Below are 72,089 nucleotides of genomic sequence, written 5' to 3' on the forward strand. Positions count from 1 at the left end.
TTTCCAGAGCCATAACTTTTTGATTTTTCTGCCGATGCAGCTGTATGAGGGCTTTTTCTTTGCGGGACGACTTGTAGCTTTTATTGGTACCATTTTGGAGCAGATGAGACTTTTTTTTCACTTTTTATCACATTTTTTTTAAGGCAAGATTCAAAGGAAACAGAAATTTTTGCCTTTCTCTTTATTTAATTTTTTACGACGTTAACCATGCAGATTAAATAATGTAATAACTTTCTGATTGGGGTCGTTACTGATGCGGCGATGCCAAATATGTGTAACTTTTTTAGTTTTTTTTAATAAAAGCTTTTTTTTGATTAACTTTATTAAACTTTTATTTACATTTTTACTAGACTTCACTATGCGATCATCTGAGCGCTTTTATAATACACTTTAATACTTCTGTATTGCAGTGTATTACAGCCTGTCCATGTAAACCGGACAGGCATCTGCTAGGCCATGCCTCTAGTTTCCATCTTCTCTCCAAAACCATTTAGATAGCTAATAGCGCCCAATAGCAAGCTCCGCATCTGAGTAGTAAAACTAGCAAGATTGATACTGATATCGATCTCGCCCGTTAGAGTAGGGCTGCTCCCTGTTCTCAGCTACCTCTTTTTTAATGGCTCCCTGCTCTATTTATTTATTTCTGATGCAGCGCCGTAAAAAGGCTATTGCATCGGAATAAAGCCCATTAGTGGTCGCCGTAAAAACACTAATGGGTGTTCACGAACGGGTTAAGTGTTAAAAAAAGACAGTTTCCTCCAATCTGAAGGTGTAGCACTAATGGCCGGTGGAGATGCCAGGTGGCTACCGAACATGCAACAAGATTAGTGACAGTGGGTGGAGATGTCAGGAAGCCTCCCCACAAGCAGCATTGATATAGTAAGGTTGAGTTGTCAGGGAGCCTCCCCGTGAGGGAGATTGCTGATTGGTATTGGAGTTGCATTTCAGCGCTGGGACGAGGTGTAAGCGAAGGTTGATGCCTATCCTGAGCGCTACCTTGCCACACTGTGAGGGGGACACAATTTTCCAATGAGCACTACAAGATGGAGACACTCATTGGTACATGAGGCACGGGGGAATATGGTGGGCGATTTACTTGCTATTCTTTTGTTCTCTTCTTTCTAGGTGCTGGTGCTGCAATCAGGGTCCTATCACCATCCAGTGTCAGTACGTAGTCTCCATGTCACCAGACCACAACACAAGACAATTGGACTGGCCAGGGACAGTGATGTTAGGGGCTCTTTCTAGGTGCGGAATCCCCGGGCAGAGGGATTCCACACCTACAGGAAGCTACAGTAGCACTTACTACAGGGGGGCTATCTTCAAGGGGGCTGTGTGGCACTACCTACAAGGGGGCTGTGTGGCACTACCTACAGCAAAAAAATCTTATCCTCCTCACATGCACTTCGTTCTGTAAAGAGGGGGAGAGAGAGAGCGAGTGAGCGGCACTAAACACGGCCGTCACTCAGATCATATCCAAGTGGCGGCCGTGTTTTACACTGCACCATAGAGTTCTATGGGAGCCGTGTGGTCATCAGAATGGCCCAAAATAGGGCATGTTCCATTTTTTGATGTCCCAGTAAAACGGGCCATCAAAAAATCGACCTTGTAATTAGCACCATTTGGGGTGAATTGTTTTTACTGCAGCCGTGTGAAGGCCGTTAGAAACATGGCCATCACACGGCCGAGAATAGGGCCTAAGTAGATTTACCTGCAGTCATTTGTAAAACCACAGATGAGACATTGTGATACCACAACAAGCTTAGTTCTGCTAAACCTGACAAACTCAGTGGAGGAATGTGAATGTATGTAGTGCAGCCAGAAATGTTGTGTGCAACCGCGGATTTTGGATCTTCTATTTCCCTCAGCTGGTTTTTGTAGCTTTACATTTTCTCTCTCCATTCCTGCTGAGTGGGCGGGCTCTTTCAGATGTGCTCTTGGCTCTAATCTAATCAGATATCTACCCACTTCCGATCTCCTCCCTATTCCACAGTCCCCCACACACACTGAGGGAGAGAACAAGAGGAAAACTGCAGCTGCATCCCCCTCCTCCCACTCCTCTCTGTTCTTTATTTGTAGTTTTACACTAGACGGATTTTTAAAGGACTGACAAAGTTAATGAAGAGCTTTAAGAAGCATAACACAAAGACTGACATATGATATCAAATTTAAGATTTATTTTATAACTGTTTTAGAAGTTTTCGACTGGTTCAATGCAATTGAACAAAGGAGACGCAAGTTCTGTCACCCCAACCATATATTTAAATCCAAGCACACAGCCCTCTAGAGAAATACAACCTTTGGTATTCAGTTCCAGTACGTTGCCAGCTGTGAAGACAAGTTAACAAATTAATAAACAAAGATAAAAATATAAGTCATTGAATTTTCCTCTTTTTTATGTTCAGACTATTTTAGAATCAGGTAATGTAGACTGGGTCACGATTACTATTAGCAAACATTCACAAACATTCTTACTCATCTGTTTGCAGAACCTGAATGGTATATCTTGAAGCTTTTGTGCCCTCAGCCTCCACCTACCATGTGATATTTATAATACCAGTGTTTTCCTATTGGGCAGAAGGACATTTAGACTCCCTCAGGTACTAGTACCCGAGTGTCACTGCTACCTCTGCACCCAATACAGCTATACCCCTACTAAATGGCATATAGATCTGCTGTATAGAGTTACATTACTCTTCCTGCTATCCAGTTGACCTTCCTTTGTAGGAGTCAGTCTTCACTGCAATTCTGTCATTTTATTCATGAATCAGAGAGTAACAAATGAACAAATTCATCTATGTTCATCCTATTTATTCAGCTGTTTCCAACTGAACACTAAACAGGAGAGACAGAAATAGCAAATTGAACGCATTAGGTTGTTTCTGATGCTCCCGTTAATTTCCGGCCAAGAATGGGTATATGGGACCCCTCATTCTCGACTGCGGTGGAGGTCCCAGAGGTCAGATCACCACCTTACTTTTAAAACCTGTCTGATGGGGATCACTCTGAAATAATAGTTGTGTTAAGTCTTTAAATTAATGTATCCAGCAAACAAAAGAATATTATAGCTAAAATAACAACATTCTTCATATATACAGAAAAGCCAACAAATTTATAAAAAAATAATTAAAAAAAATAAGGAAGACAAAAAAATGTACTGTAAAGTTACTGTTATTTATTATTATTATTATTATTATTATTATTATTATTGTTATCAATATTATTATTATTATTTTTTTATATGGCCGGCCCCCTGGCTCATCACTAGACATCACATCCACACTTTACAGCTGAATTATAAGTACGCAGCGCCATTACCTGGGTCTATTACTTTCCCAAAATATTCATAGCATTGATCTTTTTCCTCTTCACACTGGATCCTCTGTTTGTTTTTACACTCCCTCAGGCCGTATCCACCACAGGACGGACAATACTTCCCTTTAAGTTCAACATTCGCAGGAGGCGCTGAAACCAGGAATTGTACTGATAACATCTTCACCAAAATCATCACATTGTAGAAAATAATATCCATCAACGTTTTTATGATGTGTTACACTAGACGGCCGCCTCCTCATTGAAAAATAGAGGACGGGATCGGTGAGGTAGTCAGCTGCCAGACCTCCATAGATCTGACTTGTCCGATTAAGGACAGATTCAGTCTCGGCAGACTTTGTTACAAAAATTTCTGCAACTGACAATTAGTTTGTACAATCATTTTTGCCAAATTCCATTCAGATAAATGGAACTAAATTGTAGTCTCAACAAAAAGTGCTCCGTGTAATTCTATTATTTTTGCTGGTTTCACACACAGCATTTTGCGGCAGTTATATTTGTAGGTGTATTTAGTTGTTTTTTTGAAAAAAATAAATATTGTTTTTTGTGTCGTCAGATCTTACAATAAAGTCGATAGCAAAATAAGAAACACACACATACACTGCGTTTTTTTCATTTAGCATTTTATGTGGTCAATACATTTTTTATGACGTTTTTTTCAATAGGTTCTCTATAAGGGTATGTTCAAATGCTTAGCCAAAAACGTCAGAAAATACGGAGCTGTTTTCAAGGCAAAACAGCTCCTGATGTTCAGCCGTTTTTTTTAGCAACTTGCGTTTTTCGCAGCGTTTTTTACGGCCGTTTTTGGAGCTGTTTTTCTATAGAGTCAATGAAAAACGGCTCCAAAAACGACTCAAGAAGTGACATGCACTACTTTTTTGCTGTCTTTTTTTATGCGGTTGACTTGAAAAACGGCAGCGCAAAAAACGCCCCGTCGGAACAGAAAGTCGTATTTCCCATTGAAATCAATGGGTGGATTTTTGTAGGCATTCTGCTTCCGGTATTTCAGCCATTTTTCAGGCCGAAAAACGTCCGAAAATAGCCCGTGTGAACATACCCTAAGACTATAAAAATGCAAGAAAAAAGCATTTAAAAAATTACATTAAATAAAAAATGCCACTAAAAATGCCATAAAACTTGCTGTAATATTTTTAAATAATTCTATGTGTAAAGAAAGGCTAAATGGAAAAGAAGAAAACTCTAAAATGTCTTGTACAAGGTTACATAAAAGTATCTTTTTTTTTTTTCAGAAACAGTGCCACTTTTGTCCATGAGATACCTAAATGTATCACATGCCTGGTGACAACCAATAATGGTATTGAAGTTCAGCCCCATTTAAGTTTGAACCTAAGCTGCAGTGCCAGACACAGCCCATAGACAAGGGTTAGCGCTTCGAGAAAACCAAAATTTGTTTAAATTCTTTTTGATGGTAATCCAAATCGTTCCTGCCTATATAGTTTGAGATGAGGGTAAAAAAAATATTACGAAATTGTCGATAATACAATGCCATAATACTGTCAGTCCCTAATATGATGTCAGATCGTTCACTTACTGTTATAGTTAAATGTGTTGCAGTTGTCCCCTTCACAGCAGTTTATGTGCACTCTCAGGGTTAGCTCATACTGATTTGATACATACAGTGTTTTCCCACAAGGGTACATCTCGTTGCAGTCCTTTTGAACAATGTGAAATGTAACTTGGTCTATAGACAAAAAAAATACTGTAGTTAAAGTGAAACACCAGCTGAAAATCCAGTACAATGGTCTTTTTTGGGAACCACTACTGCAGCCAGTCTGTACTCTGAGATCCCGGGCAGTGGTTGTCATGACCCACCCAGGAAACTTTACAGACAAGAACTCTATACTCCCGTGTGTGGGCAGAGTTATTTCTTGTACAGGTTCCTGGGTGGGTCATCACCACCAAGAAATCCGAAGTGTTTTTAGGCACCTTGAAATATTCACACACAGATAGATGACATAGTATTACATGAGTGTAAAATTACTGTCTACATAGAGTAATGAAATTGTGAACATTCCTAAATGGGAATCACATGCCGGGTGACAACCACTAGTGGCAACCATCACTTTGGGCGCAGAGGTTGTCACCCAGCTTTCCATAGACCCTGAATAACATATAAATGTCTCCTAATTTAAAGAGTTACATTTTTCCCAAGCGCTCTCCTTTAATGCACTACATTTGCTCTACATTTGTGTCAGTGTCACAATAATTCTGGCATTCTATTCATTACTTAGTCTGCTTAGTATAATCACTGCTATGGGTTTCCTCCAGGTAGGAGAGAGAGTCATTCCATATAGAAGAACATAAAACATTTTTTTAAATAAAAATTGATAATCATCAGTAAATAATCTTGCATCAGGGGCCACTCCTAGAACAGAAAATATATAAATAGATGAGACAATTTACCACTTACCAAAGTGTAAAAACTCAGATAGCACCATGCATTCTTTAGCTTTTTTACAAACAACAGAAGGTCCGTCACAAGAATCACTGTTTTTCCCAATACACTGTATACATTCTAACGCAAATGCTGGGAGGAGAGAAGGTCACATAGAAGAAAAATGTTCTGAACATGGAAATTAAATCAAAAGTCGTCATTATACATTTTTAACCTTTTTTTAACAGCTGGGAACACAGCAGAGAAAGGACTGAATATGATAAGCAGCAGCACTCAATGCCAATCAGCAGCTGAAAAAGCAAATACAATTTCAGGGTACATTAAAAAAGAGATAAAATCCTAGAATTCTAATATAATACATTCTCTTAATGAAAATGGGGGAAATTTTGGGCCGTACACCATGAATAAGATATAGCAGAGCTAGGGAGGGTTCTAATGTGGAAAACAATATTCATAAATGGGATATGTCTCTCATAAGGCAATAGACATTGGGCTTCTTCAAGTTAACCACTGAGCAATCGTAACAATCTTATACATGACCTTTTTTTGTATTAAAAAATCCAAGTAATTAACTCACCAGCTAATGGTAGGATACAGATGGTACCAAGAAGAGTGATGAAGAGTCTCATGATGAAGAAAGGGATTAGTTATAAGGTATTGACGTATATCTCCTCCAATAATACTGTATAATTGATTCCTTTACTTATATACACTGAGAGACTTTGTGACAACCTATAATTATGGCATGGGCCAGTTATTACAACATATTTGACTAACACAATCCTGTAGGCATTGAGATATACAGTATAATGCCAAATGCATTGCTGTTTACCAAGCCTGATGTAATATTTACCCAACCAACACCATATGGTAATATTAACTGTCTGCAGGATCATTTCTAATAGTAATATGAGGCACATTAAGGACTTGGAGCATCCTCAACTTAAAGCTGTAGCCTTCCCGGTGTATGTGGCACCATGCTCATTCATATATAAACGTCCCCATAAAGGGCTATTACATGGCACACCTGCATCTATGACCCTTGCGCTTGGTTTGTTCCTGACCATTTTGAGTGCTGCATCAGATAAAAAAATAGGGATTTCTCTGGTACTGGTACCTCAGAAGCTCTGCAAATGTGACATTGCGCCCAGGAACCAATCCAGCAAAATCTACATCCAACCAGCAATTTATGACCACATATGGGGTATTGCCGTAATCGGGAGAAATTGCTTCTCAAATGTTGGGGTGCTTTTTCTCCTTTACTCCTAGTAAAAATTAAAAATGTGTACCCTTTATCGGAACAATATGTGATTTTCAATTGCACAGCCTAATTCCACAGAATGCAGCAAAAAAAACTGTGAGTTCTAAATACTCACTATACACCTCGATAAATTCCTTGAGGGGTGTAGTTTGCCAAATGGGGTCACTTTTGGGGGGTTTCCACTGTTTTGGCACCACAAAACGTCTTAAAGTCTGACATGGTGCCTAAAATATATTCTAATAAAAAGGAGGCTCCAAAATCCACTAGGTGCTCTTTTGCATCTGAGGTCGGTGTTTCAGTCCATTAGCACACTAGGGCCACTTGTGGGGGATTTCTAAAAGCTGCAGAATCTGGGCAATAAATATTGTGTTGCATTTCTCAGGTAAATCCTTCTGTTTTACAGAACAAATTGAATAAACAGGATTTTCTGACAAAAAAAATACTTTGAGGGGTCTAGTTTTTAAAATGGGGTGTTTTATGGGGGTTTCTAATATATAAGGCACACAAAGCCACTTCAGAACTGAACTGGTACCTAAAAAAAGAAAGGCTTTTGAAATTGTATTCAAAATATGAGAAATTGCTGCTAAAGTTCTAGGCCTTGTAACGTCCTAGAAAAATAAAAAAATGTTCAAAAAACAATGCAAACATAAAATAGACATATGGGAAAGTTAACTAGTAACTATTTTGTGTGGTATTACTATCTGTCTTACAAGCAGATACATTTAAATTCAGAAAAATGCAAATTGTTCAACATTTCTCAAAATTTTGCTATTTTTCACAAACAAACACTGAATTTTACCACTAACACTAACTAAGTCCAATGTGTCACGTGAAAACAATCTCAGAATCGCTTGGATAGGTATAAGCATTCCAGAGTTATTATCACATAAAGTGACACGTCAGATTTGAAAAATGAGCTCTGAGCCTTAAGGCCCAAACTAGGCTGCGTCAATCGGAATGCCGTATATATTTTCTACACATTATATCCACATGATATGCCATAAATGTCTGATAGATATGGGTCCCATCTCTGAGACCCACCCGTAACTATCTCTAGAAAGGGGCCCCCCTGACTGCCTTCCTAACTATTCCTACTCCTCCCGCTGCTCTCAGGCCAATGACTAATGAGGTGGTCGGTTTGTATAAAAAAGTCGAGCTTGCTAAGCTACACTGTTTCCGGAATTCCTGTGGAAGTCCATGGGAGCACTAGAAACACTGTAGTACAGTGAACTATACTATTTATGGGACTGCAGAACCAGCGTAGATCAGAGTGCTCGCCAGACTGACAAGCTTGCCAGACAAGGGTCAGGGGTTCAGTTTTCTAGAGATAGGTGCAGGGTACCGGAGGTGGGACCCACATTTATTGAACATTTATACAGTACAATATTCTGTGGATATGCCATGAATGTCCAAGATTGGAAAACCCTGGTTCCTTCCTGTAATACAGATAGAATACGGGAGTCAAAAAAATAGCAGCACTGATGCTTTTAGAGTTGACATGTCAATTGTCAGAGAAAATGACTGCTAACACAGCTCAATGCATTCCTTCTACATACCTACCACGAACCCACCACCAATATGTAACTACTCTGGAAACCACAACCTGGGAATCTGACGCTAAAATAGCCAGCGTCAAGCCAAAATGATCCACTTCTCGGTGAGAATGATAATAACCATATCAAACAGCTCCTCATATCTCCGCTTTATGACCTCTGTTGGTGTAATAAGGGTGATGTAGGATATTAGGGTTAAACTCAGTCACACCCAAATTTTCAGATTTTGAAAAGAGCTTGGCGGCTGAATTGTCTGGTTTGTGTTGGTCTTTAAAAATACACAGTCGAGTCACATAATTCTGACCACCTCCTACGTTTGACATCGGCAGTGTGTGGCCCATGAATGAAGTGATGTGTTGTGGGCTGGCTTGGTGGGTATATAAGGCGTGCAATAGGCTGTCTAAACACAAATCACTCATTGTTGCCATGGGTAAAAGGGGCGATTTATCAGAGTTGCATAAAGGAATGATTATAGGCTTTTGGACCCAGGGTGGCGGTATTTCTCACACAGTGCAGTTTGTGAACTGTGTGCGTGCTGCTGTGGTGAAAGTGTATGATGAGTGGACAAATGGCACCATTGGGAATAACCGATGTGGAAACGGTGGAGCACCACGAGCCACTTATGTGAGAGGTGAACGTCGGCTACGAAGGCACATCTCACCGTGAAAATCAACCAGGGGGCTACCAGACGTGTGTCTAAAACAACAGTTCAGCAAAGCCTACTGCAAATAAACCTTTAGGTAGAATCCCTATTAATGCCTTCAAATCTGATTTAGATACCAATCTCACTCAGATTGATCAAACAATTCCCCCTCCCTCTATCACCTCTATTTAATGACTCCATAAAGATGATAAACCCTGATATCATATCTCCCACTCTACTGCAGCTATCCCCACATAGTACGCAATATTCCTTAGTATCCCCTAACTTACCCACTACACCTTCTATTCATCCAAAATTGTCAACCCACAAATCACAAACAGGTACTAGTATTTATGACCATTACAACACCATTAACAATACCAATATCGAGGGTCCTACATTATCTATGGACAATACCTATTCTGGTGTCTCTTTTTTAGGTATTCCATCTCAGTTAACAATGTCCCCAGTTACTCCAACAGTCAGAACCACAGACATCTTGATCCCATTCATCAAAAGCCCAAAAATCCAAACAATTACAAGTTTTTTTCCTACAATCCAGAAAGCCACGACAAAAAGGAAATTAGATGCAAAAGAGGAGGCAGAAAACATTATCAATGAACTAGAAACAGAACAGAAACAGAAAAAACACAGAACCAAACATTAAAATGATTCAATTTATCCACCTATATTCTAAACCAAAATGAAATCAGCCTACTATCCAAAGGGTTAACATTTTGTCCTGTAGCTCCCCCAGATCATTTTGAATTATTCATGGATTTAAATAGGTTTGTTAGAAAACTAACACTACAGAGACATTTTTCCATATCACCCACAGTAACATTACCTACTTCTAACACTAACCCTTTAGCCGCACCTGTCACGGTTAGTGTAGCTCCCAAGTCTAACTATTACCCTATACACCATCGGGGGGTCCTTTCTTGAGACCTTCTCTACTCTTGTTAGCAATGACTTCAGAATCATTGAAAAACCAATGCATTTTCATGATAATTTAAATCCTGCTGAAAGAAGAGCCATCAAATCATTAGTAAATAACCATCAGATTGTGATTCGATCCGCTGATAAAGGTGGTGGAATAGTCATACAAGACAAAAATGAATATCTAAATGAGACTATGAGGCTATTATCAAATGTTGAATTTTATGAAAAACTTACTAGTAACCCACTACCGCTCTAGATTGGTGAATATAGATCGCTAATCGAAGATGCCTTTAGTGGTGGCTTGATTACCAAAAAAGAAAGGAGCTTCTTACTAGTCCCATTCCCGAGCATGCCATTCATATATCATCTCCCCAAAATACACAAATCTCCCAAAAATCCTCCCGGTCCTCCTATAATCTCAGGGATTGGATCCCTCACAAGCCATTTATCCCAATTCATTGATTTGCACTTACAGTGAAGGAAATAAGTATTTGATCCCTTGCTGATTTTGTAAGTTTGCCCACTGTCAAAGTCATGAACAGTCTAGAATTTTTAGGCTAGGTTAATTTTACCAGTGAGAGATAGATTATATAAAAAAAAAAAAAGAAAATCACATATTCAAAATTATATATATTTATTTGCATTGTGCACAGAGAAATAAGTATTTGATCCCCTACCAACCATTAAGAGTTCAGCCTCCTCCAGACCAGTTACACGCTCCAAATCAACTTGGTGCCTGCATTAAAGACAGCTGTCTTACATGGTCACCTGTATAAAAGACTCCTGTCCACAGACTCAATTAATCAGTCTGACTCTAACCTCTACAACATGGGCAAGACCAAAGAGCTTTCTAAGGATGTCAGGGACAAGATCATAGACCTGCACAAGGCTAGAATGGGCTACAAAACCATAAGTAAGACGCTGGGTGAGAAGGAGACAACTGTTGGTGCAATAGTAAGAAAATGGAAGACATACAAAATGACTGTCAATCGACATCGATCTGGGGCTCCATGCAAAATCTCACCTCGTGGGGTATCCTTGATCCTGAGGAAGGTGAGAGCTCAGCTGAAAACTACACGAGGGAACTTGTTAATGATCTCAAGGCAGCTGGGACCACAGTCACCAAGAAAACCATTGGTAACACATTACGCCGTAATGGATTAAAATCCTGCAGTGCCCGCAAGGTCCCCCTGCTCAAGAAGGCACATGTAGAGGTCCGTCTGAAGTTTGCAAATGAACATCTGGATGATTCTGAGAGTGATTGGGAGAAGGTGCTGTGGTCAGATGAGACTAAAATTGAGCTCTTTGGCATTAACTCAACTCGCCATGTTTGGAGGAAGAGAAATGCTGCCTATGACCCAAAGAACACCGTCCCCACTGTCAAGCATGGAGGTGGAAACATTATGTTTTGGGGGTGTTTCTCTGCTAAGGGCACAGGACTACTTCACCGCATCAATGGGAGAATGGATGGAGCCATGTACCTTCAAATCCTGAGTTACAACCTCCTTCCCTCCACGAGGACATTAAAAATGGCTCGTGGCTGGGTCTTCCAGCACGACAATGACCCGAAACATACAGCCAAGGCAACAAAGGAGTGGCTCAAAAAGAAGCACCTTAAGGTCATGGAGTGGCCTAGCCAGTCTCCAGACCTTAATCCCATCGAAAACTTATTGAGGGAGCTGAAGATCCGAGTTGCCAAGCGACAACCTCGAAATCTTAATGATTTACAGATGATCTGCAAAGAGGAGTGGGCCAAAATTCCATCTAACAGGGGTGCAAACCTCATCATGAACTACAAAAAACTTCTGACTGCTGTGCTTGCCAACAAGGGGTTTGCCACCAAGTATTAAGTCTTGTTTGCCAAAGAGATCAAATACTTATTTCTCTGTGCACAATGCAAATAAATATATATAATTTTGACTATGTGATTTTCTTTTTTTTTTTTTACATAATCTATCTCTCACTGGTAAAATTAACCTAGCCAAAAAATTATAGACTGTTCATGTCTTTGACAGTGGACAAACTTACAAAATCAGCAAGGGATCAAATACTTATTTCCTTCACTGTACATCCATTCGTAGTGAATTTACCATCTTACCTTAAGGAATCCACACAACTAATAAGAGACTTGTGGGATCTTCAAACTAAACATGTCATAACTACTGTCAAATTTTTAACAGCTGATGTAACAGCCCTCTATACCAATATTCCTCAAGATAAAGGTATAGAGGCTATCAAAGGATTCCTTACCTCTAACCCACTTAAACCTCAAGCACGGGTGGCATTTTTAATTAACTGTATCAATTTCATTTTAAGGCACAATACATTTTCTTTTAATAACAATTTTTACAACCAATTACGTGGATGCGCGATGGACTCCAGGTTTGCACCAGCCTATGCGAACTTCTACATGGGGAAGTTTGAGGATGAGTACATTTTAGGAGACCACCCTCATAGTATCAATATCCTTTTTCAATATAAGGACTTACCAGGTTGAGTAAAGAGTTAGGCGCCACAAGCAAATATCCAAGGCGCCCCAAAATGTAAGTAATACAGCAAAACTTCATATAATCATAATAAACTGGGAGAAAAAGAAGTCATATCGCCACAAAAGTTGAATATAAAAATAGCAAAATTTTATTAGGACATACAATACAAAATTATAATTACAGATAAAATTCAAAGATGGATCCGAATAAAACAAGGAAAAAGCAGTGCGGTAATTTCAAAAGTATTAAAGAATTGGGATATAGAGCCCACTATAAATACATAAATTCTAGTACAAAAACACTTCCTAGTGTGAATCACACGTGACAGCGTCTAGATGATATATTATCTGCACATATAATGGACTAGAAGTAACAAGCAGCAGAATTTAGGAATTAAATTATAGCACCAAGTCAATCCAAATAGCTCTGATGTCTGTTACATTACTCGAGAGTAGTGTTTAGATGTCTATATTTGTTTTTGCCCTTGGCAAAAATAGGTACAAACGATCTGAATCAAAGTGCCAAAGTAAACCTAAAGCTGTCGGAGACGTAGTCCAGTATGTTTGGTCCGTGTAGAATCACATTGTATCAAGTGTGAAAAGTATAGTCGTGGGCTTACCCATTAGAATAAATCTAGTGAAGTCCCGCACTGCAACACCTTTCAGGCTGCAGTGCGGGACTTCACTAGATTTATTCTAATGGGTAAGCCCACGACTATACTTTTCACACTTGATACAATGTGATTCTACACGGACCAAACATACTGGACTACGTCTCCGACAGCTTTAGGTTTACTTTGGCACTTTGATTCAGATCGTTTGTACCTATTTTTGCCAAGGGCAAAAACAAATATAGACATCTAAACACTACTCTCGAGTAATGTAACAGACATCAGAGCTATTTGGATTGACTTGGTGCTATAATTTAATTCCTAAATTCTGCTGCTTGTTACTTCTAGTCCATTATATGTGCAGATAATATATCATCTAGACGCTGTCACGTGTGATTCACACTAGGAAGTGTTTTTGTACTAGAATTTATGTATTTATAGTGGGCTCTATATCCCAATTCTTTAATACTTTTGAAATTACCGCACTGCTTTTTCCTTGTTTTATTCGGATCCATCTTTGAATTTTATCTGTAATTATAATTTTGTATTGTATGTCCTAATAAAATTTTGCTATTTTTATATTCAACTTTTGTGGCGATATGACTTCTTTTTCTCCCAGTTTATTATTAGTATCAATATCCTGATGTGGAGACATTATATTGACGATCTCTTCTTCAAATGGGATGGCAGCGAAACAGAAGCCATCTCTTTCATTGAATCTCTTAATACTAACAACTTTGGATTAGCAATAACAATAGATTTCCTCAACCTGAATATTAGGTCGAGGATGGCATGCATAACTTTGTCACCAGAACACATTTTAAAATGGTTGACGTGAACAGTTATCTAAATTTCAAGAGTGCACACTATCCCCCATGGTTGAAAAACATACCATTTGGTCAGTTTCGAAGGGTGAGGAAAAACTGCTCTTCTCAAACTAACTTTCTAAAAGAATGCAGTATTTTAGAAAAAAGGTTTTTAGAGAAAAAATTCCCTGTTAGTTTAATAAAACAGAGCAATGGAGCTGACACAGGAACAGTGCATCAAACCAAAATCAGTTATAATCACAAATAAACAAGTCCCCTTTATGAATGATAATTTTATTACCAATAATAACACAGGTAATAAATTGGTCAGAACTATTTTAAAAAAACATCGGCACATTTTAAAGAATGATCCATTTCTCAAAGATCTAATACCTGATAATCCGAATATAACCTTCAGAAGATCCCAGACTCTAGGTAACAATTTGGCCGCAAGTAGGCTACGTAACAAACACAAAAAAACCTCAAGAGATAGTTTGCTACCGACATTATGTGGCTCGTTCAGATGTGGGCAAACCAGATACTTCTGTTACAAAAACATAACACACAAAAGTAACAATTTTCTGTCATCAGTAACATCAGAGTCCTTCCCAATAAAGACATTTTTGAATTGTAAAAGTAAATATGTAATACCTACTACAATGTCCTTGCAATTTACAGTACATCGGTAGGACCACACAGATTCTACGCAATAGAATTAACAAACATCGACCTAATGTCAAAAAAGGGTTCTTGAAACAAAGTGTTTCTCGTCACTTTACAAATACACATAATTGCAATTTTGACTCCATCATGATTATTCCGATTGAACAAATTCCCCCAGAGACAGCCAAAAGGGTAAATTAAACTTAAACAATGCAAAATTATTGGATATTTAAATTGTCTTGGCTACATCCAGTGGGACTAAATGACATAACAGAATCCTCCCTTGACTGAGAATATATACTATAACCAGTTAGTATTTATAAAAAATGCATTGCCTTTATATATTCCGCTTATATCAATTATACTATTGTTGTGTTTTTTTTTCTGATACTGATATGTGAGCATGCATAAGTTATATGGAATACCACATTGCATCATAATTCTCCATGAAAATCTATGCCAATATTTTTGTTGTTGTTTTTAAAACAAACGGAACACAGAAAAAATAACCAAAAAACAATTATAATTACGATCCTTTTCGAGTACAGTTCTTCTCCCAGCAACCCAACTCTATCAGTTGGATTAATTCCTTAACAAAGGTGTACAAATATCGCATTACTTTGAATTACCCCTTAATTCACCTTATCCCGTAGTCCTGTTGTCTGATAATCTTCCTCCTTCAGCTCCGTTGTCCTTCCCCCTTCAGCCATCGTAGTTGTCTGTTACCTAGACTACAGGAACGCTAATTCGCGAACGGCACCACAATTTCTTTCAAACAGGTTGTTGTTGTTTTTTCATATATTGTTTCACTCATTCTTGCTCGGAGTGACCCTCTGCGCTAATCCATGAGTAGCACTTACTGTATTCCCTTTATACATATTTATATATTAATATTTCCCTTTCATGAATTAACGCACACAATTGTTTTTAACTTTTATTTCTATTTCTTTTTTTTCCTTTGCAAAAAATTATTTTATTAATCTTTTAAAACATTAATTTGAACATAGTATTTCATGTGGTCACATTGTGTCTCATTGTACATTTTAAACTGCGGTTTTATTTATTCTTTATTTCCAATTACCAACTAATGACGTCACCGCTGATCTTTGACCTGTACAGATTTGTTATCTCTGTGTTTTGGCACTGCAATGCCTTTTTTCTGAGTCTGGATTTGGTCATCATTTAGCTTTGCCTGGTTAATAAGGGTGGAGTCCTTTTCTTTGGCCTATATGCTTCAAGCGCTGAGTTACTCAGGTGCTGGTTATACTGTATCTGGCACATTCTAAACTCTTTCCAGATTTTTCTTGGTGACTTTGTTCTTGTCTATGTGTTTGTTTGTACTGTTGGTCCTCTGAGAGTTCTTTTTTTTGTATAGTGGTTTTGTGTATCCTAGGATAACTAGTTCCACTGGTTTATGTGCCTTTTTAGTGCATTTGTTCTGTTGCCAAGCTGTTGTCATACCCTGCTTTGGGATAATATTCAGATAGGGTGAGTGCTGTTATTTCTTGTCCACTGTCTATTTATCTGTTAACTGCTTGCATGATTTTTATCTGCCATTCACTCCATTTATGCATCATATTAAACTTCTACTACCTTCAGTATTCGGTTCCGCTCATCCACTGGTAAGTTACTTGTGCCTTTTTTCTGTCAGTGTTTATGCGGGCTTTAGCCATGTGATAGCGATTGTCCGGTATTGAGATCTTGAGCACCACTAGCGGTGTAACACTGTGTCATGTAATAAGACATCAGTACTATAAATGATACATGATGGATAGGGACCCTATTACAGATTTGTCATTGTGTCCCAGGAGCTTCAAGTTATGCCAATGTGTATGTGTGTAATTATCAGTGAAAATAATGTTTTAGAATATTAGTAGCTGCACACAGAAATGTAAGTTTTATCTTAATGATTACCACCTATTAAATGTTTTTTACTACAAATCCAGATAGACCCTTTAAATTAGAAGAAGACATTAAAAGGGGTTTTTATCACTTTCAAACTTTTTTGACATATCTGTGGGACATGCATTAACTGTCTGATAGGTAGAGGTTCCACCCATGCATGCAAAACACCACCTATCATAAAATCAGTGGTCCTCAGACTCCCATGGACATCAATGGGGAGTGTGGCTACTTCTTTCTGAAGGGGGTTCTCTGATGAGACAACTTCTTTAATCATTGTCCATTCCACAGATATGACTCTGAACATTAGGAACCAGGTAGGGAAATCTTATTCTGAAATTCTGCCATGGGTATCAAGTGGGTACCTTCACTTTGGGCAAAAGATGGGTTTTCTTGGTTAGTTTTATGAATACAGTAAGCCCTCCAAACTCTGAAGCTATTAGATAATTTCTTCTGCTGTCACTTAGGGTATTGAGTTTAAATCTGACTAGGAGAAGATCTGCATGGCGTTCTATGTCCTTCTCTTGTTTTTGTGGTTAACGGCTTACGCTTCTTTTTCCAAGAAACCTGTAGGTGAGAGAGATGGGGAAATTTGGGCCCCAAAAAGGACTGATCTGTGCAAAAATAAAGCCACACAAATAGATAAAATGTTACTGTCGAATAAGCATTTCCTGCCACTTGTGGTACTTAGTTTTTTATTTTTAATGAGATAAATCATAATTGCTTGTGAAGGTTTTCACGCTGCAGCATGTTATCAGAGTACCGATATAAGGATTGCTACATCCGTATAGGTGTAGCAGAGTTAAATTTGCCATTTAACTGTTTGTTTTATGCATGATAACCAAGTTAAAATGATACAGTAAGTTTACCAGCAGTCCTATGTAAAACCACAGATGACAAATTGTAATACTATGGCAAACTCAGTGGAGTTAGGTGAATGTATGTAGCTTAGCCAGAATTTGGATTTTTTATTTCCCTTTGCTGGTCCTTAGTAAATTTTAATTTTCTCTCTCCATTCCTGCTGAGTGGGCGGGCTCTTCCAGATGTGCTTTTTGATCTGAGCAAAACAGATGTCTACCCACTTCTGCTCTCCTCCCTCTTTCACAATCCCACACACTGTGGGAGAGAATAAGAGGCAAACTGCAGCTGCATCCCCCTCCTCCCTCTCTCTATCTTTTATTTGCAGTTTTACACTAGATGAATTTTGTTATTGACTGACAAAGTTAATGAAGATCTTTAAGAGGCATAACAGAAAGACTGACTTTATTTTTTAAATGTTTTAGAAGTTTTCGACTGGTTCAATGCAATTGAATAAAGGAGACGCAAGTTCCGTCATCCCGACCATGTATTTAAATCCAAGCACACAGCCCTCTAGAGAAATACAGCCTTTGCTATTGGCTTCCATTTCTTTGCCAGCTGTGAAGACAAGTAAACAAATTAATAAACAAAGAAAAACATTTAAAAGAATATGTCATTGAGTTTTCCACTATTTATTTTATGTTCAGACTATTATAGAATCAGGTAATGTAGACTGGGGTCACGATTACTATTAGCAGACATTCACAGGAGCTCTTACCCAACTTTTTACAGAACCTGACTGGTATATCTTGGAGCTTTTGTGCCCCTGATGCTAGATCTGATGCTAGATCTGTAAGAGGGATTTTTTTTTCTATGGGTCAGAAGTTCTTTTGGACTCCCTCAGGTATTAGTACCCGAGTGTGACTGCTACCTTTGCACCCATTATAACTACGCCCCTGCTGAATGGAATATAGATCTGCTGTATAGAGTTACATTACTCTTCCTTGCTATCCAGCTGCCCTGCCTTTGTAAGAATCAGTCTTCACTGCAATTCTGTCATTTTTTTATTCATGAATCAGAAAGCAACAAATGAACACATTCATCTATGGTCATGCAGTTTATTCAGCTGTTTCCAACTGTCCCATTCATATTAAACAGAAGAAACAGAAATAACGGAGTGAACGCACTAGGTTGTTTCTGACGCTCCTATTAATCTTTTTAGAGAGGGACGGCACATGCTTTTACTGCTCTCCGGCCTAGAATGGGTATATGAGGCCCCTCATTCCCGACAATGGTGCGGGTCCCAGAGGTCAGTTCACCACCTTACTTTCAAAGTAGCCTATCTGATGGAAATCATTCTGAATTAATAGTTGTGTTAAGACTTTAAACAAAAGAATATTATAACTAAATTACCTACAAAGTTCATAGATACAGAAAAGTCAATAAATTAACACAAAAATAATTAGAAAAAATGTTAAGACAAAAAATTTACTGTAAAGTTACTGCTATTTGTTTATTTATATATTATTGTTATTACCATTATTATCATTTTTATTATTATTATTATTAGAGATGAGCGAACCGGGACAACCGAACCCGGTTTCGGTCCGAACATCGTGAAAAGTTCGGTTCGCAGCGAATCCGAACTTCACCGGGTTCGGCCGAACACGTTTTGACCGAACCCGGCTAAATTTTGGCGCCTGCGTAGTACTACAACGGCCAGCATTCCCTGACTGACTGGCATCTTATGAGTCACTGATTTTCCGGTACGCGACGTCATGAGATAGTCACTGTCCAGGGTGCTGAAAAAGTTAAACGATCGGCCGTAACTGTTTCAGCACCCTGGACAGTGACTTCCGATCACAATATACATCAACGTGTAAAAAAAATAGAAGTTCCTACTTACCGATAACTCCCTGCTTCTTCCTCCAGTCCGACCTCCTGGGATGACGATTCAGTCCAAGTGACCGCGGCAGCCAATCACAGGCCAATCACAGGCTGCAGCCAATCACAGGGCAATCCCAGGCTGTAGCGGTCACATGGACTGCAGCGTCATCCAGGGAGGTTGGGCTGGATGCCGAAAGAGGGACACGTCACCAAGACAACGGTCGGGTAAGTATGAAATTCTTTTACTTTCACTAGGGAAAGTGCTGTCCCTTCTCTCTATCCTGCACTGATAGAGAGAAGGGAAGTAATTTCACCTCAATATGCAACGGCTAATCCGCATCAATTTACTGCACATTTTAGGCAGAGCCGCAACAGAATCTGCAAAGCGGATTTTGTGCGGCATTGATGCTGACAGTTGCGGAAGAAATCTGCCACGTCTGGGCATGCCCTAAGGCCTCATGCACACAAACGTATTTTTTCCCTCCCGTAAATACTGGCGTAAATACGGGTCCGGTGTCACACGTATTCGACCCGTTTTGCACCAGTATTTACGGACCTGTGCCCGTAAGTACGGTTCCGGTGTCACCAGTATTCCACCAGTATTTACGGGCGCGTTTTCGATGCAAAATGTCACTGCACTAATCGGCAGCCCCTTCTCTCTATCAGTGCAGGATAGACAGAAGGGGCAGACCTTTCCGAGGTAAAAGTAAAAGAAATTCATACTTACCCGGCCATTGCCTTTGTGACGCGTCCCTCTCGGGATGTCGGGCCAGATGTCAAGAGAGGGACGCGTCACCAAGGCAACGGTGACGCGTCCCTCTCTTGACATCCAGTCCGACATCCCTGGATGACGCGAAAGTCCATGTGACCGCTGCAGCATGTGATTGGCCTGTAATTGGCTGCAGCGGTCACATTGGCTGAAACGTCATCCAGGGATGTCGGGCCGGATGTCGAGAGGGACGCGTCACCAAGGCAACAGCCGGGAGGCCAGACTGGAGGAAGAAGCAGGAAGTTCTCGGTAAGTACGAACGTCTTTTTTTTTTATTACAGGTTGCTCTATATTGTGATCGGAATTCACTGTCCAGGGTGCTGAAAGAGTTACTGCCGATCAGTTAACTCTTTCAGCACCCTGGACAGTGACTATTTACTGACGTCGCCTAGCAATGCTGCCGTAATGCCGGGTGCACACATGTAGCCACCCGTCATTACGGGAGCTCCATAGACTTCTATGGGCTGCCCGTGCCGTTATCACGGCCTGAAATAGGAAATGTTCTATCTTTTTCAATGGCACGGGCACCTTCCCGTAAGAAAACGGGAAGGTACCCGGGGCAAACAGAAGTCTATGCGCTAGTTATCCCGGGTCGTAATTACGACCCGGGATAACGGGAGTTTTTACGGTCGTGTGCATGAGGCCTTATACACGATTTTTATGGGTTTTCTTGAATTACAGGTTCGGTCAGAACTAGTTCGGTCCGAATCGAACTTTTTCATGAAATTCGGCGAACCAGCCGAACCGAACTTATCATAAGTTCGCTCATCTCTAATTATTATTATAATTTTTTATTTTAATATTTATTTATATATGGCCTGCCCCCTGGCTCATGACTAGACATTACATCCACACTTTACAGCTGAATTGTAAGTACGCAGTGCCGTTACCTGGGTCTATTACTTGCCCAAAATATTCATAGCATTGATCTTTTTCCTCTTCACATTGGATCATCCGTTTGTTTTTACATTCCCTCAGGCCGTATCCGAGACAAGACATACAATACTTCCCTTTAAGTTCACCATTACCAGGGGCCGGGGGCACTGAAATTAGAAATTGTAGTGAAAATATCTTTACTGAAATCATCACTTTATAGAAAATAATATCCATCAAGGTTTTTATAAAAGGGTTACACTAGACGGCCGCCTTTTCATTGAAAAATAGAGGATGGGATCGGTGGGTTAGTAAGCTGCCAGACCGGTATATACGGTCCGCATTTCCCGGACCGAACACACTGCAGAGAGCCGTACTCCTAGCATCATAGTTATCTATGACGCTAGGTGTCCCTGCCTAATCACAGAACTACTGTCCCCTACTGAAAACATGATTACTGTACAGGACATTTAACCCGCAGCGAGGCAGGGACTCCTAGCGTCATAGATAACTATGATGCTAGGCGCCCGGCTCTCTGCAGTGTGTTCGGTCCGGAGAATGCAGCCGATATGGGGACTGTATATCACGGACCGAACATGCTAGTGTGAATACGGCCTTAGGCTGGTTTGACATGCAGCATTTTGCTGCAATTATATTTATATGCGTTTTTAGTAGTGTTTTTTAAAAAAAAATTGTTTTTGTTTTTTGTGTGATCAGATGTTACAATAAAGTCTATAGTAAAATATAAAACGCTGTGTTTTTTTCATTTCTGGTGTTTTTTCAGTAGGCTTCCCCATAGGACTACAAAAATACAAGAAAAAAGGATTTGCAAAATGAAACAAAATTAAAAATTAAACTAAAAACGGCATAAAATATTCTGTAAAATTTTATGCAACACTGGTGCCAGATAAATTCTATGTCTGAAGAAAGCCTATATGGAACAGGGGAGTCAGAACGTAAAGCAGCGAAAGAAAGCAGGGAAGAGAAATTCTTAAAGGTGTTGTACAAGGTCAGATAAAAGTATCTGATTTTTTTTCCCAGAAACAGCGCCACTTTTTGTCCATAAGCTGCAGTATGTCTGATATTGAAGTCCAGCCCCATTCAAGTGTTTGAAGCTAAACTACAGTACCAGACGCAGCCTATAGACAAGGGTGGCGCTGTTTCAGGGGATTTTCTTTTAGAGGTAGAGACATTACATATTACAAAATTGTCTATAATACAATCTACACGAATACAATCAGTTTCTGATGTGATGTCAGATCGTTCACTTACTATAATAGTTAAATGTGTTGCATTTGTCTCCTTCACAGCACTCTATGTGCTCTCTCAGGTCTAGCTCATACTGATTAGTTGCATACAGCGTCTTCCCACAAGTGTACAGCTCGTTGCAGTCCTTTTTTACGGTGTGATATGTATCTTGGTCTATAGACAAAAAATACTGTAGTTAAAGTGAAGCCCCAGCTGAAAATCCAGTACCATGGTCTTGTTGCACGCCACTTCTGTCGCCAGCCTGTACACTGAAATCCTGGGCAGTTTTTTCAGACCCACCCAGAAACCTGTACAGACAAGAACTTTATATTCCCGCATGTGGGGTTACTTCTTGTTCCTTATAGGTTGTTTCTTACCTCACAGTAATTCTGGCATTCTATTCATTACTTATTCAGCTTAGTATAATCACTGCTATGGGTTTCTTCCAGATAGGAGAGCGATTCAATGCACATAGGAGGACATAAAACATGAAAATTGATAATGACCAGTAAATAATCTATCATCAGGGGCGACTCATGGAATAGTAAATGGAAAAAATAGATGAGAAAATGTACCACTTACCAAAGTGAAAAAATTCAGATAGTACCATGCATTTCTTAGCTTTTTTACAAACAACAGAAGGTCCGTCACAAGAATCACTGTTTTTCCCAATACACTGTATACATTCCAAGGCAAATGCTGTGAGGAGAGAAAGTCACATAGAAGATATCAGGAACATAGAAAATAAATCAGAAATAGTCATTACACGTTTTTAGACTTTTTTAACAGCTGGGAACAAAGCAAAGAAAGGACTGAATATGATAAGCAGCAGTACTCAATGCCAATCAGCAGCTGAAAAAGCAAATACAATTTTAGGTTACATTTAAAGACAGATAAAATTTCGGAATTCTTATATAATATTTTCTTATCTTGAATATGGGTAAAATTTTTGGCTGTGCACCGTGAATAAGATATAGTAGAGCGAGGGAGGGTTCTAAGGTGCAAACTAATATTCACAAAGGGGATATGTCTCTCATAAGGCTATAGAAATTGGGCTTCTTCAAGTTAACCACTGAGTGATCGTGATTTTAAATTACTTTTTTATTTTATTAAAAAACAACCTCCGACAATTGTTATTATAAAAACCATTCCATTATACAGTTGTTTATAACCATGTATCCCCCCACCCCCCACCAGACCACGAGGGGAAAGGAAAAAAATAAAATATTATAATTAAAGAAAGAACAACCTTGTACATGTCCTACAAGTAGTTAACTTACCAGTTAATGGTAGAATACAGATGGTACCAAGAAGAGTGATGAGGAGTCGCATGATGAAGAAAGGGATTACTTATATGGTATTGACGTATATATCTCCTCTACTATTACTGTGTAATTGAACCCCTTATTTATATACACTGTGAGGATTTGTGACAACCTATAATTATGGCATGGGCCAGTTATTACAACGTATTTGGAGAACACAATCCTGTAGGCATTCAGATATACAGTATAATGCCAAATGCACATCTGTTTACCCACCCTGATGTAATATTTACCCAACCAACACCAATTCAGATAGTAATTAAAAGAGTCAAATTAGAAACTTGGAGCTTCCTCAATTTAAAGCAGTTTTCTTCCCTGTGTTCCTATGTGGCACCATGCTCTTTCATGCATATACTTCCTCATAAAGGGTCAGTTCATGGTACACATCAACAACTATGAACCTTGTCCTTAGTCTGTTCCTGGCCCAATCTGTCTGTCAAAGACCACAACCGTTTCCTGTTGACTTAATTTTGTGGCCTCCCGACTTCTGGTTAAACTGATTGCGCTTTTACTGTTTCTACCATCTTAGTCAAGGCTACCCTCCTGCAACTTTGACTTCTGGTAGGTTTTCTCATTAGAGAGTCAAAGACCTGCAAGTCGCTTGCACTGCAGTACCCACCTGCTGCAAATTAGACTTCTGGTTGCTTATTCCTTGCAATAAAGTCCACACCTTTAACTATCTCTTGTGGAAAAACAAGGGCTCATCAGCCTCTTCATCATGGAAGTAGCCAAGAGGATCCACCAACTGGCAGATACGGATATAGAACTAATTCAGACCATTGTGGAATTTAGCTTCTGGTTATGTAGCTCATTGGCACACCAGTGTAAATAGTTATTTCATGATGCTCTCAGGCAATGAAGCTTACAAACTTTACAAAAAGCTTTACAAAGTTACACAAAATACAACGATACACCTTTTTATTAAAAAATAAATAAAAAATACATAGCCCTTAAGCTTTTCATACATCGCTCCCCTGTAAACACATTGGAGGGAATTTATCAAGCCTTCTGTGCTAGTTATCTGGAGTAGAAAATTGCAAAAACGCACCAAACTCCCAATTTGCGTAGAAAAAAATTCGGGCCATTTTAAAAAGAAGAAACCCAGACAGGACCAGTAACACACCACCGCCGCACTCCCGACGAAGCTACGGCGAAACGCGCGTCGGGAGCGCGGCGGTAGTGTGTGACCTGTCCTGTCTGGGTTTCTTCTTTTTTGTCTCGGCTCAGCTGCATCTGCAGGTAATATATACACCAGGTTTCTCTAAACCTACCTTGTTTTGAGTGTTATATTTAAGATATTCATCTTTATGGCCTAGTACATCAAATAACTTACACTGTTATTTTGATTCATGTCATATCATGTTGTAATGTGCTGGCTCTTTGTCTAGTTTGACTATATGTCTCAAATACCTGACTCAATACTGTATTCCACTGTGTACTGATTTCCATATAGGACCTTGACACCGTCTATATAGTTGTTATACCCACCACACTTTTTCCTTTCTCTATTTTATTGTGAAGATTACATAGCAGATTTTATTTATTTATTTATTTGTATGTTTGTATAATATATATATTGTAATTGGACTAATTAATAAAATACGTACTTTTTATTGGTAATTATGTTAAGTGTTTACATTATTAGTAAAAATAGGATGAGTTTTTTTTCCATAATACTAAAAACTTTATATATTTAATGTTAACAATATTTTTTAGTCCCAACCTCTCGAGAGCTGAAATGAGACCATGGAGTTTCTATGTTCTTCTCCTGTTATTTTGGTTTGCTATAGCATACGCCTGTTTTCTCCAACATATGTGTAGGGAAGAGAGATGGGGAAATTAGATTGTGAGCCCCAATGGGACAAGGACTGAGGTGTGCAGAAATAAGACCACACAAATAGCAGATATAAAGTTCCTGGTCGGCCGAGCATCTCCTGTTATTTGTGGTACTTAGTTTATTTTTGGGATGAGATAAATCATAATTTCTTGTGTATTCTTTATCTTGTTGCCTTTAAATGTATCCAACAACCAAAATAATATTATAACTAGATTTATTACAGAGTTTATTTATACAGAAAAGCCATTAATTAATACATAAATAATAATACAAATAAGTTAAAAAAAAAAACTTTACCTTAAAGTCAGTGTTATTTATCTATTATTATTATTAATGATTTTTATAATTTATTATTTAGTTATCTTTCTTATGGCCGGTCCGCTGGCTCATCACTAGACATTACATTCACACTTTCTGCTAAATTAGCAGACGCAGTACCGTTACCTGCTATTTTTGCTATCCCAATATACAGATGTAGTCATCTTTATCTTGACTCAACGCATTAAATACACAGTGGTAAGAAACTTTAACTTGACTTATCAATTACTTTTTAGATTAATTTGGATACATCTGTATTCATAGCATTTATCTTTTTCCTATTCACACCTGATCATTTGGGCGTTTTTACATTTCCTCAAGCCGTATCCAGCACAGGACGGACAATACTTCCCTTTAAGCTCAACGTTCTCAGGAGGAACTGAAACCAGGAATTATAGTGATAACATCTTCATTGATGTTATCACTGCAATGGAGCTTACAAATTACATCTGTCCTAGGACAGTACTTATTATGTGAATGGCTAATACTGTGTTATTTTTAGGTCCAACATTCTGTGCTGATTTATTTAGAAGTAGTGTGGAGCAGCCCCTCCTCAGTGTAGATGGCACTGCCACTTTAAGTGTAAAAAAGGGATTTATATATATATCTATATAATATATATATATGCTCACTACACACACACACACATGTGTAAAAGGGATGGTATAATAGCGTGTTTCACCTACTTGTCATCCACTATTACTACCTCCTTTATAATCAGGGTCACTAGGGTTATGCCTAGTTCCCCTACCTTTTCCTTATACTAACGTATACTTTCTTTGCTTTTACTCAACGGAATAAGACCGTACAATAAATACAATTGTATAGTAAATAAAGGGTAATATTTATTTGTGGTGCTGTATGTGGTGCTGTATGGTGGTGTCTGTTGCTGTAGTGCTGCACTTGTGGGGGGACGTGGCCCAGAGCCAAGGAGGTTTAGCACGGTCTGTTAACATGGGTGCTTTTGGACCACTGGGTTGCTCCCTCTGCGGGAGCGGTGCTGCGGTGGCGGGGGCCGCCATGCGGTGCTGCAGCCGATAGAGTAGGGACCCACTTTAAAGAGGTCGCCATGAAGTGGCAAGTGGGCTTATACAGTTTGATCAAAATGTTTACAAAGAACCTCATGTTCATGTTTCTAAATTATGCCTAGCGGCTCAGATCAACGTATATATTGTGGATTGTGCGGTCCATGTCTAGTTTCTCACAATGCTGATATTGTATAGTCTATCCTCCTCATTCCTTTGTTTTACTTGGTACCAGCACTCGACGCATTTGAAAAAAATACCCTGCTGATTTTAATTCAGGAATGACCTCATAAGTGTTCCTGCTCTTGCTTGTGCTCTCAGTTTGCCACTGGGGGCGCATGGCAAGGTGAGCTCATTCCATCTGTTCACATGTTGTGGTGCTGTATGGTGGTGTCTGTTGCTGTAGTGCTGCACTTGTGGGGGGACGTGGCCCAGAGCCAAGGAGGCTTGGCACGGTCTGTTAGCATGGGTGCTTTTGGACCACTGTGTTGCTCCCTCTGCGGGAGCAGTGCTGCGTTGGCGGGGGCCGCCATGCGGTGCTGCAGCCGATAGAGTAGGGACCCACTTTAAAGAGGTCGCCAAGAAGTGGCAAGTGGGCTTATACAGTTTGATCAAAATGTTTACAAAGAACCTCATGTTCATGTTTCCAGATTATGCCTAGCGGCTCAGATCAACGTATATATTGTGGATTGTGCGGTCCATGTCTAGTTTCTCACAATGCTGATATGGTATAATAGCGTGTTTCACCTAATTGTCACTCACTATTACTACCTCCTTTATAATCAGGGTCACTAGGGTTATGCCTAGTTCCCCTACCTTTTCCTTATACTAACGTATACTTGCTTTGCTTTTACTCAACGGAATAAGACCGTACAATAAATACAATTGTATAGTAAATAAAGGGTAATATTTATTTGTGGTGCTGTATGTGGTGCTGTATGGTGGTGTCTGTTGCTGTAGTGCTGCACTTGTGGGGGGACGTGGCCCAGAGCCAAGGAGGTTTAGCACGGTCTGTTAACATGGGTGCTTTTGGACCACTGGGTTGCTCCCTCTGCGGGAATGGTGCTGCGGTGGCGGGGGCCGCCATGCGGTGCTGCAGCCGATAGAGTAGGGACCCACTTTAAAGAGGTCGCCATGAAGTGGCAAGTGGGCTTATACAGTTTGATCAAAATGTTTACAAAGAACCTCATGTTCATGTTTCTAAATTATGCCTAGCGGCTCAGATCAACGTATATATTGTGGATTGTGCGGTCCATGTCTAGTTTCTCACAATGCTGATATTGTATAGTCTATCCTCCTCATTCCTTTGTTTTACTTGGTACCAGCACTCGACGCATTTGAAAAAAATACCCTGCTGATTTTAATTCAGGAATGACCTCATAAGTGTTCCTGCTCTTGCTTGTGCTCTCAGTTTGCCACTGGGGGCGCATGGCAAGGTGAGCTCATTCCATCTGTTCACATGTTGTGGTGCTGTATGGTGGTGTCTGTTGCTGTAGTGCTGCACTTGTGGGGGGACGTGGCCCAGAGCCAAGGAGGCTTGGCACGGTCTGTTAGCATGGGTGCTTTTGGACCACTGTGTTGCTCCCTCTGCGGGAGCGGTGCTGCGTTGGCGGGGGCCGCCATGCGGTGCTGCAGCCGATAGAGTAGGGACCCACTTTAAAGAGGTCGCCAAGAAGTGGCAAGTGGGCTTATACAGTTTGATCAAAATGTTTACAAAGAACCTCATGTTCATGTTTCCAGATTATGCCTAGCGGCTCAGATCAACGTATATATTGTGGATTGTGCGGTCCATGTCTAGTTTCTCACAATGCTGATATGGTATAATAGCGTGTTTCACCTAATTGTCACTCACTATTACTACCTCCTTTATAATCAGGGTCACTAGGGTTATGCCTAGTTCCCCTACCTTTTCCTTATACTAACGTCTACTTGCTTTGCTTTTACTCAACGGAATAAGACCGTACAATAAATACAATTGTACAATTGTATAGTAAATAAAGGGTAATATTTATTACTAACAATAATCACACTTACATATAAAATACACCAAACACAGAACACAGTAAACGATCAGCGTATAGTAGCAGTATACCCCAATACATATAACAATTAATATATACTGTGTATACTCACACTATACATAGTACAGTATAAACACGGTATCACAATTCTAATTATACCGCCACCTACTTACCTAAACATACATATGAATACAGTTACGTTACAATACAATACACGCTCACTATTTCTGTCCCACTCCCTCCTAATATAACTTTCTCTATACAAAAAGGGTTAATCAGGTTACAGGGACAGAGGAGAAAGGATTTTCAGACAGCAAGGGGACAGCAGCAATGGGTTAACAAGGGGAATGGGTTGCTGTGTAGCAGGTAAATGGTGGAAAAGGGTTAAACAGGTACCAGGGGATATGCACGTAAAGCAGGGCTAGCAAGTTACTCAGGGCCGCAAGGGGTAGTAGGGGAACTCAGGACTGCAAGGGTGACTTAGGGAACTCAGGGAACAGGGTATGGGAATGTGCATGTGAGGAGCTGGAGAGAAAAGGTTACTTAGGGTGTATAGGGGAGAAGATACTTAGCATGTAGTCCAAGTTAATGAGTTGGTGTCATCAGGGAGGCAGAAAAAGAGAGCAGACCAGGAGGGAAGTGGAGTCCGTTGGGATCAGGAAAATAAGAGAGAGAGTGTGAGGCCGTTGACCCTCTTATACCTTGTCCGTGCACATCTGGGTGACATCACAGCTCATGCACGTGAAAGGGGGCTGGGCCTCATTGCTACCTCATGGAATACCATTATCTAGTAGGGGGATGGAAGGGCAGTTGGAACTTCCTGCTTCCTGGATTAGTTCACTGTTTATGGTTTCCATCCCCCAGGGTGTCTGATTACCTGGTAGGGAGATGAATATACACCTTTCTGGAGGGACAAATATATATATATATATACACTACCGTTCAAAAGTTTAGGGTCACTTAGAAATTTCCTTATTTTTGCAAGAAAAGCACAGTTTTTTTCAATGAAGATAACATTAAATTAATCAGAAATACACTCTATACATTGTTAATGTGCTAAATTACTATTCTAGCTGCAGACGTCTGTTTTTTAATGCAATATCTACATAGGTGTATAGAGGCAAATTTCCAGCAACCATCACTCCAGTATTCTAATGGTACATTGTGTTTGCTAACTGTGTTAGAAGGCTAATGGATGATTAGAAAACACTTTAAAACCCTTGTGCAATTATGTTAGCAGCGCTGTAAACAGTTTTGCTGTTTAGAGGAGCTATAAAACTGACCTTCCTTTGAGCTAGTTGAGAATCTGGAGCATTACATTTGTGGGCTCGATTAAACTCTCAAAATGGCAAGAAAAAGAGAGCTTTCATGTGAAACTCGACAGTCTATTCTTGTTCTTTTAAATGAAGGCTATTCCATGCGAGAAATTGCCAAGAAACTGAAGATTTCCTACAACGGTGTGTACTACTCCCTTCAGAGGACAGCACAAACAGGCTCTAACCAGAGTAGAAAGAGAAGTCGGAGGCCCCACTGCACAACTGAGCAACAAGACAAGTACATTAGAGTCTCTAGTTTGAGAAATAGACGCCTCACAGGTCCTCAACTGGCAGCTTCATTAAATAGTACCCGCAAAACGCCAGTGTCAACGTCTACAGTGAAGAGGCGACTCCAGAATGCTGGTCTTCAGGGCAGAGTGGCACAGAAAAAGCCATATCTGAGACTGGCTAATAAAAGGAAAAGATTAATATGGGCAAAAGCACAAAGACATTGGACAGAGGAAGATTGGAAAAAAGTGTTATGGACAGACGAATCGAAGTTTGAGGTGTTTGGATCACACAGAAGAACATTTGTGAGACGCAGAACAACTGAAAAGATGCTGGAAGAGTGCCTGACGCCATCTGTCAAACATGGTGAAGGTAATGTGATGGTCTGGGGTTGCTTTGGTGCTGGTAAAGTGGGAGATTTGTACAAGGTAAAAGTGATTTTGAATAAGGAAGGCTATCACTCCATTTTGCAACGCCATGCCATACCCTGTCGACAGCGCTTGATTGGAGCCAATTTCATCCTACAACAGGACAATGACCCAAAGCACACCTCCAAATAATACAAGAACTATTTAGGGAAGAAGCAGGCAGCTGGTATTTTATCTGTAATGGAGTGGCCAGCGCAGTCACCAGATCTCAACCCCATAGAGCTGTTGTACATAGATATAAATATATAAAACACTTCCCTTTACTGAGTGCATTGCATTTTTATTTGTTTTGCTTGTCTTCCTCCACAGGTCTAATTCCTGGAGTAGGACTCTGATATATTAGTTATATGTGTACTTGTAAATGGTTTTCAACTTTGTATTGTGTTCTTACTTACAGGCAATGATGGATCACTTGTAATGCTCTATTCTTGTACAGGTGCCAGGAAGAACAGTCCGGGCATCAAATTTTTTTTTTTTTCGTGCCAGCAACTGGGTAAGGATCTAATCAGCGTAGGAACACTCCATATGTCACACTTAGTGGTGCTTAACCCCTTAGTGACCAGCCTATTTTAGGCCTTACTGACCAAGCTATTTTTTATGTTTTTCCATCGTCTTATTCAAAGAGCTATAACTTTTTTTATTTTTGCGTTAACATAGCTGTATTAGGTCTTGTTTATTGTGCGACAAGTTGTAATTTTTAATAGCACTATTTTGGGGCACGTAGAATTTATTGATTAACTTTTATAAACTTTTTTTTTGGGGGGATAGAAAATTTTGGAATGAGATGAGATGAGACTTTTTTTTCACTTTTTATCACATTTTTTTTAAGGCAAGATTCAAAGGAAACAGAAATTTTTGCCTTTCTCTTTATTTAATTTTTTACGACGTTAACCATGCAGATTAAATAATGTAATAACTTTCTGATTGGGGTCGTTACTGATGCGGCGATACCAAATATGTGTAACTTTTTTAGTTTTTTTTAATAAAAGCTTTTTTTTTAATTAACTTTATTAAACTTTTATTTACGTTTTTACTAGACTTCACTATGCGATCATCTGTGCGCTTTTATAATACATTGTAATACTTCTGTATTGCAGTGTATTACAGCCTGTCCATGTAAACCGGACAGGCATCTGCTAGGCCATGCCTCTAGTTTCCATCCTCTCTCCAAAACCATTTAGATAGCTAATAGCGCCCAATAGCAAGCTCCGCATCTGAGTAGTTAAACTAGCAAGATTGATACTGATATCGATCTCGCCCGTTAGAGAAGGGCTGCTCCCTGTTCTCAGCTACCTCTTTTTTAATGGCTCCCTGCTCTATTTATTTATTTCTGATGCAGCGCCGTAAAAAGGCTATTGCATCGGAATAAAGCCCGTTAGTGGTCGCCGTAAAAACACTAATGGGTGTTCACGAACGGGTTAAGTGTTAAAAAAAGACTGTTTCCTCCAATCTGGAGGTGTAGCAGTAATGGCCGGTGGAGATGCCAGGTGGCTACCGAACATGCAACAAGATTAGTGACAGTGGGTGGAGATGTCAGGAAGCCTCCCCACAAGCAGCATTGATATAGTAAGATTGAGTTGACAGGGAGCCTCCCCGTGAGGGAGATTGCTGATTGGTATTGGAGTTGCATTTCAGCGCTGGGACGAGGTGTAAGCGAAGGTTGATGCCTATCCTGAGCGCTACCTTGCCACACTGTGAGGGGGACACAATTTTCCAATGAGCACTACAAGATGGAGACACTCATTGGTACATGAGGCACGGGTGAATATGGTGGGCGATTTACTTGCTATTCTTTTGTTCTCTTCTTTCTAGGTGCTGGTGCTGCAATCAGGGTCCTGTCACCATCCAGTGTCAGTACGTAGTCTCAATGTCACCAGACCACAACACCAGACAATCAGACTGGCCAGGGACAGAGATGTTAGGGGCTATTTCTAGGTGCGGAATCCCCGGGCAGAGGGATTCCACACCTACAGGAAGCTACAGTGGCACTTACTACAGGGGGGCTATCTTCAAGGGGGCTGTGTGGCACTACCTACAGCAAAAAATCTTATCCTCCTCACATGCACTTCGTTCTGTAAAGAGGAGGAGAGAGCGAGCGAGCGGCACTAAACACGGCCGTCACTCAGATCATATCCAAGTGGCGGCCGTGTTTTACACTGCACCATAGAGTTCTATGGGAGCCGTGTGGTCATCAGAATGGCCCAAAATAGGGCATGTTCCATTTTTTGATGTCCTAGTAAAACGGGCCATCAAAAAATCGGCCATGTAATTAGCACCATTTGGGGTGAATTGTTTTTACTGCAGCCGTGTGAAGGCCGTTAGAAACATGGCCATCACACGGCCGAGAATAGGGCCTAAGTAGATTTACCTGCAGTCATTTGTAAAACCACAGATGAGACATTGTGATACCACAACAAACTTAGTTCTGCTAAACCTGACAAAATCAGTGGAGGAAAGTGAATGTATGTAGTGCAGCCAGAAATGTTGTGTGCAACCGCAGATTTTGGATCTTCTATTTCCCTCAGCTGGTTTTTGTAGCTTTACATTTTCTCTCTCCATTCCTGCTGAGTGGGCGGGCTCTTTCAGATGTGCTCTTGGCTCTAATCTAATCAGATATCTACCCACTTCCGATCTCCTCCCTATTCCACAGTCCCCCACACACACTGAGGGAGAGAACAAGAGGAAAACTGCAGCTGCATCCCCCTCCTCCCACTCCTCTCTGTCCTTTATTTGTAGTTTTACACTAGACGGATTTTTAAAGGACTGACAAAGTTAATAAAGAGCTTTAAGAAGCATAACACAAAGACTGACATATGATATCAAATTTAAGATTTATTTTATAACTGTTTTAGAAGTTTTCGACTGGTTCAATGCAATTGAACAAAGGAGACGCAAGTTCTGTCACCCCAACCATATATTTAAATCCAAGCACACAGCCCTCTAGAGAAATACAGCCTTTGGTATTCAGTTCCAGTACGTTGCCAGCTGTGAAGACAAGTTAACAAATTAATAAACAAAGATAAAAATATAAGTCATTGAGTTTTCCTCTTTTTTATGTTCAGACTATTTTAGAATCAGGTAATGTAGACTGGGTCACGATTACTATTAGCAAACATTCACAGGAGCTCTTACTCAACTGTTTGCAGAACCTGAATGGTATATCTTGAAGCTTTTGTGCCCTCAGCCTCCACCTACCATGTGATATTTATAATACCGGTGTTTTCCTATTGGGCAGAAGGACATTTGGACTCCCTCAGGTACTAGTACCCGAGTGTGACTGCTACCTCTGCACCCAATACAGTTATGCCCCTACTAAATGGCATATAGATCTGCTGTATAGAGTTACATTACTCCTCCTGCTATCCAGTTGACCTTCCTTTGTAGGAGTCAGTCTTCACTGCAATTCTGTCATTTTATTCATGAATCAGAGAGTAAGAAATTAACACATTCATCTATGTTCATCCTATTTATTAAGCTGTTTCCAACTGAACACTAAACAGGGGAGACAGAAATAGCAAAGTGAACGCATTAGGTTGTTTCTGATGCTTCCGTTAATTTCCGGCCAAGAATGGGTATATGGGACCCCTCATTCTCGACTGCGGTGGAGGTCCCAGAGGTCAGATCACCACCTTACTTTTAAAACCTGTCTGATGGGGATCACTCTGAAATAATAGTTGTGTTAAGTCTTTAAATTAATGTATCCAGCAAACAAAATAATATTATAGCTAAAATAACAACATTCTTCATATATACAGAAAAGCCAACAAATTAATAAAAAAATAATTAAAAAAAATAAGGAAGACAAAAAAATGTACTGTAAAGTTACTGTTATTTATTATTATTATTATTATTATTATTGTTATCAATATTATTATTTATTTTTATATGGCCGGCTCCCTGGCTCATCACTAGACATCACATCCACACTTTACAGCTGAATTATAAGTACGCAGCGCCATTACCTGGGTCTATTACTTTCCCAAAATATTCATAGCATTGATCTTTTTCCTCTTCACACTGGATCCTCTGTTTGTTTTTACACTCCCTCAGGCCGTATCCACCACAGGACGGACAATACTTCCCCTTAAGTTCAACATTCGCAGGAGGCGCTGAAACCAGGAATTGTACTGATAACATCTTCACCAAAATCATCACATTGTAGAAAATAATATCCATCAACGTTTTTATGATGTGTTACACTAGACGGCCGCCTCCTCATTGAAAAATAGAGGACGGGATCGGTGAGGTAGTCAGCTGCCAGACCTCCATAGATCTGACTTGTCCGATTAAGGACAGATTCAGTGTCGGCAGACTTTGTTACAAAAATTTCTGCAACTGACAATTAGTTTGTACAATCATTTTTGCCAAATTCCATTCAGATAAATGGAACTAAATTGTAGTCTCAACAAAAAGTGCTCCGTGTAATTCTATTATTTTTGCTGGTTTCACACACAGCATTTTGCGGCAGTTATATTTGTAGGTGTATTTAGTTGTTTTTTTGAAAAAAATAAATATTGTTTTTTGTGTCGTCAGATCTTACAATAAAGTCGATAGCAAAATAAGAAACACACACATACACTGCGTTTTTTTCATTTAGCATTTTATGTGGTCAATACATTTTTTATGACGTTTTTTTCAATAGGTTCTCTATAAGGGTATGTTCAAATGCTTAGCCAAAAACGTCAGAAAATACGGAGCTGTTTTCAAGGCAAAACAGCTCCTGATGTTCAGCCGTTTTTTTTAGCAACTTGCGTTTTTCGCAGCGTTTTTTACGGCCGTTTTTGGAGCTGTTTTTCTATAGAGTCAATGAAAAACGGCTCCAAAAACGACTCAAGAAGTGACATGCACTACTTTTTTGCTGTCTTTTTTTATGCGGTTGACTTGAAAAACGGCAGCGCAAAAAACGCCCCGTCGGAACAGAAAGTCGTATTTCCCATTGAAATCAATGGGTGGATTTTTGTAGGCATTCTGCTTCCGGTATTTCAGCCATTTTTCAGGCCGAAAAACGTCCGAAAATAGCCCGTGTGAACATACCCTAAGACTATAAAAATGCAAGAAAAAAGCATTTAAAAAATTACATTAAATAAAAAATGCCACTAAAAATGCCATAAAACTTGCTGTAATATTTTTAAATAATTCTATGTGTAAAGAAAGGCTAAATGGAAAAGAAGAAAACTCTAAAATGTCTTGTACAAGGTTACATAAAAGTATCTTTTTTTTTTTTCAGAAACAGTGCCACTTTTGTCCATGAGATACCTAAATGTATCACATGCCTGGTGACAACCAATAATGGTATTGAAGTTCAGCCCCATTTAAGTTTGAACCTAAGCTGCAGTGCCAGACACAGCCCATAGACAAGGGTTAGCGCTTCGAGAAAACCAAAATTTGTTTAAATTCTTTTTGATGGTAATCCAAATCGTTCCTGCCTATATAGTTTGAGATGAGGGTAAAAAAAATATTACGAAATTGTCGATAATACAATGCCATAATACTGTCAGTCCCTAATATGATGTCAGATCGTTCACTTACTGTTATAGTTAAATGTGTTGCAGTTGTCCCCTTCACAGCAGTTTATGTGCACTCTCAGGGTTAGCTCATACTGATTTGATACATACAGTGTTTTCCCACAAGGGTACATCTCGTTGCAGTCCTTTTGAACAATGTGAAATGTAACTTGGTCTATAGACAAAAAAAATACTGTAGTTAAAGTGAAACACCAGCTGAAAATCCAGTACAATGGTCTTTTTTGGGAACCACTACTGCAGCCAGTCTGTACTCTGAGATCCCGGGCAGTGGTTGTCATGACCCACCCAGGAAACTTTACAGACAAGAACTCTATACTCCCGTGTGTGGGCAGAGTTATTTCTTGTACAGGTTCCTGGGTGGGTCATCACCACCGCTGCCCGGCCTGCAAGAAATCAGAAGTGTTTTTAGGCACCTTGAAATATTCACACACAGATAGATGACATAGTATTACATGAGTGTAAAATTACTGTCTACATAGAGTAATGAAATTGTGAACATTCCTAAATGGGAATCACATGCCGGGTGACAACCACTAGTGGCAACCATCACTTTGGGCGCAGAGGTTGTCACCCAGCTTTCCATAGACCCTGAATAACATATAAATGTCTCCTAATTTAAAGAGTTACATTTTTCCCAAGCGCTCTCCTTTAATGCACTACATTTGCTCTACATTTGTGTCAGTGTCACAATAATTCTGGCATTCTATTCATTACTTAGTCTGCTTAGTATAATCACTGCTATGGGTTTCCTCCAGGTAGGAGAGAGAGTCATTCCATATAGAAGAACATAAAACATTTTTTTAAATAAAAATTGATAATCATCAGTAAATAATCTTGCATCAGGGGCCACTCCTAGAACAGAAAATATATAAATAGATGAGAAAATTTACCACTTACCAAAGTGTAAAAACTCAGATAGCACCATGCATTCTTTAGCTTTTTTACAAACAACAGAAGGTCCGTCACAAGAATCACTGTTTTTCCCAATACACTGTATACATTCTAACGCAAATGCTGGGAGGAGAGAAGGTCACATAGAAGAAAAATGTTCTGAACATGGAAATTAAATCAAAAGTCGTCATTATACATTTTTAATCTTTTTTTAACAGCTGGGAACACAGCAGAGAAAGGACTGAATATGATAAGCAGCAGCACTCAATGCCAATCAGCAGCTGAAAAAGCAAATACAATTTCAGGGTACATTAAAAAAGAGATAAAATCCTAGAATTCTAATATAATACATTCTCTTAATGAAAATGGGGGAAATTTTGGGCCGTACACCGTGAATAAGATATAGCAGAGCTAGGGAGGGTTCTAATGTGGAAAACAATATTCATAAATGGGATATGTCTCTCATAAGGCAATAGACATTGGGCTTCTTCAAGTTAACCACTGAGCAATCGTAACAATCTTATACATGACCTTTTTTTGTATTAAAAAATCCAAGTAATTAACTCACCAGCTAATGGTAGGATACAGATGGTACCAAGAAGAGTGATGAAGAGTCTCATGATGAAGAAAGGGATTAGTTATAAGGTATTGACGTATATCTCCCCCAATAATACTGTATAATTGATTCCTTTACTTATATACACTGAGAGACTTTGTGACAACCTATAATTATGGCATGGGCCAGTTATTCCAACATATTTGACTAACACAATCCTGTAGGCATTCAGATATACAGTATAATGCCAAATGCATTGCTGTTTACCAAGCCTGATGTAATATTTACCCAACCAACACCATATGGTAATATTAACTGTCTGCAGGATCATTTCTAATAGTAATATGAGGCACATTAAGGACTTGGAGCATCCTCAACTTAAAGCTGTAGCCTTCCCGGTGTATGTGGCACCATGCTCATTCATATATAAACGTCCCCATAAAGGGCTATTACATGGCACACCTGCATCTATGACCCTTGCGCTTGGTTTGTTCTTGACCATTTTGAGTGCTGCATCAGATAAAAAATAGGGATTTCTCTGGTACTGATACCTCAGAAGCTCTGCAAATGTGACATTGCGCCCAGGAACCAATCCAGCAAAATCTACATCCAACCAGCAATTTATGACCACATATGGGGTATTGCCGTAATCGGGAGAAATTGCTTCTCAAATGTTGGGGTGCTTTTTCTCCTTTATTCCTAGTAAAAATTAAAAATGTGTACCCTTTATCGGAACAATATGTGATTTTCAATTGCACAGCCTAATTCCACAGAATGCAGCAAAAAAAAACTGTGAGTTCTAAATACTCACTATACACCTCGATAAATTCCTTGAGGGGTGTAGTTTGCCAAATGGGGTCACTTTTGGGGGGTTTCCACTGTTTTGGCACAACAAAACGTCTTAAAGTCTGACATGGTGCCTAAAATATATTCTAATAAAAAGGAGGCTCCAAAATCCACTAGGTGCTCTTTTGCATCTGAGGTCGGTGTTTCAGTCCATTATCACACTAGGGCCACTTGTGGGGGATTTCTAAAAGCTGCAGAATCTGGGCAATAAATATTGTGTTGCATTTCTCAGGTAAATCCTTCTGTTTTACAGAACAAATTGAATAAACAGGATTTTCTGACAAAAAAATGCTGTTTTGAATACTTTGAGGGGTCTAGTTTTTAAAATGGCGTGTTTTATGGGGGTTTCTAATATATAAGGCACACAAAGCCACTTCAGAACTGAACTGGTACCTAAAAAAAAAAAGGCTTTTGAAATTGTATTCAAAATATGAGAAATTGCTGCTAAAGTTCTAGGCCTTGTAACGTCCTAGAAAAATAAAAAAATGTTCAAAAAACAATGCAAACATAAAATAGACATATGGGAAATGTTAACTAGTAACTATTTTGTATAGTATTACTATCTGTCTTACAAGCAGATACATTTAAATTCAGAAAAATGCAAGTTGTCCAAAACACTGAATTTTACCTCTAACATAAAGTCCAATGTGTTACGAGAAAACAATCTCAGAATCGCTTGGATAGGTATAAGCATTCCAGAGTTATTACCACATAAAGTGACACATGTCAGATTTGAAAATGGGCTGTGAGCCTTAAGACCCAAACTAGGCTGCGTCAAACGGAATGCCGTATACATCCTCTACACATTATATCCACATGATATGCCATAAATGTCTGATAGATGTGGGTCCCATCTCTGAGACCCACCCGTAACTATCTCGAGAAAGGGGCCCCCCTGACTACCTTCCTAACTATTCCTACTCCTCCCGCTGCTCTCAGGCCAATGACTAATGAGGTGGTCGTGGGTATGAAAAAGTGGAGCTTGCTAAGCTACGCGGTTTCCGTAATTCCTGTGGAAGTTCATGGGGGCACTGGAAACACTGTAGTACAGTGAACTACACTATTTACGGGACTACGGAAACAGCGTAGATCAGAGTGCTCGCCAGACTGTCAAGCTTGCCAGACTGGGGTCAGGGGTTCAGTGTTCAAGAGATAGGTGCAGGGTACCAGAGGTGGGACCCACATTTATTGAACATTTATACAGTAGCATATTCTGTGGATATGCCATAAATGTCTAAGATTGGAAAACCCTGGTTCCTTCCTGTAATACAGAGAGAACACGGGAGTCAAAAAAATAGCAGCACTGCCGCTTTTAGAGTTCACATGCCATTTGTCAGAGAAAATGACTGCTAACACAGCTCAATGCATTCCTTCTACATACCTACCACGTACCCACCACCAATATGTAACTACTCTGGAAACCACGACCTGGGAATCTGACGGTAAAATGGCCAGATGCGCCAGCGTCAAGCCAATAGCGGTGTAATGATCCACTTCTCGGGAGAAAGATAACAACCATATCAAACAGCTCCTCATATCTCCGCTTCATGACCTCTGTTGGTGTAATAAGGGTGATATAGGATATTAGGGTTAAATGGAGTCACACCAAAATTTTCAGATTTTGAAAAGAGCTTGGACGCTGAATTGTCTGATTTGTGTTTGTCTTAAAAAATACACAGTCGAGTCAGATAATTCTGACCACCTCCTACGTTTGACATCGGCGTCGCGTCGCGCATGAAGGAAGTGATGTGTTGTGGCTGGCTTGGTGAGTATATTAGGGAATGCAATAGGTTGTCTAAACACAAATCACTCATTGTTGCCATGGTAAAAAGGGGCGATTTATCAGAGTTGCAGAAACGAATGATTATAGGCATTCGGATCCAGGGTGGCGGTATTTCTCAAACAGTGCAGTTTGTAAACTGTGCGCGTGTTCCTGTGGTGAAAGTGTATCGTGAGTGGACAAATGGCACCATTGGGAATAACCGATGTGGAAACTGTGGAGCACCACGTGCCACTGATGTGAGAGGTGAACGTAGGCTATGAAGGCGCATCTCACCGTGAAAATCAACCAGGGGGCTACCAGACGTGTGTCTAAAACAACAGTTGAGCAAAGCCTACTGCAAATAAACATTTAGGTAGGATCCCTATTAATGCCTTCAAATCTGATACCCATCTCACTCAGATTGATCAAACAATTCCCCCTCCCTCTATCACCTCTATTTAATGACTCCATATAGATGATAAACCCTGATATCATATCTCCCACTCTACTGCAGCTATCCCCACATAGTACGCAATATTTTTCTTTGTGACTTTGTTCTTGTCTATGTGTTTGTTTGTACTGTTTGTCCTCTGAGAGATCTAGTTTTTGTATTGTGGTTTTGTGTATCCTAGGATAAGTAGTTCCACTGGTTTATGTGCCTTTTTAGTGCATTTGTTCTGTTGCCAAGCTGTTGTCTTACCCTGCTTTGGGATAATATTCAGATAGGGTTAGTGAGTGCTGTTATTTCTTGTCCACTGTCTATTTATCTGTTAACTGCTTGCATGATTTTTATCTGCTATTTACTCCATTTATGCATCATATTCATCTTCTACTACCTTCAGTATTCGGTTCCGCTCATCCACTGGTAAGTTACTTGTGCCTTTTTTCTGTCAGTGTTGATGCGGGCTTTAGCCATGTGATAGCGATTGTCCGGTATTGAGATCTTGAGCACCACTGGCGGTGTAACACTTTGTCATATAATAAGACATCAGTACTATAAATGGTACACGATGGATAGGGACCCTATTACTGATTTTTCATTGTGTCCCAGGAGCTTCACGTTATGCCAATGTGTATGTGTGTAATTATCAGTGAAAATAATGTTTTAGAATATTAGTAGCTGCGCACAGAAATGTATGTTTTATCTTAATGACTGCTGCCTATTAAATGTTTTTTTTTACTACAAATCCAGATAGACCCTTTAAATTAGAAGAAGACATTAAAAGGGGTTTTTACCACTTGCAAACATTTTTTACATATCTGCGGGACATGCTTTAACTGTCTGATAGGTAGAGGTTCCACCCATGCATACAAAACACCACCTATCATAAAAATAGTGGTCCTCAGACTCCCATGGACATCAGTGGGGAGTGTGGCTATTTCTTTCTGAAGGGGGTTCTCTGATGAGACAACTTCTTTAATGATTGTCCATCCCACAGCTACGACTCTGAACTTTAGGAACCAGGTATTCTGAAATTCTGCCATGGGTATCAAGTGGGTACCTTCACTTTGGGCAAAAGATGGGTTTTCTTGGTTAGTTTTATTATTACAATAAGCTCTCCAAACTCTGAGACTATTAGATAATTTCTTCTGCTGTCACTTAGGGTATTGAGTTTAAATCTGACTAGGAGAAGATCTGCATGACGTTCTATGTTCTTCTCTTGTTTTTGTGGTTAACGGCTTACCCTTCTTTTTCCAACAAACGTGTAGGTGAGATAGATGGGGAAATTTGGGTCCCAAAAAGGACTGATCTGTGCAAAAATAAAGCCACACAAATAGATAAAATGTTACTGTCGAATAAGCATCTCCTGTCACTTGTGGTACTTAGTATTTTTTTAAAATGAGATAAATCATAATTGCTTGTGAAGGTTTTCACGCTGCAGCATGTTATCAGAGTACCAATATAAGGATTGCTACATCCGTATAGATGTAGCAGAGTTAAATTTGCCATCTAAGTGTTTGTTTTATGCACAATAACCAAGTTAAAATGATACAGTAAGTTTACCAGCAGCCCTACGTAAAACCACAGATGACAAATTTAATACTATGGCAAACTTAGTGGAGGTAGGTGAATGTATGTAGTGCAGCCATATTTTGGATCTTTTATTTCCCTCTGCTGGTCCTTAGTAAATTTTCATTTTCTCTCTCCATTCCTGCTGAGTGGGCAGGCTCTTCCAGATGTGCTTTTGGCTCTGAGCAAATCAGAGAGACTTCTGCTCTCCCCGCTCTTTCACAATCCCACACACTGCGGGAGAGAATAAGAGGCAAACTGCAGCTGCATCCGCCTCCTCCCACTCCTCTCTGTCTTTTATTTGCAGTTTTACACTAGATGGATTTTTTTATTGACTGACAAAGTTAATGAAGATCTTTAAGAGGCATAACAGAAAGACTGACACATTATATAATATTTTGGATTTATTTTATAACTGTTTTAGAAGTTTTCGACTGTTTTAATGCAGTTGAATAAAGGAGACGCAAGTTCCGTCAACCCAACCATGTATTTAAATCCAAGCACACAGCCCTCTAGAGAAATACAGCCTTTGCTATTGGCTTCCATTTCTTTGCCATCTGTGAAGACAAGTTAACAAATTAATAAACAAAGAAAAAAAATGTAAAAGAATATAAGTCATTGAGTTTTCCACTATTTATTTTATGTTCGGACTATTTTAGAATCAGGTAATGTAGACTGGGGTCACGGGTACTATTAGCAGACATTCACACGAGCTCTCACCCAGCCTTTTACAGAACCTGACTGGTATAGCTTGGAGCTTTTGTGCCCCTGATGCTAGATCTGTAATAGGGATTTTTTTTCTATGGGTCAGAAGTTCTTTTGGACTCCCTCAGGTATTAGTACCCGACTGCTACCTTTGCACCCATTATAACTACACCCCTGCTGAATGGAATATAGATCTGCTGTATAGAGTTACATTACTCTTCCTTGCTATCCAGCTGCCCTGCCTTTGTAAGAATCAGTCTTCACTGCAATTCTGTCATTTTATTCATGAATCAGAAAGCAACAAATGAACACATTCATCTATGTTCATGCTGTTTATTCAGCTGTTTCCAACTGTCCCGTTCACATTAAACAGAAGAAACAGAAATAACGGTGTGAGCGCACTCGGTTGTTTCTGACGCTCCCATTAATCTTTTTAGAGAGGTACGGCACATGCTTGTACTGCTCCCTGGCCCAGAATGGGTATATGAGGCCCCAAATTCCTGACAACGGTGGGGGTCCCAGAGGTCAGTTCATCACATTACTTTCAAAGTAGCCTGTCTGATGAAAATCATTCTGAAATAATAGTTGTGTTAAGACTTTAAACAAAAGAATATTATAACTAAATGACCTACATAGTTCATAGATACAGAAAAGTCAACAAATTAATACAAAAATAATTTGAAAAAATGTTAAGACAGAAAATTAACTGTAAAGTTACTGCTATTTGTTTATTTTTATATTATTGTTATTACCATTATTATCATTTTTATTATTATTATTATTATTATTATTATTATTATCATTTCTTTATTATTATTATTTGATTTTTTTTAAATATTTATTTATATATGGCCGGCCCCCTGGCTCATGACTAGACATTACATCCACACTTTACAGCTGAATTGTAGGTACGCAGTGCCATTACCTGGGTATATTACTTGCACAAAATATTCATAGCATTGATCTATTTCCTCTTCACATTGGATCATCCGTTTGCTTTTACATTCCCTCAGGCCGTATCCGGCACAGGACGGACAATACTTCCCTTTAAGTTCACCATTACCAGTGGCCGGGGGCACTGAAATTAGAAATTGTAGTGAAAATATCTTTACTGAAATCATCACTTTATAGAAAATAATATCCATCAACGTTTTTATAAAAGGGTTACACTAGACGGCCGCCTCCTCATTGAAAAATAGAGGATGGGATCGGTGGGGTAGTAAGCTGCCCCAGACCGGTATATACGGTCCGCATGTTGGCGCATTTCCCGGACCAAACACACTGCAGGGAGCCGTACTCCTAGCATCATAGTTATCTATGACGCTAGGTGTCCCTGCCTAACCACAGAATTACTGTCCCATACTGAAAACATGATTACAGTACAGGACATTTTTCCCGCAGCAAGGCAGTGACACCTATCGTCATAGGTAAATATGATGCTAGGAGTACGGCTCTCTGCAGTGTGTTCGGTCCGGGAAATGCAGCCGATATGGGGACTGTATATCACGGACCGAACTCGCTAGTGTGAATACGGTCTTAGGCTGGTTTGAAACAAAGCATTTTGCTGCAATTATATTTATATGCGTTTTTAGTAGTGTTTTTAAAAAAAAATTGTTTTGTTTTTTTGTGTGATCAGATGTTACAATAAAGTCTATAGTAAAATATAAAACGCTGTGTTTTTTTCATTTCTGGTGTTTTTTCAGTATGCTTCCCTATAGGTCTATAAAAATACAAGAAAAAAGGATTTGCAAAATGAAACAAAATTAAAAATTAAACTAAAAACGGCATAAAATATTCTGTAATATTTTATGAAACACTGGTGCCAGATAAATTCTATGTCTGAAGAAAGCCTATATGGAACAGGGGAGTCAGAACGTAGAACAGCGAAAGAAAGCGGGGAAGAGAAATTCTTAAAGGTGTTGTACAAGGTCAGATAAAAGTATCTGATTTTTTTTCCCAGAAACAGCGCCACTTTTTGTCCATAAGCTGCAGTATGTCTGATATTGAAGTCCAGCCCCATTCAACTGTTTGAAACTAAACTACAGTACCAGATGCAGCCTATAGACAAGGGTGGCGCTGTTTCAGGGGATTTTCTTTTAGAGGTAGAGACATTAGATATTACAAAATTGTCTATAATACAATATACACGAATACAATCAGTTTCTGATGTGATGTCAGATCGTTCACTTACTATTATAGTTAAATATGTTGCAGTTGTCTCCTTCACAGCAGTCTATGTGCTCTCTCAGGTCTAGCTCATACTGATTAGTTGCATACAGCGTCTTCCCGCAAGTGTACAGCTCGTTGCAGTCCTTTTTTACGGTGTGATATGTATTTTGGTCTATAGACAAAAAATACTGTAGTTAAAGTGAAACCCCAGCTGAAAATCCAGTACCATGGTCTTGTTGCACGCCACTTCTGTCGCCAGCCTGTACACTGAAATCCTGGGCAGTTTTTTCAGACCCACCCAGAAACCTGTACAGACAAGAACTTTATATTCCCGCATGTGGGTTTATTTCTTGTTCCTTATAGGTTGTTTCTATCATCAGAGGCGACTCATGGAATAGTAAATGGAAAATATATATGAGAAAATGTACCACTTACCAAAGTGAAAAAATTCAGATAGTACCATGCATTTCTTAGCTTTTTTACAAACAACAGAAGGTCCGTCACAAGAATCACTGTTTTTCCCAATACACTGTATACATTCCAAGGCAAATGCTGTGAGGAGAGAAAGTCACATAGAATATATCAGGAACATAGAAAATAAATCAGAAATAGTCATTACACGTTTTTAGACTTTTTTAACAGCTGGGAACAAAGCAAAAAAAGGACTGAATATGATAAGCAGCAGCACTCAATGCCAATCAGCAGCTGAAAAAGCAAATACAATTTTAGGTTACATTTAAAGACAGATAAAATGTCGGAATTCTTATATAATATTTTCTTATCTTGAATATGGGTACAATTTTTGGCTGTGCACCGTGAATAAGATATAGTAGAGCGAGGGAGGGTTCTAAGGCGCGAACTAATATTCACAAAGGGGATATGTCTCTCATAAGGCTATAGAAATTGGGCTTCTTCAAGCTAACCACTGAGTAATCGTGATTTTAAATTACTTTTTTATTTTATTAAAAAACAACCTCCGACAATTATTATTATAAAAACCATTCCATTATACAGTTGTTTATAACCCTGTATCCCCCACCCCCACAAGACCACGAGGGGAAAGGAAAAAAATAAAATATTATAATTAAAGAAAGAACAACCTTGTACATGCCCTACAAGTAGTTAACTTACCAGTTAATGGTAGGATAGAGATGGTACCAAGAAGAGTGATGAGGAGTTGCATGATGAAGAAAGGGATTACTTATATGGTATGGACATATATCTCCTCCACTATTACTGTGTAATTGAACCCCTTATTTATATACACTGTGAGGCTTTGTGACAACCTATAATTATGGCATGGGCCAGTTATTACAACGTATTTGGAGAACACAATCCTGTAGGCATTCAGATATACAGTATAATGCCAAATGCACATCTGTTTACCCAGCCTGATGTAATATTTACCCAACCAACACCAATTCAGAAAGTAATTAAAAGAGTCAAATTAGAAACTTGGAGCTTCCTCAATTTAAACCTGTTTTCTTCCCTATGTTCCCATGTGGCACCATGCTCTTTCATGCATATACTTCCTCATAAAGGGTCAGTTCATGGTACACATCAACAACTATGAACCTTGTCCTTAGTCTGTTCCTGGCCCAATCTGTCTGTCAAAGACCACAACCGTTTCCTGTTGACTTAATTTTGTGGCCTCCAGACTTCTGGATAAACTGATTGCGCTTTTACTGTTTCTACCATCTTAGTCAAGGCTACCCTCCTGCAACTTTGACTTCTGGTAGGTTTTCCCATTAGAGGGTCAAAGACCTGCAAGTGCCTTTCACTGCAGTACCCACCTGCTGCAAATTCGACTTCTGGTTGCTTATTCCTTGCAATAAAGTCCACACCTTTAACTATCTCTTGTGGAAAAACAAGGGATCATCAGCTTCTTCATCATGGAAGTAGCCAAGAGGATCCACCAACTAACAGATACGGATATAGAACTAATTCAGACCCATCCACACACCATTGTGGAATTTAGCTCCTGGTTATGTAGATCTTTGGCACACCAGTGAAAATAATTATTTCCTGATGCTCTCGGGCAATAAAGCTTACAAATATCACCTATCCTGGGACCAAGTAGCCATTAAAAGATCAGGTTCCTGAATGCCCAATTAGGCCAATTAGGTGAATTTTAGGTCCAACATTCATATGGTTTATTTTAGAATATATCTGTCAAAAATCGGAAGCCCTGTTTTTCTAAAGCTGTGCTCCAATTCCCCTGCTTTCCTTTACACAGCCACCACTTGGGTTTAGGTCAGGGCAGTCGGAACTTAAAGGCTTTGTGCACGTTTGAAAAAGTTTATTTAATTTTTTTTTAACACAGTGAATCAGTGTGATTAGTGCAACTTTCTAATTTCTTTTTATTGAAAAAAATTTTTACTTTTTGAGATAGAGCTCCTTTGTATGCTTCGAGATTAATTATTTTTGAATACAAAGTATTTACAAAGTTAAGCAAAACACAATGATACACCTTTTTATAAAAAAACAAAAATTGCCTTTCAAAGCGTTACATAGCCCTTAATCTTTTCATACATCATTCCCCTGTAAACGCATTGCAGGGAATTTATCAAGCCTTCTATGCTAGTTATCTGGAGTAGAAAGTAGGAAAAACGCCCAAAGTCACAATTGAAGAAATTGTGACTTTTGGGTATTTTACGTCACACTTGCCACTTTTGAGGGAAGATGCGTGGCTAACCAAAAAGGGGACGGAAAAGAAAGTTAGACTGTGTCGTTGGACAAGGCCGCTCAGCAAGGTGATTTGGCCAAGTTAGATGAGAAAGAGCCATGGAGCTAATTGGATTGGCCAACATGACGTAAATCTTGGAATACTAGAACGCTTCTTGGGCGCAGGAATGAGGTTGGCACTCAGTAGACCAGGGAATATGTAAGGAGGGTGAATTGTAAAATTTTATTTTGCAATCTTTATACTTCTTCTTGGTTGCCTGTTTCTTTAAATTAACTTTTTAGATGTTCATTGTATATATAAGCATGTATGTTGTGTTGCACTGTCTATGAAGTTTTTGTTTTGCAGGTTGACTTGACTTGAGGCACAGTCGTATATGTGATTCTGTGATTGTATTAAGGAATGAGAGGCTCCTGGGGGATAGAAGTTATGAACGACTAGCTAGGTCCATGGAGAACCTATTGCTAGCTGATGCGCTGCGCCACCATGCAGTTAGGTGGAACAGTGAGAGTCCATACAAGTACAGGTTTGGCGGCATTTGGTGGAGTCTGTACTAAACGCATATGGTGCTAGACCGAAGTGTTGGAGGCCTAAGCAGTAATAGTTCTTGACCTGGCCACCAAAGGAAGCAGACGTGTCCCTCCGTGGAGTGATGTGGAGATTAGAGGCCGTAGCTGAGATGAGGTCAAGAGACCTGACGGGAGACCTGTGCAAAGCTGAATAGAGCAGTTGCCTGCCTAGGGTGAGCAAGTTTCTGAGTGGAGACCAGTATGACTACTTTGTCAAGCAAGGTTGGAACGTGTGTCATGGAGCAGATGATGAGCTAACAAAGTGATTGCTAGTGGTCTGTGGGCTGATCCGTGGACAAGGTAGGCTATTAGGTGTACTGGGAAGGCTGCCACTAAATTAGGATCGGTTAAAGAGTACCATCAGATTTGAATAATTAGCTTTGGAGAGTTATGGGAAGAATCCTCAATTTCACCACTGTTAATTGGGTTTTGTTTTTATGACGTTAAGGGTATGTTCACACGAGGGCGTCCGTTACGGCTGAAATTACGGGGATGTTTCAGCCTGAAAACATCCCCGTAATTTCAGCCGTAACGGCATGTGCAGGCGCTTGAATGCCGCGTCAATTACGGATGTAATTGGCGCTGCTATTCATTGGAGTCAATGAATAACGGCTCCAATTACGGCCAAAGAAGTGACAGGTCACTTCTTTGACGCGGGCATCTATTTACATGCCGTCATTTGACAGTGGCGCGTAAAGTACACCTCGTGTGAACAGACAAACGTCAGCCCATTGCTTTCAATGGGCAGATGTTTGTCAGCGCTATTGAGGCGCTATTTTCGCACGTAATTTGGGGCAAAAACCCCCGATTTACGTCCGTAAATAGGCCGTGTGAACATACCCTCACAGTGTGTTAAAAATTACATGTTATCCTAAATCTGCGGGTCACTACGATTAAGGTGATACCAAATGTATTTGTTTTTTAAACGTTAAAGCAAAATGTGTTTTCTGTCGTCATATTCTGAGACTTATAACTTTTTTATTTTTCCATCAATGGAGGCGTGTGTTTGTGGGGCAATCTGTATAGAAAGAAGCTTTTAACTTTTTATTAATACCGTTTTGGGGAACATGAGACTTTTTGATCACTTTTTATTAAAAAAAAACCTGCTATATTTCCTTTTCCAATTTTTGTGCCATGTGCCATTGGGGCTAAATCGCGTTATTTTGAAATAGTTGAGACGCGGTTATAATAATCATGTTAAGTGTGACCATTATTAGTGAAAATAGGATAAGAGGTTTTTTTTCCATAATACTAAAAACTTTATATATTCAATGTTTACAATAATTTTTAGTCCCACCCCGTCGAGAGCTGAAATGAGAACATGGAATTTCTTCTCCTGTTATTGTGGTTTGCTATAGCTTACGCCTGTTTTCTCCAACACATGAGAAGGTGAGAGAGATAGGAAATTAGATTGTGAGCCCCAATGGTACAAGGACTGATGTGTACAAAAATAAAACCACACAAATAGCAGATATAAAGTTCCTGGTCGGCCGAGCATCTCTTGTTATTTGTGGTACTTAGATTACTTTTGGGATGAGATAAATAATCATTTCTTGTGTAATCTTTATCCTGATGCCTTTAAATGTATCCAACAACCAAAAGAATATTATAACTAGATTTATTACAGAGTTTGTATATACAGAAAAGCCAACACATTAATTAATACATAAATAATAATAATACAAATAAGTTAAAAAAATAACTTTACTGTAAAGTCAGTGTTATTTATCTATTATTATTAATGTTTTTTATTATTTATTATTTAGTTATCTTTCTTATAGCCGGCCCCCTGGCTCTTAGACATTACATCCACACTAAACAGCTAAATTAGAAGTACGCAGCACTGTTTCCTGTTATTTTTTCAATCCCAATATACAGATGTAGCCATCTTTATCTTGACATTTAACACAATAAATACACAGTGGTAAGAAACTTTAACTTGACGTTATCAATGACTTTTTAGATAAACTTGGCTACATCTGAATTCAAAGCATTTATCTTTTTCCTATTCACACCTGACCATTCGGGCGCTTTTACATTTCCTCAAGCCGTATCCAGCACAGGACGGACAATACTTCCCATTAAGCTCAACGTTCTCAGGAGGAACTGAAACCAGGAATTGTAGTGATAACATCTTCATTGATGTTATCACTGCAATAGAGCTTACAAGCACCATCTGTCCTAGAACAGTACTTATTAATAGATCAGATTTATTTTAAATGTAAATACCCAATACCATGTCATTTTTAGGTCCAACATTCTGTGCTGATGGTTTTTGAAGGAGCGTAAATGTTAATGTCACTGTGTTAATGTCACTGTGTTAGAGGCACTGCCATTTTAAGTGCATTGCTTTTCTGTTTGTTTAGCTTGTTTTCCTCCACAAGTCTAATTCCTGGAGTAGGACTCTGATATATTAGTTATATGTGTACTTGTAAATGTTCTCCAACTTTGTATTGTGTTCTTACGTGCAAGCAATGTTGCACACTTAGTGGTGCTTAAGTGTTAAAAAAATTCTGTTTCCTCCAATGTGGAGGTGTAACAGTAATGGCCGGTGGAGATGCCAGGTGGCCTCCGCACATGCATCAAGATTTGTGACGATGGGTGGACATGTCAGGAAGCCACCCTACAAGCAGAATTGATAAAGTTGGGTTGAGTTGCCAGGGAGCCTCCCTGTGAGGGAGATTACTGATTGGCAGTTGGAGTTGCCAGGGTGCATTTCAGCGCTGGGACGAGGTGTAGGTGAAGGTTGGTGCCTATTCTCAGCGCTACCTTGGCACTCTGTGAGGGGTACACAATTTTCCAGTGACCTCTACACGATGTAGGCATTCATCAGTACAGGGGGCCCAGGTGAATATGGTTGGCGATTAACTTGCCATTTCCTGTTCCTCTTCTGTCCGGCCGCTGTTGCTGTACTCGGGGTCCTGTCACCATCCAGTGAAAGTATGTAGTGTCCATTTCACTTGACCACAACACCAGAAAATCGCTCTGGCTGGGGTTTCCACTCCAGGAGGAGTCCCTGACATCACTGTCCATGTATGGACAGAGATGTCAGGGCCTCTTTCTAGGAGTGGAATCCCGGGAAGAGGTTTTCAGCTCCAACAGGAAGCTACAGTGGCACTATCTACTGGGGGTGCCATCTGTGTGTGTGGGGTGCTATTTACAAGGGGGCTGTGGAGCATTACCTACAAGGGGGCTTATGTGGCACTACCTACAGGGGGCTGTGTGGCACTACTTACTGCAAAAAATCTCCTCCTTACATGCACTTCATGCTGTAAGGAGGAGGAGAGAGCGAGCAACAGAAAACGTTCGTCACTTGGATCACATACAGTTCTACGGGACCCGTGTTGCAGTGGGAATGGCCCAAAGTAGGGCATGTTAAATAATGTTTGACGTCCCTGTTATATGTGTCGGCAAAAAAATTGACCGTGTGAATAGCCTTATTTGGGAAGAATTGTTTTTACTGCAGCCGTGTGACGCATGTAAAAAAATGTTTGTTGCACAGTCGAGAAACCCTGCCGTGTGAATAGGGTCTAAGTATATTTACCTGCAGTCCTTTGTAAAACCACATATGAGACATTGTGATACTAAGACAAACTTAGTTCTGCTAAACTTGACAAACTCAGTGGAGGAAGGTGAATGTATGTAGTGTAGCCAGAAACCTGCAGATTTTGGATCTCATATTTCCCTCAGCTGGTTTTTGTAACTTTACATTTTCTCTCTCCATACCCGCTGAGTGGACGGGCTCTTCCAGATGTGCTCTTGGCTCTAAACCAATCAGATGTCTCCCCACTTCTGCTCTCCTCCCTCTTTCACAGTCCCACACAAAGAGAGACAGAGAGAACAAGAGGCAAACTGCAGCTGCATCCCCCTCCTCCCACTCCTCTTTGTCTTTGGTTTGTAGTTTTAGGGTATGTTCACACGCTAGCTGTCATTTACGTGTGAAAAGACAGACTGTTTTAAGGAGAAAACAGCTGCCTCGTTTCACACGTAAATGCTCCTCCTCGCATTTTGCGAGGCGTCTGAGACGCTCGTAAATCATGAGCTGTGCTTCATTGAGTTCAATGAAGAACAGCTCAAATTACGTGGCAAAGAAGTGCCCTGCACTTCTTTGCCGAGGCAGTCCATTTACGCGTCGTCGTTTGACAGCTGTCAAACGACGACGCATAAATTACAGGTTGTCTGCACAGTACGTCGGCAAACCCATTCAAATGAATGGGCAGATGTTTGCCGACGTATTGTAGCCCTATTTTCAGACGTAAAATGAGGCATAATATGGTTGTGTGAACCCAGCCTTACACTAGATGGATTTTTTAGGGACTGACAAAGTTAATGAAGAGCTTTAAGAAGCATAACACAAAGACTGACATATATGATATAATATTTAATATTTATTTTATAACCGTTTTAGAAGTTTTTGACTGGTTCAATGCAATTGAATAAAGGAGACGCAAGTTCTCTCACCCCAACCATGTATTTAAATCCAAGCGCACAGCCCTCTAGAGAAATACAGCCTTTGCTATTCACTTCCAGTACATTGCCAGCTGTGAAGACAAGTTAATAAGTTAATAAACAAAGAAAAAAAATATAAAAGAATATAATTAATGGAGTTTTTCTCTATTTATTTTATGTTCAGACTATTTTAGAATCAGGTAAGGTAACATTCACAGAATCTCTTACCCAACCTGAATGGTATAAGCTTTAGTGCCCCCAATGCAAAATCTGTAATAGGGCCTCCACCTACCATGTGATATTTATAATGCTGGTGTTTTAATATTGGGCAGAAGGACATTTGGACTCCCTCAGGTACTAGTACCCGAGTGTCACTGCTACCTCTGCACCCATTATAGCTATACCTCTACTGAATGGAATATAGATCTGCTGTATAGAGTTACATTACTCTTCCTGCTATCCAGTTGACCTTCCTTTGTAGGAGTCAGTCTTCACTGCAATTCTATTATTTTATTCATGAATCAGAGAGTAGCAAATTAACTCATTCATCTTTGTTCATTACGTTCATTCAGCTGTTTCCATCTGTCCCATTCATACTAAACAGGAGAGATAGAAAAAGCAGAGTGAGCGCATTAGGTTGTTTCAGATGCTCCGTTTAATCTCCGGCCAAGAATGGGTGTATCAAACCCATCATTCTCGACTGTGTCGGAGGTCTCAGAGGTCAGATCACCACCTTTCTTTTAAAACCTGTCTGATGGGAATCATTCTGAAACAATAATTGTGTTAAGTCTTTAAATGTATCCAACAAACAAAAGAATATTCTAACTAAAATAACAACATAGTTTATATATACAGAAATCCAATACATTAATAAAAAAAAAAACAATAAACAAGTAAAAAAAATTACTGTAAAGTCACTGTTATTTGTTTTTTATTATTATTATTATTATTATTATTATTATTATTATTATTATTATTATTGTCATCAATATTATTATTATCATTATTATTGTCATCAATATTATTATTATCAGTAATATTATACATTTTTATTTTATTATTTATTTTTATATGGCCGGCTCCCTGGCTCATCACTAGACATTACATCAACACTTTAAAGCTGTATTATAAGTACACAGCACCATTACCTGGGTATTCTATTTCCCCAAAATATTCATAGCATTGATCTTCTTCCTCTTGACACTGGATCATCCGTTTGCTTTCACATTCCATCAGGCCGTATCCGCCACAGGAAGGACAATACTTCCCGTTAAGGTCAAAGTTCCCAGGAGGCACTGAGAGCAGGAATTATATTGATAATATCTTCACTGAAATCATCACATTACAGAAAATAATATCCAACAATGTTCTTATGATGTGTTACACTAGACGGCCGCCTCCTCATTGAAAAAAAGAGAATTGGATCAGTGGGGTAGTCATCTGCCCGACCTCCATAGATCTGACTTGTCTGGTTCAGGGTATGTTCACACAACCTGTTTTCAAAAAAATCAGAAGCAGAACGCCTACAAACATCTGCCCATTGATTTCAAAATACGGCGTTCTGTTCTGACATGGCGTTTTTTTTACGAAATTTTCAAAAAATGGCGCGTAAACAGAAGAAGTGCATGTCACTTAAAAGAAGTTAAAAGAAGTGCATGTCACTTCATGAGACGTTTTTGGAGCAGTTTTTCATTGATTCATTGATTCAATAGCAAAACAGCTTCAAAAACGGCCGTAAAAATCTTTCTGCAACATAAAATTTGTTTCCATGGCAGGCGCATGGATTTTTTTGCCAAACTCCATTCAAATAAATTTTAGTCCCAAATTCTTGCAATAAAAACTGCTCCGTGTAATTCTATTTTTAGGCTGGTTCCACACACAGCTTTTTTAGAGCAATTATATTTTTATGTGTTTTAAATGGTGTTTTTTTTTAAAAAAAAATATTTTTTTTTTTGTATGGTCAGATCTTACAATAAAGTATTTGGCAAAATAAGAAATTCACACATGCACTGCGTCCTTTTCATTTAGCCTTTTTTTGTGGTGTTTTTTTCCAATAAGTTCTCTATAAGACTACAAAAACACAAGAAAAAAAGCATTTAGAAAATTGCATTGAATGAGAAATGCCATAAAAATGTTGTCATATTTGAAAATAATTCTATGTGTAAAGAAAACCTAAATGGAAAAGAAGAAAATTCTTAAAGGTGTTGTAGAAGGTTACATAAAAGTATCTTATTTTTTCTTTACAGAAACAGCACCACTCTTGTTCATGAGATAAATAAATGGGTATCACATGTCTGGTGACAACCACCAATGGAATTGAAGTTAAGCCCCATTCAAGTGTTTGAAGCTAAACTGCAGTACCAGACACAACCTATGGACAAGGGTGGCGCTGTGTTAGGGAATTTTTTTTTTGAAATTCATTTTGAAGGTAATCCAAATCGTTCCTACCTATAAGGTAGAGATTAGTGTAAAAAAAAAACTAAATTGTTGATAATACAATCCCCTAATACAATCAGTCCCTGATGTGATGTCAGATCGTTCACTTACTATTATAGTTAAATGTGTTGCAGTTGTCTCCTTCACAGCAGTCTATGTGCGATCTCAGGGTTAGTTCATACTGAGTAGATGCATACAGCGTCTTCCCACAAGGGTACAGCTCGTTGCAGTCCTTTTTAACAGTATGATATGTATGTTCATCTATAGACAAAAAATACTGTAGTTAAAGTGAAACACCAGCTGAAAATCCAGTACAATGGTCTTTTTTGGGGCCACTACTGCAGCCTGCCTATACGCTGAGATCTCGGGCAGTGGTTGTCATGTCCCACCCAGAAACCTGTACATGCAAGGACCCTTTACTCCCGTGTGTGGGCAGAATTATTTCTATTACAGGTTCCTGGGTGGGTCATAACAACCACTGCCCAGCCTGCAAGAAATCCATGGTGTTTTTATCTACTGTGAAACATTTATACACAGATAGATGACATGGTATTACATGTGTGTGAATTTGCTGTGTACATAGAGTAAAGAAAATTGTGAAGACTCAGAAGTGGGTATCACATTCCTGGTGACATCCACTAATGGCGACCATCACTTTGGGCATAGAGGTTGTCACCCAGCTTTCCATAGACCTAGAATAATAAATACATTTCTACTAATTTAAAGAGTTACATTCTTCCCATGCTCTCTCTTTTAATACCCTTCCTATGTGTCAGTGTCACAGTAATTCTGGCATTCTATTCATTACTCAGTCAGCTTAGTATAATCACTGCTATGGGGTTTTTCCAGGTAGGAGAGCGATTGATTGCAAATAGACGAACATAAAACATTTTTTTAAATAAAAATTTATGATCATCAGTAAATAATCTTGCATCAGGGGCCACTCCTAGAATAGTAAATATATAAATAGATGAGAAAATGTACCACTTACCAAAGTGCAAAAACTCAGATATTACCATGCATTTCTTAGCTTTTTTACAAACAACAGAAGGTCCATCACAAGTATCACTGTTTCTCCCAATACACTGTATACATTCCAACGCAAATGCTGGGAGGAGAGAGGGTCACATAGAAGAAAAATATCAGGAACATTGAAATTAAATCAGAAATCATCATTACACATTTTTAACCTTTTTTTAACAGCTGGGAACAAAGCAGAGAAAGGACTGAATATGATAAGCAGCAGCACTCAATGCCAATCAGCAGCTGAAAAAGCAAATACAATTTTAGGGTACATATAAATAGAGATAAAAACTCAAAATTCCTATATAATATATTTTATTTTATCCTAGAATTCTAATATAATACATTATTTTAATGAAAATGTGTACAATTTTGGGCTGTACACAGTGCATAAGATATAGTAGAGCTAGGGAGGATTTTAAGCTGGATAGTAATATTCATAAAGGGGATATGTCTTTCATAAGGATATTGAAATTGGGCTTCTTCAAGTTAACCACTGAGCCATCGTGTCATTTTTATACATGCCCTTTGTCTGTATATTAAAAATACAAGTATTTAACTCACCAGATAATGGTAGGATACAGATGGCACCAAGAAGAGTGATGAGGAGTCTCATGATGAAGAAAGGGATTAGTTATATGGTGTTGACAGATATCTCCTCCACTAATGCTGTGTAATTGATTCCTTTCTATAAACACTGAGAGACAACCTATAATTAAGGCATGGGCCAGTTATTCCAACATATTTGGTGAACACAATCCTGTAGGCATTCAGATATACAGTATAATGCCAAATGCATTGCTGTTTACCCACCCTGATGTAATATTTACCCAACCAACACCAATCCACATGGTAATATTAATAAACTGCAGGATAATTTCTAATTGTAATGAGGCACATTAAGAACTTGGAGCATCCTCAACTTAAAGCTGTAGCCTTCCCTGTGTATGTGGCACCATGCTCATTCATACATAAACGTCCCCATAAAGGGCCAGTACATGGCACACCTGCACAAACCAAGGGCAAGGGTCATAGCCCTTGGTTTGTTCCTGACCCACTCTGTCTATCAAGGACCACAAAGTTTTCTTCTTGTCTTTACCTGTGGCCTCTGTCTTCATGTTAAACTGACTGTGCCCTCCTGCAACTTTGACTCCTGGTTGTTAATCCATTTTTAAGGTCAAATAACCTCAAGTCCTTCCACACCTGCTGCAACTTCGACTTCTGGGTGCTTATTTCTTCTGAGAGTCCAAGACCTGCATATCCCCTGCACCGCAGTCCACACCTTAAATATCTCTTGTGAAAAACAAGAGCTCATTAGAGTGTTTGTCGTGGAAGCAGTCAAGAGGATCCACCAGCTGGCAGATACAGATGCAGAACTAATTCAGACCCATCCACACACCATAGTGTAAATTTAGCTTCTGGTTCTGTAGCTCCTTGGCACACTAGTGTGAATAGTTACTCCCTGATGCTCACGGCCCGGGCAATAGAGCTGACAAACACCACCTGCCCTAGGACCCAGAAGCAATTAATAGATCAGGCTTCTCAGTATGCCCAATTCTGTGCCATTTTAACCCTTTCAGGACTGAGTCTGTTATGGCCTTAAAGACGAAGCCGATTTTTTCAAATCTGATATGTGTCACTTTGTGTGGTAATAACTTTAGAATGCTTTTACCTATCCAAACGTTTCTGAGATTTTTTTTCTTGTGACAAATTGTACTTTATGTCAGGGGTAAAATTTGGTCGATAAATTCTTTGCTTATTTGTGAAAAACACCAACATTTAGAGAAAAATTGCAAAACTGTGCATTTTTCTAAATTTTAATGTATCTGCTTGTTGTTGGATAATAATACCACACAAAATAGTTGCTAATTAACATTTCCAATGTCTAGTTTATGTTGGCATAGTTTTTTTTTTAACCTGCTTTTATTTTTCTAGGACGTTGCAAAGCTTAAAACTTTAGCAGCAATTTATCATATTTTCAAGAAAATGTCAAAAGCCTGTTTTTATAGGGTCCAGTTCAGTTTTGAAGTAGCTTTGAGGGGCCTATATTTTGGGAAACCCACAAAAGTCACCCCATATTAAAAACTGCACCTTTCAAAGTACTCAAAACAGCATTTAGAAAGTTTCTTAACCCTTTAGGCGTTTCACAGGAATTAATGCAAAGTAGAGGTAAAATTTACAAATTATTTTTGCAGAAATGCAATTTTTATCCATTTTTTCCTTAATACAGAAGGTTTTAAAACGCAAGTCAATATTTATTTCCCAGATTCTGCAGTTTTTAGAAATATCCCACATGTGGCCCTAGTGTGCTAAATGGACTGAAAAACTGGCCTCAGAAGCAAAGGCGCACCTCGTGGATATTGGGGCCTTCTTTTTATTAGATTGCATTTTAGGCATCATATCAGGGTTAGAAGAGGTCTTGTGGTGCCAAAACAGTGTAAACAGCTCAAGGAATTAATCTAGGGGTGTAGTGAGCATTTTGACCCCACAGGGGTTCCATAGATTTTATTAGAATTGCGCAGTAAAAATCAAAAATTAGATTTTTTTTATTTTCCTTTAAGACGTAGCTTTAGCTCAAAATGTTTCATTTTCTCAACAAATAAAGGAGAAAAAGTACTCCAACATTTGTAAAGCAACTTGTCCAGAGTAGGAAAATACCCCATATGTGGTCATAAACTGCTGTTTGGGCACACAGTAGGGCTCAGAAGGGAACGAGCGACATTTGGCTTTTGGAGCGCAGATTTTGCTGGATTGGTTTCCTGGCACCATATTTTTTTTGCAAAGCCCCTAAAGTACCAGTACAGTAGAATCTCCGCAAAAGTGATTTCATTTGGCAAACTACACCTATTGAGGAATTAATCTAGGTGTGTACTGAGCATTTTGACCCCACAAGTGTCTCACAGATTTAATTAAAAATGGGCAGTGAAAATTAAAAATAATATTTTTTCCAATAAGACGTAGCTGTAGTTCAACATTTTTCATTTTCTCAACAAAAAAAGCACCACAACATGTGTAAAGCAACTTTTTCAGAGTAAGAAAATACCTCAAACTGCTGTTTGGATAAATGGCAGGACTCAGAAGGGAAGGAGCACCATTTGGAATTTGGAGTGCAGATTTTGCTGGATTGATTCCTTGGTGTCATGTTGCATTACAGAGACCCTAATGTACCAGTACAATAAAAACCTCTGAAAGGTGACTCTATTTGTTAAACTACACCCCTTGAGAAATGAATCTAGGGGTGTAGTGAGCATGTTGACCTCACAGGTTTTTGCTTAATTTATTAGAATTGGGATGTGGAAATAAAAAAAATAAGATGTAGTTCTAGCTCAAAATTTAGCATTTTCACAAGGACTATAGGAGAAAATCACCTCAAAGTTTGTAAAGCATTTTCTCCCGAGTACAGTAATACCCCATATGCGTTCGCAAACTGCTGTTTGGACACACGGCAGGACTCAGCAGGGAAGGAGCACCTTTTGCAATTAAATTAGGGTTGTCATTAATATTTCGACCCTACAGGTGTTTTACAAAAATGTTTAGAATTGGGCCATGAAAATTGAAAGCTACATTTTTTCCAATAATATGTTGTTTTAGCTCAACAATTTAAATTTTTACAAGGCAAAAAGACATCCCAAAATTTGTCACTCAATTTCTCTCGAGTAAGGCAATACCCCATATGTGGTCGTAAACTGCTATTTGGACACACAGCAAGGTTGTAAATGGAAGGAGCGCCATTTTGTTTTTGGAATGGAGATTTTACAAGATTAGTTTTCTGACACAATGCTGCATTGGGCTGAGGTACCAGTACAGTGGAAACTCCTGAAAAATTACCCCATTTTGTAAACTACATCCCTCAAGGAATTCATCTAGAGTTATTGTGAGCATTTTGACCCCACAAGTATTTTGCAAAAATTAGTACACAATAGATGTTGCAGATTGAAAATTGCCATTTTTCCACAGATATGCCATTTCAGTGCCTAATGTGTTGTGCCCAGCTTGTTCCACTGGAGACACAAACCCCATAAAATGTTAAGAGGGTTCTCCAGAATACAGTAATACCCCATATGTGGTCATAAACAGCTGTTTGGGCACACTTCCAGGCTCAGATGGACTGCAATTTTGCTTTTGGAGTGCAGATTTTGCTTGGTAGTAGTTTTGTTTGGGGTTTCACTGGTATTTTAGCTAATAATGTGTGGCATATGTAATCCGGGCAGAGTACATCGGGGTATATGTAAGCTGGGCAGAGTATATCTGGGCATAGTAGGATGATGTAATAATGGGGTGAATTTATAATAAAATTAATAATCCATGGATTGTTGTGGTATGCTTTGAACCAATCCTTACAAGGCACTACAGTGTCCTCACCTCCGCTACATCTATGGGGTCCACCTGTGGGGTCTAGCAAATTGTGATATGGGGATTTTAGTGAAACACTACTGTACCTTTAAAATTAGTCTGGGCCATAATTTAGCATAATTTTGATCATTGCAATTTGAAACTCATAAAGTTTTTTTTCTCTGTTGACGGAACTGTGTGGGGACTTTTTTTTGTGGAATGAGCTGTAATTTTTATTGGTTTCATTTCGGCATACATTGAATTTTTTTATCGCTATTTATTACATTTTTTGGGAGACGAGGAAACCAAAAAACAGCAATTCTAGCAATGTTTTGTTCTTAGTTTTTTTTTACATTGTTCACCGTGCAGTATAATCAACACATTTACTTTATTCTGTGGGTCGATACGATTACAGCGATATCAAATTTATATTGTTTTTTTTATGTTTAACTCGTTTCCCACAATAAAAATACTCTTTTCTAAAAAAAACAAATCATGTTTTAGTGTTGCCATTTTCTGACAGCCATAACTTTTTCATTTTTAAGTTCATATCGATGTGGGAGGGCTTGTTTTTTGCGTAACGAATTGACTTTTTGATCACATTTAAAAAAAAAAAAAATTTAAGACAAGCTGACCTAAATAAGAAATGCTGTCATTGTTTTTTACTTAATTTTTTTTACAGTGTTCACCGTGCAGTAAAAATAATTTTTATTGTCCAGGCCATTCCGAATGCAGCGATACCTATTATGTATAGTTTTTTTCATTTTTTTTTCAATTATGAAGGACTTGATCAGGGAAACAGGGCGATTATTGTTTTTATTACTTAAAAAAAATTATTTATTACATTATTTTAACTTTTTTTTTTTACACTTTTACTTATGTAGTGCAATGTATTGTAACTGTCATTCTTCAACTGACAGTTAAGCCTATTAGGTCCTGTCTTGGGCCAGCTTCTGGCTGCCATCTATTTTATTCATGGTGCATGGACAGTCGGCAATGCAACAAATGTATTAAAATGCATGCGCTTCAAAGAAATTTGTTGCATTTTAATTGCAGCTCCCATTTCAGGCTGTGTGGAGGAGGAGAAGTGGGCATCGGTGGAATGCGCAGTAAATGTGCAGGGAGAGGAGTAGAATATGGGATCCTCCTCCTGCCCCTGTATGGCTGTGGATGACCCCAGGGGAAGGAATAACACGATATTTTCTTCATGTTGTTTTTTTTTTCAGAAAAGGAATGAGAAGATCGAATCACCCTCTGTGCCTAAATGGGCCTCTTATTGACTCCTCTACCCAGATGTTTAAAAGCGTCCGGATTGCGGTATCAAATAAGCTGCACTAAACACTTGCACCACACACAAATATCCATAAAGTTTATACAATTTACACTGTCACTATCCTGTTTGTACTCGTTCTCTAGTGTAATATTTGACTGCTTCTTTAGCGACACCCGTTAAACGCTACAGTTATAGTGATAACGATAATCACTAGAGAGAAATGTTGAATATATTTTTGGATGGAAAAGCTTTTCGTCAGTCATAAAGTAAATTTTCATTCACTGACGGTCGCCATAAATAACCGTTTAAAAGTAGTTACACTAAAAAAATCATGAAATGCCTTGAATTAGGTTTAGGGAATTGCGGTCAATTTATGCGTTTTGCTCTGATTCTGTAGTATTGCTGATGTTTTTTAAATCGCTGCAAAAAAAGCTACTTGACTTCGGTGAGTTATCAGATCTTTAGCATTTACATAGGGCGATGGAAAATTATTTGCCTATAGAATCCCCAATTTAATATATATGCAGCAATTGGTTGGTGCATTTCTATGGTTTTGACATTTTACTAAGGACAGACATTGTTGTTTTTACATGATTTGTTCTTATAACAAGGGAAGTACAAGCCTGGACAGAGCCACCACTGTGATATTGCGGACCAGCAGACCATTTAATGTGTATGGCACGGTCCCGACTCTCCACCGGAGGCAGATGTCAGGGGGAAGAAGAGTCTTTTCAACATGCCCTATCCTTTTGTTCTTTAGTTGATTAGTTACTGCCAGAGAAGTCTGGCAGCTGCTTTCTTCCTTCTCCCTATTGAAAACACATGCACGCTCAGCCAAGCTGTTTGGGGGAGTCGAGAGGAATAGTTGTTGGCCGTACGATCATTTGGCCAACATATATCTAATGGGTATCAACATATATCCAATGGGTATGTACAGCTTAATGCGAAGATATGGTACATTTTTATATCTACAGTATATTAATAGCTCATACAAAAGATATAGTGAAAAGCTGTTCAATGAAAAACACTCTCAAAAGGCAAGAAATTGAGACCTCCATCTGGAGACATGAGTTTCAATTTCCAAAGACAACACGGCTTCTTTACTGTAAGAGCGGTGTATTTGTGGAATAGTGATCTCAGTATCTTCTCACAGCAGAAACAGTTGATGGCTTCAAGAAAGACTTATATGATTTCTTAGAGCAAAGTAACATCAATGTTTATTTAAATGTATAGAATTATTTTTATGTTGATCCAGTCTTATCGCCACTTGGGATCAGGAAGAAAATATTTTCCTTTTAGGGAGATTGGCTCATGTATTATGGGTTTACTTATTTATTTACTTATTTATTTATTTATTTTAGTTGCTGTCCTCTAGATTCCTACACTTCCCTTTATGCACCTCGCTGAGGGCTCAGGTGTTTAAAGTTCTAGAGTTAGGTGCAGGGTGCCAGAGGTGGGACCCACATTTATTGGACATTTATACTTTAGCATATACTGTGGATATGCTATAAATGTCCAAGATTGGAAAACCCTAGTTCCTTCCTGTAAGGGCGGATTTACACGAGCATGTTTGGTCCATGATATACGGCCCGTAGCTGGCAGAATTTCCCAGACCGAACACACCGCAGGAGTCCCTGCCTCGCTGCGGGAAAAATGTCCCATACTGTTATCTATGATGCTAGGTGTCAGTGCCTCGCTGCAGGAAAAATGTCCCATACTGTAATCATGAATTACTCAGGTGCTGGTTATACTGTTTCTGGCACATTCTAAACTCTTTCCAGATTTTTGTTGGTGACTTTGTACTTGTCTATGTATTTGTTTATACTGTTGGTCCTCTGAGACATCTAGTTTTTGTATAGTGGTTTAGTGTTTCCTAGGATAAGTAGTTCCACTGGTTTATATGCCTTTCCAGTGCGTTTGTTCTGTTGCCAAGCTGTTGTCTTACCCTGCTTTGGGATAATATTCAGATAGGTTTAGTGAGTGCTGTTATTTCTTGTCCACTGTCTATTTATCTGTTAACTGCTTGCATGATTTTTATCTGCCATCCACTCCATTTATGCATCATATTCATCTTCTACTACCTTCAGTATTTGGTTCCGCTCACCCACTGGTAAGTTACTTGTGCCTTTTTTCTGTCAGTGTTGAATCGTGCTTTAGCCATGTGATAGCGATTGTCCGTTATTGAGATTTTGAGCACCACTAGCTGTGTAACACTCTGTCATGCAATAAGATATCAGTACTATAAATGGTACATGATGGATAGGGACTCTGTTACAGATTTTTCATTGAGTCCTAGGGGCTTCAAATTATCCCAATGTGTTTGTGTGGAATTATCAGTGAAAATAATGTTTTAGAATATTAGTAGCTGCACACAGAAATGGAAGTTTTATCTTAATGATTGCTGCCTATTAAATGTTTTTTTTACTTAAAATCCAAATAGTCCCTTTAAATTAGAAGAAGACATTTAAAGGGGTTTTTGCCAATTGCAACATTTTTTACATATCCTCTGGACATGCATTAACTGTCTGATAGGTAGAGGTTCCACCCATGCATGCAAAACACCACCTATAGTGGTCTTCAGACTCCCATAGACTTCAGTGGGGAGTGTGGCTGCTCCTTTCTGAAAGGGGTTCTCTGATGAGTCAACCTCTTTAATGATTGGCCATCCCACAGCTAAGATGCTGAACTTCAGGGACCAAGCAGGGAAATCATATTCTGAAATTCTGCCATGTGTACCAAGTGGATACCTTCACTTTGGGCAAAAGTTGGGGTTTCTTTGTTAATTGTATTAATACAATAAGCCCTCCAAACTCTGAAGCTATTAGATAATTTCTTCTGCTGTCACTTAGGGTATTGAGTTTAAATCTGACTAGGAGAAGATCTGCATGGCGTTTTATGTTCTTCTCCTGTTTTTGTGGTTAACGGCTTACACTTCTTGTTCCAACAAACGTGTAGGTGAGATAGATGGGGAAATTAGAATTTGAGTCCCAAAAAGGACTGATCCGTGCAAAAATAAAGCCACACAAATAGATAAAATTTAAGTAGGGAGCAGTACGAAGAATCGCTCCCTACTTACATATAACTATCTATAGAAAACCTGCCTTTTCTTATTGTTATTTTATTAGTTTTTCTTATTTATATTTTTCATCATTAATTTTCACTCTGTTTTTGCAATTTTTCTCTATTTTCTATTTCACTGTTATGAATTTTTATTTAATAGTATTCTGTGCACTTTGTATATTTTGGGAGATAGACCACACACTATCTTTTAATATATAAAAATATGTTTTACTATTAATATATTTTATAGTGTTAATGCTATATCCACTTTGTTATCATTTTTATTACTCAAGCACTTGGTGTTTTTTTTTCACCATTTATATGTTCACTTTTTATGATTTTTTATTTGAATGAATTTCGTGAATTTGTCACATGAATTTTATATTTGTGTTTACATTGTTTGCTTAATGATGTTTTCACTATTGGTACCATCTTTAATATGATATATTTTCTTTAATTGACATGTTGCAACTTATATCCACATGGGTAGTATTGGAGGTTTAATTTGCTTTCTGGACATTTCACCTCTAATTATTTGGAGCGTTCCTCATATTTAAAAGTTACATTCACCTCATATCCCCCAACAATAATTACTTGAGGTTACGCATCGATTGTGGATCCGGTATACGGAGCTGCCAACTTGGGTCTCCAATATGGGCGCAGTGCGCATGCGCCGTCTCCTTGGTGACGCATTCTGGAGGTGGCGCATTTGCAGTTAATGCTCGGATGGCTCTGGTCGACAGTCTCGTGGTATTTCGATTGATCCCACACATGCGCCGTTGACCAGGATGGTTATTGGTGAAATCAGCGTCACATGACATACACAACGTCCTTTAAAAGACAGGAATTTGAACATAATATCCAGTACCCCTTAAAAAAGCGAGTAAATGCAAAACGCGTGACGGGGCGCTACACTTGGGCACACGGTCTACTCAGCACATATGGGTAAGTCATCTCACCAGGATCATCTATCCACTTTAGAAAAGGAGGTGGGATTAACCCCTTTCTTTTTCGCTACTCAATATATTTTTTGATAGGGCATCAGACTATAGCAGTCAATCAGGCTGTTTTCGTGCATCTACCTCTCTGATGCCATTTTCCCATGTGGATACATGTCCAAGTTTATTAACTGTGTTATTCTATACCCATTGTGCTTTCTTTGCTGACATGGAACACACCATTGTTTTGCATTGTATCAAACATCCATGTGTAGACCATGTATAGCTGTATATGTATGGGATCCTCATTGTGATTTTATCTAATATGTTTTGTATATTAATACAAGATTTTATATTTTTCATATTTACACTAAATAGTGCATGACTCCTTGTTCTTCTCATGTTCACCAATGATTCTATGGAGTTTCTATTTGTTACTACTTAATATTTTTTGAGGTGAGATACAGCTCCTGGAATCACCTAGCCAAAGACTTACTTGCTCTGGGAGATATAGGTTTCTGTTTTTTTAAAAATTTTTGCAGATCCGTAAAAACGGATGAACTATGAATGCACTACGGACTGTATTTGCGGACAGTGTGCCGTATATGCAGATGAGTTGTGGATGACTTGCGCACCATAAAAACCATGATGGTCATGTGCATGAGGCCCTACTGTTACTTTTATGCATCACAACAATTAAGATAATGTAGTAGGTTTAAATGCAGTCCTATGTAAAACAACAGATAACACATTGTAATATCATGACAAACTCACTTCTGCTACAGTTAAACTCAGTGTAGGTGAAAATATGTATTGCAGCCAGAAATGTCATGTGCAACCTGCAGATTTTGCATCTTTTCTTTCCCTCTGCTTTTTGTTGGTGAATTTTAATTTTTTTTCTCTCCATACCTGCTGAGTGGGCGGGCTCTTCCAGATGTTCTGCATGTTCGAGCCAATCGGATGTCTCCCCACTTCTGCTCTCCTTCCCCTTTCACAGACACACAGAGATCAACAGTAAAACTGCAGCTGCATCCCACTCCTCCCACTCCTCTCTGTTTGTTGTTTTACACTAGATGTTTTTTTTTAAGGATTGACGAGGTTAATGAAGATCCTTAGGACATATATTATATAATTTTTCATATATATTTTCTAATAGTTTTAGAAGTTTTCAACTGGATCACTGCAAATTAATAATACAGGCACAAGTTTTGTCATCCCAACTAAGGATTCAGCCGATTGTTGAGTAACAACCTTTCAAGTTGATTTCAAGTTCCTTGTCAGCTCTTTAGACAAAAAAACAAATGAATGAAGAAGGAAAAATATATTTAAAAAAATATATGCCATTTAGTTATTTTCTTTTCATATTATATTAAGACAATTTTTAGAATAACGTATTAGCAGAGATTCATAGCAGCCCTAATCCTGCTTTTACAGGACCTAATTAGTGGAACTTTACACATATGTGGCCCCTCATTATCGGCTATGGTGGGGGTCTCAAAGGTCTGATCACCACCTTACTGAAACGGCGGAAAATCATACAAAAAAACAAATGCTGCGTTAAGTCTTTAAATGTATCCAGCCACCAAAAGAATATTAGAACTAGATTAACAACATAGCTTATATATATACAGACAAGTCAACACATTAATACATAAATAATAAAAATAAGTAAAAACATTTTTAACTTTACCCTAAGCCAGTGTTATTTATTTAGTTATTATTAATGTTTTTTATTATTTCATATCCTAGTTATTTTGATATGGCCGACCCCTGGCTCATCATTAGACATTACATCCACACTTTACAGCTAAATTTGAAGTACGCAGCACCGGTACCTGTTACTTTTGCAATCCCAATATACAGATGTAGCCATCTTTATCTTGACTCTTAACGCGTTGGTAAAAAAAAACTTAAACTTGACTTATCAATGACTTTTTAGATAAACTTGGCTACATCTGTATTCATAGCATTTATCTTTTTCCTATTCACACCTGATCATTCGGGCGCTTTGACATTTCCTCAAGCCGTATCCAGCACAGGACGGACAATACTTTCCTTCAAGCTCCACGTTCTCAAAAGGCACTGAAACCAGTAATTACAGTGATAACATCTTCATTGATGTTATCACTGCAATGGAGCTTACAAGCACCATCTGCCCTAGGACAGTACTTATTAATAGATCAGGTTTCTTTTTATGTTAATGGCCAATACCATGTCATTTTTAGTTCCAACATTCTGTGCTGATTTATGTAGAAGGAGTATAAAGCAGCCCCTCCTCGGTGTAGATGGCACTGCCACTTTAAGTGCATTGCATTTTTGTTTGTTTAGCTTGTTTTCCTCCACAGGTTTAATTCCTGGAGTAGGACTCTGATATATTAGTTATATGTGTACTTGTAAATGTTTTCCAACTTTGTTTTGTGTTCTTACTTACAGGCAATGATGAATCACTTGATCTTTTGTACAGGTGCCAGGAAGAACAGCCCGGGCGGCATCTTTTTGTGTATTTTTCATGCCAGCAACTGGGTAAGGATCTAATCAGCATAGGAACGTTGCATATTTCACACTTAGTGGAGCTTGAGTGTTAAAAAATGACTGTAATCCCCATTCTGGAGGTGCAGCAGTAATGGCTGGTGGAGATGCGCATGCAGCAAGAGTGGTGACAGTGGGTAGAGATGTCAGGAAGCCTCCCCGCAAGCAGAATTTATATAGTCAGGCTGATTTGCCAGGGAGACTTCCCGTGAGGGAGATTGCTGATCGGAAGTTGGAGTTGCTAGGGTGCATTTCAGCGCTGGGATCATGTGTAGGCAGGCGTCCATCCTGAGCGCTACCTTGCCACACTGTGAGGGGGAAAAAACCACTGGAGTAGGACTGGAGTTTTCTTTTAAATTATAACTTTTATTGTAGAGAATTTATAAAAGACGTACGAAGACAATATATATATATATATATATATATATATATATATATATATATATATACACCCAAAAAATTGTTCTGCAATTATTGCAACATTTGCTTCTTACAAGCACCATTGATAATATAAATTTGGTATTTGATCAATTTATATAATTTTTCTTGTTTTCTCCCAATGTTGACCACATATTTTGAGAGCTTATACACATGTATTACAGCTGTAAAGGAGTTTGGTCTCGTCTACACGTAGCGGAATTGCTGCGTATTTTCCATCCGGAATTGTATACAGAAAATACGCAGCAGAATGCAGTAGCACCAAAGTGGGTGAGATTTACCAAATCTCATCCACACGCTGTGTAAAAATTCAGAGCAGAAATTGACCTATGGTACATATTTTTCGTACTGTAGCATGTCAATTCCTGCTGCGAAAAGTGGACTGAATTTTCAGAGGAGCTGTCAACATCTCCCAACATTGTGAAAAACGAAGCAAAATATGCACCATTTCCCGCAGTCAAAAATGCAGGAAATGGTTCCTTTTTGCCGCAGCAGAAAGTCTGCTAGTTTCAACGGAATTGCTGCAGAAATTTTATGTCGCAATTCCGTTACGTGTCCAGTTGTGGGTTGCTCCTGGTACGATAGATAGGGGGAACTTCACAGAATCACTCCTTAGCTGAACTTCTCCCAAAGCGTTTCCTCGCCTGGATTCCTCAGGGAAGATTAGCCATTACCCTCCTCTTCCATGAGGTAGGGGATTTGATATTCTGCGGTTCACAGGTTGACAAACCTGCTGTGGCAAGGGAAAAGTCATGGCAAGGTTTGTAGCCCAAGTTCTGCTTGGCGCCTGTATTAAGCGTCTGATATCATCAGTAAACACATGTTTCACTTCACATTTTATGGCGATCTAACCCCTCCCATAAATACACTCCCTCCGTGACATTCGGGGGTGTGTGGTGTTAGCAGACATGCTGATTGGCCACTGCCACTCAGTGATCTCTGACCTCTCTTGTACACTGTGAGGGGGACAACATTTTCCAATGACCGCTACATGATGGAGGCACTCATTGGTACAGGAGGCCCGGGTGAATATGGTTGGTGTTGCTATTACCCGGTCCGCTTCTGTCCGGGCACCGGGGCTGCACTCATGGTCCTGTCGTCATCCAGTATCAGTATGTAGTGTCCATGTGACCAGATCACAACACCAGACAATCGCTATCACATGGGTGAAGCATGCATCATAATCTCTCATGTAGCCCAAAATGGTACCAATAAAGACTACAGCTCCCCCCGCAAAAAATAAGCCCCCATACCACTCAATCGACGGAAAAATAAGTTATGGCTTTCAGAATATGGCGACAAAACACAAATTTTATTTTTAACAATTAGTTTCTTCCTTGTAAAAGTAGTAAAACATAAAAAAAAACGGTATAAATTTGGTATAGATGTAATCATATTGACCGGCAGAATATAGGTAACATTTCATTTTTACCGTACGGTGAAAGCCATCAAAATTAAACCCTCAAAAGATTGAGGAATCACAGTTGAATTCCTATTCCACCCACAAAGAATTTATTTCTAGTTTCCCAATACATTATATGGTACAATAAATGGTGCCGTGAAAAACGACAACTCATCTCGCAAAAAACAAGCCTCCCCTCATATGGCTTTATCAATGGAAAAACAAAAAAGTTATGGTTTTGGAAGGTGGGGAGGAAAAAATGAAAATGAAAATCCAAAAATGCCTGTGACGGGAAAGTGTTAAACAGCAGCGAGAAACTTTAACTTGACTTTTTTTTATCATTTTCAATGGCTTAAGTGCTGCAGCATGTTATCAGCGTCAATATAAGGATTGCTACGGACGTATAGATGTAGCACTGTTGAATTTGCCGTTTGACTGTTTCTTTTGTGCACCATAACCAAGTTAAGATAATTTTCTTGGGCGCTTTGCATCTATTTTGCATCCATTCCGTTTCTATTCCGGGCCGTATTTCCATTTTTAACGGCCGATTGTGACTCATTTTGCATTAGTTTTTCCCTGTCTGTTTTAAAAACTGATAGATTTCATTTGTACATTTTTTTTAATTCCAAATCACTAAAAACACACACAGGAAGGTCACACGATCTCCCAGTCACCATTTTCTCTTGCTTTCAGAGTATAGAGAGCTTTGTCTGACGCTTCAGTTTCTTTGCATTGATTTCTGGCTATTTCTCTGCTATTTATTACTTCCTACTATGTCCTCACAACCTTTGAACCGTGTACTGAAGCTTTGGCTGATTTCTCGGCAATTCGGACAGCAATCACAGATGTTGATGCCTTCTGTAAATAGGGTCACAGTGCTCCCTGTAGATAATGCCACAAAGCCCCTTGTAGGTAGTGCCAAACAGCCCCCTTGTAGGTAGTGCCACACATCCCTCTGTAGGTAGTGCCACACAGCACCCTCTAGTTAGTGCCACAAAGCACCCTGTAGGTTGTAAAACACAGACCCCTGTAGGTAGTGCCACACAGACCCTATAGGTAGTGCCACACAGCCCAATGTAGGTAGTACCACTCACTCTCTTGTAGGTAGTGCCACACAGCCCCCTGTAGGTAGTGCCACACAGCCCCCTGTAGGTAGTGCCACACAGCCCCCTGTAGGTAGTGCCACACAGCCCCTTGTAGGTAGTGACACAAAGCTCCCTGTAGGTAGTGAAAAACAGCCCCTGTAGGTAGTGACACACAGCTCCCTTGTAGATAGCACCCACCCCTCGTAGATAGCACTACTGTGGCTCCATGTAAGAGCGGTATCGCTCTGCCTGGGGATTCCACTTCTAGAGTGAGCCCCTGACATCTCTCTGTCCATACATGGACAAAGACATCAGGGACCCCTCCTAAAGTGGAATCTCCGGCTAGAGCGTTTCCGATGCTCTGGCTTGGGATTCTGCTCCAGGAGTAGCCCCTGATGCCTACAGCAAAAAAAATCTCCGACTCTTCACATGCACTTCGTGCTGTGAAGAGAAGGAGAGAACGAGCAGCAGAATACACGGCCACTACTTGGATCACATCCAGGTGACGGCCGTGTTTTGCATGGCCCCATAGAGTTTTATGGGAGCCGTGTGGCTGTGAGAAGGGCCCAAAATAGGGCATGTTTCTTTTATTGACAGAGCTGTAAAACGGGCCGTCAAAAAAATCGGCCGTGTGAATAGCCCCATTTGGGGTGAATTGTTTTTATTGCAGCCGTGTGATGGACGTAGCTGAGAAACCCTGCCGTGTGAATAGGACA

General features: G+C 39.2%; 2 protein-coding genes and 1 long non-coding RNA gene across 3 annotated transcripts; all 3 read right to left on the minus strand.

The window, feature by feature from the left end:
- Positions 1-2,191: 2,191 nt before the first annotated feature.
- Positions 2,192-6,378, minus strand: LOC142662644 (phospholipase A2 inhibitor gamma subunit B-like). The gene is made up of 5 exons (XM_075840854.1): positions 6,327-6,378; positions 5,765-5,881; positions 4,886-5,035; positions 3,319-3,465; positions 2,192-2,328 (listed from the first exon to the last, which is right to left on the minus strand). Exons 1-5 carry the CDS (start codon positions 6,376-6,378, stop codon positions 2,192-2,194), a joined length of 603 nt encoding a protein of 200 aa, XP_075696969.1.
- Positions 6,379-34,659: 28,281 nt separating this feature from the next.
- On the minus strand, positions 34,660-37,177 carry LOC142661672 (uncharacterized). The gene is made up of 3 exons (XR_012850786.1): positions 37,114-37,177; positions 36,221-36,370; positions 34,660-34,800 (listed from the first exon to the last, which is right to left on the minus strand). It is a non-coding gene; the product is annotated as an uncharacterized LOC142661672 (long non-coding RNA).
- Positions 37,178-42,702: 5,525 nt separating this feature from the next.
- Positions 42,703-57,434, minus strand: LOC142662645 (phospholipase A2 inhibitor gamma subunit B-like). The gene is made up of 6 exons (XM_075840856.1): positions 57,416-57,434; positions 56,285-56,401; positions 55,405-55,554; positions 54,006-54,152; positions 43,913-44,065; positions 42,703-42,839 (listed from the first exon to the last, which is right to left on the minus strand). The coding sequence occupies exons 1-6, from the start codon at positions 57,432-57,434 to the stop codon at positions 42,703-42,705; spliced, it is 723 nt and encodes a 240-aa protein (XP_075696971.1).
- Between the last annotated feature and the right edge of the window lie 14,655 nt (positions 57,435-72,089).

The sequence above is a fragment of the Rhinoderma darwinii genome, chromosome 10 (genome assembly GCF_050947455.1).
Source record: "Rhinoderma darwinii isolate aRhiDar2 chromosome 10, aRhiDar2.hap1, whole genome shotgun sequence".
Taxonomy (NCBI): Eukaryota; Metazoa; Chordata; class Amphibia; order Anura; family Rhinodermatidae; genus Rhinoderma; species Rhinoderma darwinii.

Bases quoted from the DNA above. Each gene is read 5' to 3' on its own strand.
- LOC142662644 (XM_075840854.1), bottom strand. From the start codon at position 6,378: ATGAGACTCTTCATCACTCTTCTTGGTACCATCTGTATCCTACCATTA. The intron at 5,882-6,326 runs GTGAGTTAATTA...CTCTCCTCCCAG, and splicing joins CTGTATCCTACCATTAGCTG to CATTTGCGTTAGAATGTATA. The intron at 3,466-4,885 runs GTAAGTGAACGA...TCCTGGTTTCAG, and splicing joins CAACACATTTAACTATAACA to CGCCTCCTGCGAATGTTGAA.
- LOC142662645 (XM_075840856.1), bottom strand. The intron at 55,555-56,284 runs GTAAGTGGTACA...TTTTGTCTATAG, and splicing joins ATCTGAGTTTTTGCACTTTG to ATGAACATACATATCATACT. The intron at 54,153-55,404 runs GTAAGTGAACGA...TCCTGCTCTCAG, and splicing joins CAACACATTTAACTATAATA to TGCCTCCTGGGAACTTTGAC.